Source organism: Arachis ipaensis, chromosome B9 (assembly GCF_059453495.1).
Source record: "Arachis ipaensis isolate K30076 ecotype BB chromosome B9, ASM5945349v1, whole genome shotgun sequence".
Taxonomy (NCBI): Eukaryota; Viridiplantae; Streptophyta; class Magnoliopsida; order Fabales; family Fabaceae; genus Arachis; species Arachis ipaensis.
In genome coordinates, this window is record NC_142444.1 from 50,353,507 (window position 1) to 50,425,595 (window position 72,089).

Consider the following 72,089-nt stretch of genomic DNA (forward strand, 5'->3'; position numbering starts at 1 on the left):
TTGCATAGTCGGTTCTTTAATTTCTTAATTAGTTCAATCATTATAATTTTGCATGTTCTTTTATTGCTTTATATGTTCATTTCTTCATTCACAACCCGTTGATCACTACAACCGGTTGATCACTACAACCGGAATTATACACTCATTGTTCTAAAGTGCTCCTAGGGAGACGACTCGGGAGTCTAATACTCTCGGTTTTAATTTGGTCTTGCTTGTGACATATCTTGTGAATTTCCAATTTGAGTTGAAGGGCCAATTTGTCGGGTTAGGACTATACTTACAATGTTAAATCTGTTTCTTTGGATAACCGAGTTCCTAACCCACCTGTGAGTTGGTTACCTCTCATCACATCAAATTTTGGCGCCGTTGCCGGGGAGTTCACTTTATGTGCAATGAGTGCTACAATTTTTGGTTGTTGTAAATATGTGAATATTGTGAATACTTGATTTTGGTTTGCTACTTGGCACTAATTAGTAAGAGGCACCTCTATCCTAGTATTGATAGCAACTAACACTTTTTGTTTGTTTAGGCCTAGACTAGTAGATATAATTAGAACATATATACTCATTTGTTCATTGCTTTTGTTGGTATCGTTGCGTTTTATTTTTTCTATTCATCATGAACTATCACCCTTTTGGCTTGGAGTCTAGTTTTTATCATGTTGTAGGGGGTGACAATTCCGATGTTGGTTCACCTCAAGGTATGGGATGTTAATTTGAGGGAGGGTCACTGATGCGCATAAACTTGTTATGCTACGATTTAGGAAATTGCACGATCGGCAAAATTCCTTCCGGCAAGTGCACCGGTTATCATCAAGTAAAAACTCACAATAGAGTGAGGTCGAATCCCACAAGGATTGGTTGAATGAGCAATTCGGATTAGAATGTGTGACTAGTTGAGCGGAATCAAGAATCAGATGAGATTTGCGGAATGTAAAATTGGCGGGAAACGTAAATGGCAAGAAATTGAAATGGCGGAATCTTAAATTGCATGAATTAAAGAGCAGAAGCTAAATTGCTGAAATTAAAAGGGAATGGGGGTGATTGCATGAATTGAGTTGCAGAATGTAAAGAGAAAGTGGAAATCAGAAATGGGGAATTCATTGGGTTATAGGAGATATTGAGATCTCCGAATCAAAACATGTTTTATCCCTTCCTCGACCAATGCATTCATTGAATTTTGCTTGGCAATCTTATATGATTGGATCCCAATCCCTTGGCTCACCAATTTTCTCTAAAAACAAACAAATTCCCAATCCCTTGGTTTAAATGTTCATAAGAAGAGATGATGCTCGATCACTGATTATACCACACAGTTTCATGAACCACAATTTGGTAGGATTACATGTCACAATATCCATCCAAACCCCAATCCAATTCACTGTGAGAAAGCTTCTCTAGCATGAATCCTCCATTCCTTTCCCAAGGTTCCGAAGGATTCCAATTATGGGTAGTTTCTTTCCCAAGACAACTACCCAATGGAATTAGATCGAGAAGCTTTCTAACAAAATTCAAGAGAAAAGATTGAAGAAGAAGATAAAACTATTATTGATTCATTGAATTACAATAGAGCTCCCTAACCCAATGAAAGGGGGTTTAGTGAGTCATAGCTCTGAATTCAATTACAAAGATATGAAAACTAGCTAAATGAAAAAGTCCAATTCCTTCCTAACTTAAATTCTATCCTATTTATACACTTTCTATATTGAGCTTCTGTTGTGTTTCTTGGGCTTTGAGGCCTTTCCCTGCTTTCCTTTTGCCTTGGGTTTATGATCCATAATCTTGATGAGGCTGCTGATCCAAATTCTGTAACATTCATTGAGCCAACTTAGTGATAATCAAATAATGACACATGACTCAATAAATTGAAATTTCAGACTCATCAATCCTTCAGGCCCAATCCCATAAACCATGATATTCAATTGGGTTTCATACCAGAGTAAGTTTAAGTTAATGTTTGTGCTCAAATACTAACTTAAACCGCAATATTTTTGGCCCATAAACCTTTTCCAAGAGTGGCGTTTAAGTTGCAGTTTAAGCTTAAACTGCAGCTTAAACGCCAGACACTTCCAGTGATGCCTTTTGTGGAAGCACGTTTAAGCTTCAGTTTAAGGTTAAACTGAAGCTTAAACGTGGAAAAGGAAGAAGGCAGCCCTGGAGGGTAACTTAGTCGAACACGTTTAAGCTTCAGTTTAAGGTTAAACTGAAGCTTAAACGTGGAGATAGGAAAGGCAGCCCTGGAGGTCGAACACGTTTAAGCTCCAGTTTAAGGTTAAACTGGAGCTTAAACGTGGAAATAGAGAAAGCCATCTGGGAGGTCGAACACGTTTAAGCTCCAGTTTAAGGTTAAATTGGAGCTTAAACGTGGAAATGGCTCCCTGGTGCATTTCCCATTTCTGGCGTTTAACTTCCAGTTTAAGGTTAAACTGGAGGTTAAACGCCACTTTCACCCTTTCCTCAGCTTTCATGATTTTGGCGTTTAAGCTCCAGTTTAAGCTTAAACTGGAGCTTAAACTCCACATGTGATATTCAAGCTTCCTTTATTGATTTTGTTGCTTCCTTGCCTAGCCTCTTCTTCCCTGAAATCATCCAAACAACTGCATCAAAGTCTTGCAAATTTTCATGAGAATCTTCCATTCATAGCATTCAAGTAATATAACTAAAAACTCATGAAATTTGCATAAAAATCATACTGTTTGGATGGTTCATTGCTTTGTTATTCATTTAACCATTCTTGGTTACTTTAAGCTCAAGAAAGTGCATAAAACAACTAAAACTAACAGAAAAATGCTAGTGAAACTCGCCTAAGATGCCTTGGCATCACAACACCAAACTTAATCCTTGCTTGTCTCCAAGCAAGTTCTGAATTATTGAGAAGAAAGAATGAAACAGAAAGTAAATTCATTAGCCATATCAGTAAGTAATTGACATTGATTAATGGGGTGTTCATGCAGAAAGTTGTTGCAGCATCACTTTATTGTTTCTTAGGTAAGAATGTCACTTTTTATGTTTCTACTAAAACACTGCTATGGCCTCTTGTTATTCACATATCCTTGGCAAGTTTCTTTTCTTTGTTTTTCTTTTTCTTTGAGCTTATTTGCTCCTTGTTGCTCAGTGTCATGTGTTGCACAAGCCTTTGGCATTTTCTTTTTCTTATTAGTTCACTACACATATCCACTACAGGCATTTTAGTTCACATTTCTTCTTGAGACATTGGTGCCTAGCACCTCTTTGTGTGACTAAATGTTTTGTATTTAGGTTGCTCTTGATAATGGACTTTTGGTTGATAATCCAGGGTTAGTTAACCCAAGTTACCAAGTGTTGAAACACTCCTCAGAACCTATTCATCCAAGCATATCCTTAATACATAAACACCACAGGCATTTGTCTCAGAAGTTCAAACCATTGGTGCCTAGCTTATTTTCTCAATTTTTTTTTTTTTTGCTTTTTGGTTGCCCTTTTTCAGTGGCTTTTTCTTCTTCTTTTTCTTTCTTCTTCATGGCCAAAGATATTTATTCATCAAGATCCATAGACAGTTTTCAATTTCTACACAAAAAATGATAATTCTACACTCTATTTCCAGTGATCTGACTAAACAATCAAGCATGCATACCACCACTTAATTCTACTTGATTTGTCACTAATTGAGCCAAGTTACTTTTGTTCAAACTTTTCTTTTATTTTTGGAAACAGAACAAGCATGGCAAGCACTTGTTTAAGAAGGTGAAGTTATATCCAAACATCTAGGCATTCATTTTATTCAAGGCAATAAACAGACAAACATACTAGAAATTTCACCTTAAAACTTAAATGACTTATAATGAAAGAAAGCTCATGAAGACAATTCACCAATTATCATTTGATTATTAAGGAGAGAGACCACCTCTCATTTATTGCTTGGTTCTTCTTGATTCTTGGGATCCTGCTTCTTCTTGCTTTCTACCCCTTTTTGACCACTTGAACTTCCTTTGTCTTTTCTTATGAGCTTTTTCCAGAATCCAGCCTTTTTCATTGTTTCCTCCACTCCTTTTTCAAGGATCATTGCCTTGTTTATTTCTCCTTCTTTCCTCCCTTTGAAATACTCATCAAAAGCTGGGAATGCTGGGTCCATCTTGTGTAAATGTTCCCCTATGTAGTTAAGCTTGATTTGCGAACTGATGTTGTAATCAGCTTGGACTGAGTATCTTGCATTCTGTAAAGTGGTGGCTTCCTTGATTGCCAAGACATTGGCATCTTGGTGTTGGCATATGTGGCTGAAGGATTCCTGTAAGTGTAAATTCTGTTCCCTTTGCAGATCTAAGAATCTTGATTCAAAGTTCCTTTGCATATCCATCATTTTTAGGTGAAAGTCCTCTTATCTCTCCTGAGACCTCATGTATTGTTGAGACATTCCTTCTATGATTTCCTGCATTCTGCTCATATCCATGGGGTCTCTGGGAATTCGTTGTCTTCTTTCTGGAATTCCTTGCTCTTCTTGCTCTTCTTCTCCGTCTTCTCCTTCCTGTCCTTCTTGTTCCGCTTCTTGCTCTGCTTCTGCTTGTTGCCCTTCTTCATTTCTTCTTTTTGTATGTCTTGGAGCAATTGGGCCAAGAGTCATTCTGTACGCAGTTATAGCCAATCCAGGATATAGCCAATTAGGTCTTTCATCTTCAAGTGGTACTTGGGCATCGATGCATAGTCTAATGATGGTGCTAGGGAAGTGGAGCCAGGATTCAGGGTCACTTTTCTCACTAAGCTCTTGTATCTGTTCAGCAATGAGTTTATGAACTTTAATCTCCCCTCCCACCATTATGCAATGTAGCAAGATGGCTCTTTTAGGGACTATTTCTGAAGAGTTTGCAGTGGGTAGGATGGATCTCCTAACTATTGCATACCACCCTTTAGCTTCCGGTGTTAGGTCTCCCCTTCTCAAGACTCTTGGAGCCCCTCTTGTTTTTCTTACCCATTCAGCTCTGATGGCACAAAGGTCTTCAGCAATAGTTGTATAGTCAGGTTCTCCTATCATCCTTTCTTCATAACTTGCTTGGCTGAAATGTATGTTTTTCAGGCCAAGAGTTTTCATGATTGCTTTGGGACTGAAGTCAACTTCCACCCCTCTCACATAGCTTTTGTATGTGGGTTTCTTGGTTGAGTCTTCCCTCACTGCATTTGCATAGAACTCCTTCACCAAGTTGATGTTGATTTTAGTGATTGGCTTAGTCAGGAGCTCCCACTTCCTCTTTTTGATCTTCTCCCAAACACCTGGGAACTCATCCTTTTCAAGGTCAAAGTGAACCTCAGCTAGTACCCTTTTAGGTCTCATCCATTCGGCTTGAATTTCATGGAAAACTGATTTGTATCTCCATGCATCGAATTCCCTGTTCTCCTCCATTGGTTGCTTGTCTTTTCTTCTTTTGTGGCTAGATGAGGCTGCCATTGGTTCTTTAGTTTTGGTAAGTGACAAGCCAAAGTTGACAAGGTGAAGCAAGAAGTGTTGTTGGAGGTGTGGTGAGGTTGTTTTCGGCAAAAGATAGTTATGCTATGATGAAAGAAAATGTGCATGAAGGAGATTTGGTGGTGTGGAACTCGTTCCTCAAGTGGTTCTTTATAGTGCCCGTGAGTGAAAAATGGACGGCTAGGGTGGTTTGTGAAGGGTGGCTTGATGGTAAATATATGAATCAGGGAGAAGGACGAATTGCTTTTCATTTTCTTGGAAGTATTCTGGGTGCATTAGGTTGTACATGTAGCTATCTTTTCTTGCAGAACTTCCTTTTCCCATGTGTTAGTTTCAAAGACTTGTGAACTTTCTTTTTGACCAAGCACCGTACCTCCCTTTGTCTTTTTCCTCCATTTTTGTCTTTTCTTTTGTACCTGCACAAACAAACAAGTTTGCTATCATTTTTCGGTCCATGTGAATGATGAATAGTACTTGCACATGTAAATCAATGATTGACTTCATGAGCTTATAGCCGTGACTTTTGTATGTATGCACACTTATTACTGGACACCAAACTTAGTGTTTGGTAAAGTCTCCTGATGACATGAAATCCATATTGGTTGTCCTTAATGAATGTGCATAATTCTAATAAATCATAGTCACTTTGGCTCTTTGATTCTAAACAAATTTACTACCCTAAGTAATTGAAACCAAAGTATTAAAACATGCGAATGGTATACTTGTCATGAATTTCGAAATCCAGAGGAACTTCTTGCTTTTCATGAACCGTGTTCAAAGAGGAACACCAAACTTAATGTTTGGTTGTGCACTTTGAATGAAAAATTGAATGCATTTTGAATAAAATTTGGGGTGCCTTCAGGCACACCAAACTTAGAGACAAATTGTATTTTACATGCAATGTTTAGTGCACTCTTTCAGCAGTTGTCCTGAGGATTCAAGTTCATGCATAAGAAACCATGCTTTATTAGATGCACAACAAAACAAAAAAAGTAAGGATATTAAAACATGGGTTGCCTCCCATGAAGCGCTTCTTTATCGTCACTAGCTTGACGGTTGTCCCTTGTTAGGGTGGATTGTAGTGCTTGACGTCTTCTCCTCTCACTATGAAAACGTCCCCACTTGATTCTTTCATGACCTCTAAATGTTCCATAGAAAGAACTTTCCTGATTGTGAACACTTGAGGGAGCTGGAAAGGAATGGTTTTGAGGCCAGGTGGGATTGGCAGATAATGACTTGATATCACTTTATCTCCCGGAGAAAAACCTTCAGTGGGAATTTTCTTGTTTCTCCACCCTCTTGGCAATTTCCCTATCATTCTTCCCTTTCTCTTGAGGATTTCTTCATTGACCCTTATGCCAGGAGGATCCTTCTGATCTGTTTCCATTGATTCTTGTGGCTTTAACTCTTGCAACTCTTGTTTACCTTCCAAGGACTGTTTTAGAGTTTCAGCTGCTGGATTACTTTTCTCCAAACACAGATGGCTACTATCATCCTTAGGCTTTTCAGGTTCTGGTTCAGGCTCAGATGCAGGTTTGAAAACTTTGAAAATGAGCTGTTCATCATGTATTCTCAGAATTAGCTCTCCTTGTTCTACATCTATGAGCGCTCTAGTAGTGGCTAGAAATGGCCTGCCCAGAATGATAGGGTGTAAGTAGCTTTCCTCCATGTCCAAAATGACAAAGTCTGTGGGGAAGTAATAATCTCCCACTTTCACCAGCACATTCTCAACTACCCCTTCAGCTTACTTCTGAGTTTTGTCAGCCAGTTGTATGATTACATCAGTGGATCTCACCTCATTCAGTTGTAGCCTCTTCATAAGAGTTAGAGGCATCACATTTATGCTAGCTCCTAGATCACAGAATCCTCTGTCAATTTTTGTTTCCCCTATGATGCAAGGGATATGAAAACTTCCTGGGTCTGTTTTCTTAGAGACTGTGTCCTTCTTGATGAGGGCACTGCATTCTTTGTTCATTGTTACCGTTTGTCCTCCCTTCAAAACTCTTTTCTTGCTCAACAATTCCTTTAAATACTTGATGTGTGTAGGCATTTGATGAAGAATCTCAAGAAAGGGAATATTGATATGGAGAGACTTAAATGTCTCTAAAAACCTTGAATAGGTTTTCCCTTTTTCACCTCCTCCTAACCTCTGAGGAAATGGTGCTTTTGGTTGGTATGTTTCCATCGTGCCTTTTTGCAGTTCCTTAGCTTGCTCAGTTTCACTTTCCTGCTTAGCTTCCTCCACACCTTCCTTCAAGATTTCTGGCTCCTGTTCTGAGGATCTGATTCCTTCTTCTTCTGAGACTTCTTTCAATATGGTGATGGCCTTGCATTCTTCCCATCTCACTCCCTTTTGTTCCCCTTTAGGATTCTTTTCTGTGTCACTAGGGAACACTGCAGTTGATTTGGGGGCCTGTTGAGATAGCTCTCCTACTTGAGACTCCATCCTCTTGAGTTTTTCACCATGGTTTCTTAAGGTAGATCTCACATCATCCCTGAAGCTTTTCAATTCAATTATGTCCTGACCCATGTGTGCTAGCATTCCTTCTATCCTGTTTAATTGATCTTGAAATTGTTGGTTCGGGTTAGGGTGGGTAGGTTGATTATTTTGGCCATGATATGGTGGTTGAGAGTAAGTATTTTGTGTGGCTTGGTATGATCTTTGGTTGGAGTTTTGGTATGTGGACTTGTTATGTTGGTTTTGCTGGTTTCCCCACCCAAAGTTTGGGTGATTTTTCCAGCCTGGGTTGTAAGTGTTGGAATGTGGATCATATGGTTGCCTTTGTTGATTTCTCACATAATTGGCCTCTTCCCAATCACCTCCTTCAGTAGTTTCTTCCTCTTGATCTTGTGTGTGTATTGCAGCCACTTGTTTTGTTTCTAATTTCCTGGTGAGCTCTGCTAGTTGCTTGGCAAACACCTTGTTTTGGGCTAGAATTGTATCAACATGGTTCAGCTCCATGACTCCCTTAGTGTTGTGTCTCTCTGATGCATAGTAGTACTCATTCTCAGCCACTGTCTCAATCACTTCAATGGCTTCTTCCACAGTCTTTTTCCTGTTCAATGAACCTCCTGATGAATGGTCTACAGCCTTCCTTGATTCATAAGACAGTCCATCATAGAAAATATGCAATTGCACCCAGTCATGGAACATGTCTGGTGGGCATTTCCTTGTCAAATCCTTGAATCTCTCCCATGCCTCGTAGAGAGTTTCACCATCTTGTTGTCTAAAAGTCTGAACCTCAGATCGAAGCCTATTGACCTTTTGTGGGGAGTAGAAACGTGCCAGAAACTTGCTTTCCACCTCGTCCCATGTTGTTAGGCTCCCCCTTGGGAATGATTCCAGCCACTTAGCTGCCTTGTCCCTAAGTGAAAATGGGAACAAAAGCAGTTTATAGGCATCTTCCTGGACTCCATTGGACTTCACAGTGTCGCAAATTCTCAGGAATTTTGTGAGATGTTGGTTTGGGTCTTCATTAGCACTTCCACCAAATGAACAATGATTCTCCACAAGTGATATTAGCTGTGGTTTGAGTTCAAAATTGTTGGCCTGAATGGGTGGTTTCTGGATGCTGCTACCACAATTCCCAGAGGTTGGGTTTATGTATGAACTAAGAACCCTCCTCTCAGGAATGGCATTGTTTCCATCAGCTCTCTCATGGTTGTGAATTTCTCTATCCATGTTGAGATCTAAAGCTTCCTCAAAATTGTCCTCAGATTCTCCTTCAGATTCTTCTTCTCCCAGTATTCTCTTCCCTCTTGCTTCCCTTCTAAGTCTATGAAGGGTCCTCTCTGGTTCGGTATATGGAGGAGTTGATGTCTCTCCTCTCCTACCTGTCATACAAGAACACAGCACAGGCAACAAACAAGTGAAATACTCTTGGTTAATGGAAGAGTATGGTTAGAGCAGTTGAGGAATTAATTCAAACAGTTAGTGAGTCAGTGAGTTAGTTGCTTGAATTTAAAGGCATAAAGAAAGAAAGCATGTAACAGAGTGCAGAAATTAAAATTCAACAAGTAACTTGTACTGAATTAATCAAAACAAAAAAAAATGCTCAATCTAGTTAACTTCCAATTGGAGAATTGTCAATCGAAAACCAATCCCCGGCAACGGCGCCATAAACTTGATGCGCATAAACTTGTTATGCTACGATTTAGGAAATTGCACGATCGGCAAAATTCCTTCCGGCAAGTGCACCGGTTATCGTCAAGTAAAAACTCACAATAGAGTGAGGTCGAATCCCACAAGGATTGGTTGAATGAGCAATTCGGATTAGAATGTGTGACTAGTTGAGCGGAATCAAGAATTAGATGAGATTTGCGGAATGTAAAATTGGCGGAAAACGTAAATGGCAAGAAATTGAAATGGCGGAATCTTAAATTACATGAATTAAAGAGCAGAAGCTAAATTGCTGAAATTAAAAGGGAATGGGGGTGATTGCATGAATTGAGTTGCAGAATGTAAAGAGAAAGTGGAAATCAGAAATGGGGAATTCATTGGGTTATAGGAGATATTGAGATCTCCGAATCAAAACATGTTTTATCCCTTCCTCGACCAATGCATTCATTGAATTTTGCTTGGCAATCTTATATGATTGGATCCCAATCCCTTGGCTCACCAATTCTCTCTAAAAACAAACAAATTCCCAATCCCTTGGTTTAAATGTTCATAAGAAGAGATGATGCTCGATCACTGATTATACCACACAGTTTCATGAACCACAATTTGGTAGGATTACATGTCACAATATCCATCCAAACCCCAATCCAATTCACTGTGAGAAAGCTTCTCTAGCATGAATCCTCCATTCCTTTCCCAAGGTTCCGAAGGATTCCAATTATGGGTAGTTTCTTTCCCAAGACAACTACCCAATGGAATTAGATCGAGAAGCTTTTTAACAAAATTCAAGAGAAAAGATTGAAGAAGAAGATAAAACTATTATTGATTCATTGAATTACAATAGAGCTCCCTAACCCAATGAAAGGGGGTTTAGTGAGTCATAGCTCTGAATTCAATTACAAAGATATGAAAACTAGCTAAATGAAAAAGTCCAATTCCTTCCTAACTTAAATTCTATCCTATTTATACACTTTCTATATTGAGCTTCTGTTGTGTTTCTTGGGCTTTGAGGCCTCTCCCTGCTTTCCTTTTGCCTTGGGTTTATGATCCATAATCTTGATGAGGCTGCTGATCCAAATTCTGTAACATTCATTGAGCCAACTTAGTGATAATCAAATAATGACACATGACTCAATAAATTGAAATTTCAGACTCATCAATCCTTCAGGCCCAATCCCATAAACCAAGATATTCAATTGGATTTCATACCAGAGTAAGTTTAAGTTAATGTTTGTGCTCAAATACTAACTTAAACCGCAATATTTTTGGCCCAGAAACCTTTTCCAAGAGTGGCGTTTAAGTTGCAGTTTAAGCTTAAACTGCAGCTTAAACGTCAGACACTTCCAGTGATGCCTTTTGTGGAAGCACGTTTAAGCTTCAGTTTAAGGTTAAACTGAAGCTTAAACGTGGAAAAGGAAGAAGGCAGCCCTGGAGGGTAACTTAGTCGAACACGTTTAAGCTTCAGTTTAAGGTTAAACTGAAGCTTAAACGTGGAGATAGGAAAGGCAGCCCTGGAGGTCGAACACGTTTAAGCTCCAGTTTAAGGTTAAACTGGAGCTTAAACGTGGAAATAGAGAAAGCCATCTGGGAGGTCGAACACGTTTAAGCTCCAGTTTAAGGTTAAACTGGAGCTTAAACGTGGAAATGGCTCCCTGGTGCATTTCCCATTTCTGGCGTTTAACTTCCAGTTTAAGGTTAAACTGGAGGTTAAACGCCACTTTCACCCTTTCCTCAGCTTTCATGATTTTGGCGTTTAAGCTCCAGTTTAAGCTTAAACTGGAGCTTAAACTCCACATGTGATATTCAAGCTTCCTTTATTGATTTTGTTGCTTCCTTGCCTAGCCTCTTCTTCCCTGAAATCATCCAAACAACTGCATCAAAGTCTTGCAAATTTTCATGAGAATCTTCCATTCATAGCATTCAAGTAATATAACTAAAAACTCATGAAATTTGCATAAAAATCATACTGTTTGGATGGTTCATTGCTTTGTTATTCATTTAACCATTCTTGGTTACTCTAAGCTCAAGAAAGTGCATAAAACAACTAAAACTAACAGAAAAATGCTAGTGAAACTCGCCTAAGATGCCTTGGCATCAGTCACAAGCAGTCAACTCTTGGCAACAAGGACCGTTGCGAGGGACCTACGATCCTAATTTCTATCAACCTCTCACACCTAGTGGAACACGTCCTCGCTACAGTTTTGGCCATCCATATGCTCATGCTCTATGCCCTTGACATGAGATACAACCATCATACCCTCAAGCCCCTCTACCTTTTCCACCACCAATTCCATCTTCACCCATCTACCTACCGCCACAAGTGGGACAACCTAGCTTTCCCCACTATTCCACCCCAATTAACTTCCCTTATGAGGAGCCTAGCTTTCAAGTCCTCATCCAAGAGCAAAGGGAATTTCAAAGGAAGCAAGAAAATTGCATGGCCACTCTTGTCGAAGCTTTCTCGCGATTAGTACCCTCTCACTCCACCCCTAGTAACCTTGCCCCTCCACCCTTGACACACCCATCAACCCCGGAATCTAGCATTGGTGCTATAACTCCGAAAGGAAGTGAGCCGCTTAGTAAGGTAACCTCTCAACCCGCTCTTCTGAAGGAGGAATCTATTGATGTGGGTGAGAAATTTATTAAAGATGGGAGATAGGACGGACTTGAAGAAGAGAGCCACTATGAGCTTCAAAAAGGTCTAAGTGATGATGTGATCTTCCAAGTAGGGAACCTTGAGGAGGAAGAAGATGGAAATAGCCCTCCGAAGATAAACAAGGGAAACAAGAAGAAGTCACCCGAGTCAAAGAGAAAATCTGGAAATACAAGGGGAGGATCTATGTACCAAACGTAGGAGGTCTGTGACATGAGGTGTTGACAGAGGCTCACAAGAACGGTTTCTCAATTCACGCTAGAACTACCAAGATGTACCATGACTTGAAGGAGATGTTCTGGTGGCGAGAAATGAAAAATGACATAGCAATGCATCTATCCAAATGCCTTAAATGCCAAAAAGTAAAAATAGAGCACCAAAATCCTTCTAGAACATTGCAACCCCTCGAGATTCTGCTTGGAAGTAGAAAGGTATCACCATGGACTTTGTGTCAGGCTTGCCAAGAACTAGAGTAGGATATGATGCGGTGTGGGTGATTGTGGATCGATTGACGAAGTCAGCTCATTTCTTGCCCATTCGTATGAACTATTCCTTCGAGGAACTGGCGAGGCTGTATATCAAGGATATTGTGAGGTTGCATAGTGTGCCTACAACTATAGTGTCGGACAGAGACCCCCTGGTTTACTTCAACATTTTAGGGAGCCTTTCAACAAGCATTCAGAACACAATTGTGTTTGAGTAAAGTGTACCATCCTCAAAGTGATAGCCAGTTGGAGAGAACAATTCGAACCTTAGAAGATATGCTGAGGGAGTGTGTCTTAGATCAACCAACCAATTGGGATCGTTATATGCCTTTAGTAGAGTTTGCGTATAACAACAGTTACCATGCAAATATCAGAAAGGCTCCGTACGAGGCTCTGTATGGGAGAAAGTGTCAATCTCTGTTATGTTGGTATGAGGCTGGAGAGACGAGCATATTAGGTCTCGAACTAATGGAAGAGACAACAAAATAAATAAAAATGATCCGAGCTAAAATCTTTATTGCCCAGAGTCATCAAAAAAGTTGTGCGGATCGGAGGCGGAAGCCTTTAGAACTTAAAGAAGGTGACCATGTATTTTTGAAAGTTACTCTGATTATGGGTATGGGGAGGGCTATAAAGACTAAGAAGCTGAATTCCTGTTATATTGGTCCATTTTAAATCTTGAAGAGCATCGAGCCAGTGGCATACCAGATAGCTTTACTGCCACACCTCTCAAATTTCCATGATATGTTCCACATCTCTCAACTTCGAAAGTATACCCCCGATATGACCCATGTGTTAGAACCAGAATCAATTCAACTAAAAGAGAATCTGATGTTTCAAGTTACTCCAGTTATAATTGATGATGTTAGTGTCAAGAGGTTTCGTGGAAAAGAAGTCCCATTGGTAAAAGTCACTTGGAGTCAAGCTGGAGTGAAAGAGCACACGTGGAAACTTGAGTCAGACATGAGAAAAGATTATCCCCATCTTTTTATAGATAACTAAATGTTGAGGGCAAAATTTCTTTTAAGGTGGGTAGGATATAAATTTTAGAAAAAAATCGCTAGTTAATTATATATTTGAAAATTGAGTTAAGATTGTTTAAACCGCCCAGTTAAGGTTAAAAATTCAAGTTTCATAATTTGAAAATTTACAGATAAAATTTAAACTCATAATTTGGAGCGTGAAAATATAATTATTTATGAAAAAAAGCATACCGGTGTTATAACTGACAGTACATGCTTATAACTATCCAGTACTGTATATGAGAAAAATATAAATGTAGAAATGACTAGAAAAATATTTCAAATACAATTTGGAACAGATATTGGCCCTGGGTAGGGCTAATAGGCAAAATGACAAAAATTTCCCTCTCTTATTGGACCCAAAACGTGACCTTCTTCCATTTTTTCAATCATTTTTCACATAAGAAGGATAGAGAGCTCGAGAGATTGGGAGATCGAGAGAAGAGAAGAGGAAAGCACTTTTCATCAACACCTTCAAACTCACTTTTCTCACAAACTCACTTTTCTCACAAACTGGAGCTCCGATCGACGACCCGTTTGCAGATACGCGTCGCTCTTATCTTCCTCTACATTTTTATGTAACTTTGCAGTGAGTAATTGTGAGAACTTCCCTTTATTTCTCTATTTCTCACTGTTTTTTCGTTTTCGGAGTGTGAGGGATTGAATTTGGGAATTTTGATGCTTTAGGGGAATTTCAAGCTCAAATTCTAACAAAGTTTTAACCCATGTTCATGTGGAATGAGGTAAGAGAACTCTTTTTCTTTATTTTTTCCTAATTTTTGTGAAACCCTAGCATGAACATTGTATAAATCAAATGAAATTAGATTGAATAGCATTTGTTGAAGCTTGGATTGGTGATGAATTGATTGAGGTTTGGATTCACCAGAGAGAAAGGCTGAAGAGGTTAGGACCGTTGTCAAATATGGTACGCCTTTCAATTTTGGATAATCATTATGTACTGCTACGTGAAATCCTAGGGTAGTTGACATGAGGATATTGTTAGATTGTTGTTGTTGATGATGGTTTAATGAATTTGTTTTGTTTGCATTATTGAAATTAGGATGGCCTATTGTTAAATTGTATGTTTGATTTGTATGTTTGCTTATTATTGAGAGTGTGTCTTGTGATGGTTAATTGCTTAGATTGTTGAGAATTAGATTGGTGATACTTAATTGCGAAATTGTTGAGAATGAAACTTTGATGAATGCATGGCTATAATTTCATCTTTCTTCTCCCCTTTGATTCTTGGTTTTCCTCCTGTGTTGTTAGCCCCATGGCTTTTGCTCTTTTCGTCTTCTTCTTCCTCACCGTCCTTTGTCTCGTCTTTCCATTCAAAGTCAGTCGGGTCATCCTCCTCCATAGTGATAGGTTTTTTGTCCTACTTCACTGAAAGATTTCTTTGGGCCTTCCAGTTTCTTGTCTCCCTCCCAATTATCAATTATCCAATCTTTTTCTCTAAGAACCAAAGTGGTGTCCCCCGTAAATACTTTTCCTTCATCTCCTTTTTTCACCTTTTTCACGCTCTTATGATTCTGTTATTTGTCCCTTCTTGGTGGTTTTCTTGACTCATGTGCCGTCGAATGTTCTCTCTGGACATAGCCACCTCTTATGGTGGTTGGTCAATGCTGACAGTTGTTAAAAAAAGAAAGAAAAGGCTTTTTTTGTCAGGTGGATTAGACAGCACTTAATATAATTCTATTCTTTGTCCCTTCTTAGTGCTTTTCTTGGCTCATGTGCCCTCGAATGTTTTCCCTGGACATAGCCACCTCTCATGGTGGTTGGTCAATGTTGACCGTTGTTAAGAGAAGAGAGAAAAAGTTTTTGGTTGGTTAGGTGAATTAGACAACCCCTAATACTAGGCATTATTCATGCACCACACACCCATACAACACACTCACACACACTACATGGATTCATTTTTTGACTTGAATCCATGTGGTTGTTAAGGAGGCACATGATATGCCGGATTTTTTACTAAAATAAAATAAAATAAATTATTATTTTTCAAAATTCTATTTTTCAACTTTAATTTTCTAAATATGAATTTTTTTTTCAAAGCAAGTTCGTCACACCTCTGTCGAACTCTATAAATTTTATAGAGTTTGCCTAAACCCGGGCGAACTCCCCTTCAAATTCTAAAAAAAATGACTAACTCAACTTCTTAAGCTTCACCATAGACAATGGCAACCATTATCATCGTTTCCAAAGTACATAGGAGTAGACAAGAATAAGTCATATTTTTATTGGAAAAATGATGATTTTTTTTTTAATTTATAAGCCATTATCATCGTCTCTAGAAATACACAGATACACGAGAATAAGCCATATCTAACAAGGATTTTTTCTCATTATAAATTAGAAAAAAAAATATTTTTTCCAATAAAAATATGACTTATTTCTATGTATCTTGGAGACAATGATAATGGTTGCTATTGTATATTGTGAAACTTAAGAAGTTGAGTTAGGCATCTTTTTAAAATTTGAATTATAAAGTTTGCCGTAGTGCGGTGAACTTCCTTTGAACAAAAGAAAAAACTTATATTTAAGAAATTAAAGTTAAAAAATAAAGTTTTGAAAAATAACATTTTTTTTTTATTTTATTTTAGTAAAAAATCCATGATATGCCACTCAATCAAACCTCCAACCACAAATTTCTACTCTTAGTTAAGATAGTCTTTTTTTTTTTTCGGTTTACTAAGATATTCTTCTTTCTTCCTAGTCAGTAGGCTTAGGCCCACTCTCAGCACCCAAAAAAAAAGGAAGGCGCTTAAGAAAATTAGGCAACTCGGACCAAAAGAACAAAAAAAAAAGGAAAAAAATTAGGGCAGCGTAAGCATGAAGTATAAAATGCATGAGGTGGCGTAGCCGCCTCCGAAGTCCGAAGCTGAAGCACTGCAACTGCGCATCTCGGCAACTATTCGGTTTGTTACGCTTTTCTTTCGTCCAATCATTTACCGATCTATCTCTTTCACCATTTTTCCATTTCAACTCGAATTTCTCACGCCTTGCGCACAATTAATTGTTTTGTGCGTTTTGAGTGGATATTATAATTGTTGAATCTATGTGATTCTCTCTGTCCTTATTCGCATCATGTTATTTGTGGTTAGGGTTTAGGGTTTTGGTTCCTTTATAAACGCCAGCTTACACTTCACATTCTCTTTGATTGCTGTAGCCACTGGTCCTGTACTCTGCCGCCTTCATATTAGCTCAAATCCAAATCCAAATCCAATGGTAATCGCTCAGATCTTCTCTTGTCTTCTTTTATTTGCTTGTTTGTGTGTTGATTTGGAATGTAAATGAGAACAGGCTTCGGAGAAGAAACTTGCGAATCCAATGAGAGAGATTAAGGTGCAGAAGCTCGTTCTCAACATCTCCGTGGGTGAGAGTGGAGATCGTCTCACTAGAGCCGCTAAGGTTCGCCTCGCATTGCTTCTTCTTTTAATTTTTCTTTTTATCTATAATTAAAGTTGTTGTCTGTGTTTTTTCAGGTGCTAGAGCAACTTAGTGGCCAAACCCCAGTGTTTTCCAAAGGTTAGTTATTATAATGATTAATGAATAGTTGAATAATTCTGGTCGTAATGAATTTGTATCACTCTCAGGTTCTATTGATTAGGGTTGTTTACAAAGTAATTTGCATCATATTATGTATGTTGCAAGTGAAATGAATGTGGAAAAGTTTCTAACTTCAAACCTTAGTGTTGGTATTGAGTCTATTTTTTTATGGTTTCTACCCATGGTTCTGTTTTTTTCTCCGGCTTCTCTTATAGAATAGAATAGTGAAAGCATGCGTGGTGTTAGAGATAATGGTTATATGGGTTTAGCAATATATTTACTAAACAAATTTAATTATTGCCATGAATGAGAACCAGCTGTGTCGTGTAATTCACTCTTCAGCTGTTCTGGGATTCAGAGAGGGATAGGGTTAGTATTAGCATTATGACTTATTTTACATCAAATCTACTGTTTAGCCCAAAGTTATTGCTGATTTACAATTTTTCATTTTTAGTATTACAGTTCATATTGATTAATACTGTTCTTATAGCTCCACTGAATTTGTAGTCCTCCTATCCTAAGTGAAATCTTTTACCAATTTATCTTTCATCTGATATGTTGGCATCTGTGGCTGTCTTGTCATTGATTTGGTTTTATCTTATTTCTCTTGGTTTTGACAGCAAGATACACTGTCCGTTCCTTTGGAATTAGAAGGAATGAGAAGATTGCATGCTATGTCACTGTTCGAGGTGACAAGGCAATGCAGCTTTTGGAGAGTGGTTTGAAGGTTAAAGAATACGAACTTTTGAGGAGAAACTTTTCTGAGACTGGATGCTTTGGCTTTGGTATTCAGGAGCATATCGATTTGGGAATCAAGTAAGCTACTGGATTTCATGTGACTATTTTACATTTTTCTGCTGCAGAACTATCTGTATTCAAATTCTGGATTTATCTGAACTTATTTGCTCCACTTGCTGCAACCTTTGACTCAAACAGAGAGCTAATCTGCCACAAAACTCCTAATGTTTTAGGATTTTTCTATTTCATCAAGTTTATGGTTAAGTTGTTTTCAAGGCTTGATGGGTTTAAAAAACCAAGACTTCTACATGGCACTGCCAATTCCCTTATTTTTCAATTCGTTCCCATTAATTTATGTTAATTGAATTTTGTTTCATTACCTTCCAAGTTCTTTGGTTGTCAGAATAAAAAGTGCCGAGGCTTATTATTTGTTCATATTAAACGATAATGTTCAACATAAAGAAACTTGGTGTTGGTTTAATTGGATTTGCTTTAGTTTTGGACGTAGTATAGAAAGATTTCAAAATAGTTTTTAATTGTGGGTTTTATTTATGCTTGGGCTTAATGTTGTGTTTTATTCTGCTTCAGGTATGATCCTTCCACTGGTATCTATGGTATGGACTTCTTCATTGTTTTGGAGCGACCAGGATACCGAGTTGGAAGGCGCAGGAGACAGAAGTCCCGTGTTGGAATTCAGCACAGGGTTACCAAAGAGGACGCTATGAAATGGTTCCAAGTGAAGTATGAGGGAGTTATTCTGAACAAGTCCCAACAAATCTCTTAATATTTTAATAGATTGGTAGGATTCAGCCTTTGGTTGTCTAGTTGTCACCCAATGATTGGCCGTTCCAATTTTCCCACCATTTTGATTCTAATGGTTATGCCCATTCTCTAAGGATGTTAAGATATGCTATTGTTGTAATCCTTTTAGACAATTCTGGTATAAAGATTTTATAGTTTCTATTGAGCACAGTGAACTTGCATTGTTGAATACTATGTTGGTGACATACATTCTCACATGGTATTACTTTTACCAGATACTTTTGCTCCTCTAAAGAAAAAACACCCTAAACACTGCAACGAACAAAGTATTTCTGTCAGAGTTATGATTTACAAAATTGTTATGATTACTACAAAAACAAAATCTTATCCTTTTGAGGGGGAATCGGTTATATGAATTATCGTATTTTATTTAGTATCATATATATAGGATAACCGTTTAAGCATACACCTCTGTTTTATGCAATGTTTTAACTTTAGTTTATTGTATTTGGTCCATATCAGGAATATTCGACAAAGTTTTACGTATGAAGGGCCTAATACAATTCTCTTTTGTCTGCCCTCGGATCAGTTATAGAATATTAGAATTCTCTATAAGTTAGATTTGCATTTAAATTTCAAATGCTCTAGCTCTAGCTCTGTTTCTATGTTCTTTGTTTCCCTACGACAGACATTGGATTTCTTTTGAAAAAAGAAAAGAAAAGAAAACCTCCCAAGAAGATGGGTCAGTAAGAAATTGAGCTGGCGAAGAGGTAGGGTGTCGCCGAAATGCGATGATGAGAGAAAAGGTAGCAAAGAGCAGAGGCTGGAAAAGGAGAATGAAGAGGAAGGATGATCAGAGAAAAAGGAGCAATGAGAAGAGGCTGGAAAAGGAGAACAAAGAGGAAGTACCCTGGTTGATCCACAGCGGAGGAATGATGGCAGTAGGTGAAGGGGGGGAATAGAATAGAGATGTAGGGAAGAGTTCATGTCACTGCGTATAGACGGTACAGGGCCAGGAGCATCAGCTAAGTTAATATTTAATTTGACCCCTTAAATTTAAAGTCGGATTTAAATTGACACCTAAAATTTTAAATGACTCAAATTAGATCTCCCAAATTTATAATCGTAACTCGCGTTAGCCCTAAATTCATCTCCGTTAATGACATGTTGATTTGATACATGAACTTGTCATGTCATATCGAATAAAACAAAACAACTTAATTTTGTATTGGCATCTAATCTTCAACGAAATGATGTCGTTTCAAACAAATAGGGTAAAACGCTTCTCGTATTATGACCATCACTAATGAAAAAAAGAAGTGTTATGTGAAACTATGATATTTCGTTAAAGATTGAAGGTCAATATAAAACGACGTCGTTTTATCTTATCTAGCATGACAAGTTAACATGCTAAATCAACATGTCTTTCTAGGAGATGAGTTCAAGTACTGAGGTGAGTAATTTTATAAATTTGGGGCTTTAATTTCGGTCAATTAAAATTTTAGTGATCAATTTAAGTTTGATCTCAAATTTCAGGGTCAAATTTTGTATTAACTCGAGCATATTTGTGCAAAATCAATGAACATGAACAGCCTCACATTATTAAGGATTCTCGTTCAAAGTCTCTTTTCTAATTTATACCTCCTTATATGAAGAACATATTAGAGTAATCAGATATGCTTATTTCTTTTGGTTTATATTCTCTGACTTTTCACATCTTTTATCAATTCTATAATTTTGCGTTTATCTCAAGTTTTTTCTTGAGAAAGCTTTGCATGTAGTCTGTTTGATGAAAAGAAAGAAGAGAATACGAAGAATGAAGTTTCAGAAGAACAGAATAAAAAGCATGAAGCTATTTTAAAATCTAATTCACTTGGCAACATGGGTTTCTTTCTTTCTTTTATTTTTTTTTTAATTTTTGGTCTCTTTAGTTTAGCTTATATAATTTTGGACGAAGAATTTTACTATAACACTTAAATTGAATATGTATTATATACTGCCATTACAAACTCTCTTATAAATTGTAAATTTATATATATGAACCCACTTATTTTATTTTCTAACCTTCCTCCATTGCATGGAAGTTCCTTTTTGGTAATATGCTGTAAGCCTGTAAGTGCTATTTGAGTTTTGGATTTGGATTTTATCAACCTTCTCATTATTTCGTTGTAAAGATCATGAAACTCCAAACACCGATTGATAATGTATATAATATGAGCCTTATTTTATGCATAAACAAATGAGATTAGGTGGTAGCCTAAGGACTATTACTTTAGCTACAATAGATTTTATTCTCCATTGGGTTAAAAAGAAATAGTTGTGTTTCTGTGTGGGTGGGGATTATCTCCATTATGTTGAAAAGAACTTAAGATTAGCAATACTTTAATTAATAACAGAATTTATTTTCTATTGCTTTGAATAATCTTAGGTAAATAATCTGTTATGAAACCGTGATAATCTATTATCTAATTGAATTAGGGATGGTAATTTGACCTGACCTGCACCATTTCATTCCGAAGAAAACAGATTTATTTAATAGTTAACCAAATTTTGGAACAAATTTGGATTAAACACACGTAATTTTTATTTGGGTATAAGATAAATATAGATAATAGTTATCCGCTCAATTATCCACTTTGATCCGCTCTAAATATACAATTTAATTTAGTTTTTTTGTGACTATTTAATTTCGTTTTATGTGTATATATAATTACACATAATTTAGTTTTATGAGTATATATATATATATATAATTCTATCCAATCTTTTCTATTTTAAAGGATAAGTTACTTCTTATTGTATGTCACAGTATTATTGATGGAAATAGATTAATTTATCATAATTAAATTTAATCTTTTATTTAATCTAAGTTTCAATAACCCAACTAATTAACTAAGGTATAATTTTCTTTTGCAACTTATAAAAATCATTTAAAAAATCTTACTTTGTAATTTATTTTTTCTCAAACTACATATTTATTAATCATTTCCAACAAAAAAAATTCAAGAGACATTAAAAATTTTCAAAACACTATATCTTGATAATCTCTCTTTCATCCGTCATATTTTTCAAAAAAGTTTCTATATAGTATATTTGATAGTTATTGAAAAAATCCTCCATTACAATAAAGTGTATTTTCAATTATAGTTGAATTAGAGTATACATATTAAAGAAATTTACTGAATAAACAAATTGAGATATATAAGCACATAAAATTACAAAAAGTTTTGAGATAATAACATTTTATAAAATAAACCCCTTTAATTTTATCCAATTAAATTTGAATTTCAAATTGTGTGTAAATTGTATGGTTCTTTATTTCCTATTTTTTTTCTCTTATTGTCAACAACTCCGAATTTAACCTTTTTTTTCCAACTTCGTCTTTGTACGTTCATATGATGAATTTTTTTTTTTAAATACAAAGGAAGTAAGATAAAATTATCAAGCGATAGCGTTATAAGAATTTTTTATGTCTTTTGAATTTTTTTTATCTATTCATTTTATTTTTTCAGATTTTCTCAGTTGAAAATGATTAATAAATATGTGACTTGAGGAAAAAAATATAAAATAGAACTTCTTTAATAATTTTTATAAATTATAAAAAATATATATTATAGTTTATTGGTTAATTTATCAAAATTTAAATTAGATGAATAGTTAAATTTAATTATGATAAATCAATTTATTTTAACCAATAATACTATGACATGTAATAAAGAATAACTTACCCTTTGTTCCGATGGTTATCTGAAACGTTGATTTTGGGCCTGAACATGAGGTCCAGACTCCTTCTGAGGCAGCGTCCGGCTTGTTCTTATGCCGAGGTACCGCCATCCGAATTCCTCATGAGGGGTGTTAGTGTATTTATAGTAGAGTGCTAACCACCTTTGTTGGAGTAGTTCCACCTTTATTGGTGGATGACCGTTCCCTTTATCTTAGAAGTTGTTGATATCTATCGATCTTTTAGGGGAGATAGAGATAGTAGGAGAGATTCGTGAAGGTAGTTACTTATTTTAAATAAGCAGGGTTGGACCCCCTTGTCGTATCCGACCTCTTATGAGGTCGGGCAAATAGAAGAGGCCGCCATTTTTTGGGTGGATCTTTATCTTTATTGGGCATGCCTTTATGTTTTGGGTCAGAGTATGAACAGTGCCCCCTGCTACTTGAGGTCCAACTTTACAAAGTCGGATTTGAGCAATTAGATGACCAAGTCGAAATATTGAGTTGTAGAGAAGTTGTTTAGTAATTTTGAGTTCTAAAGCCATAGAGGTCAGTCGACTCAACATGATTTGAATGATGTAACGTTCTTGTAACGTTACTCTGTAACTATTTGTGCGCTTTTTTCGTGCGCTATCATTTTGTTGTAGTGTAGTTGTTACTTTGTCGTATTGTAATATGATTTTTTAAGTCGTTTTTATGTTCTGTTCGACTTGCTCTCTTTATACGACTTGTTTTTGGCCAAGTCTTTTTTCTAGAACTAATTTGTACAACTCGTTCTTTCCGAATTGTTTAAGGCTTGTAGGCTCTGTATGATTAGTTTTAGCACATCTTGCTTAACTAGAGAATATTTCTTGTCCTAGTTTTGTACAACTCGTTCAGTTTGAGTTATTTTGAGGGTGCATGACTTGTTTTAATACAAATCACCTTTCTGAAACTTATTCTGATTTTGTACAACTCGTTTTATACCGAGCTATTTTGTAGATTTGTTGCATGACTTTATTTTTAGTACAAATCGCTTATTTTGAGACATGATTATTTCTTGATCGGATTTCATGCAACTCGTTTAAATCCAAGATGTTTTTAGGACTTCACAACTTGTTTTACAACTTATTTACTTTGAGTCCTTTTAAAGTATCAGATCATCTTTATAGCCATCGGATTTCGTTGCTTTATCCATTGTGGCCCTACTCGAGGTCGAGCTTTATGAAGTCGGACTCGAGCAATCAAGCGGGTAGGAATATCGAATAAAGTCTTTCAATGATTTGTCCAACTCGTTTGATTCGAGTTATTTCTAAAGTGATAGAATTTTATACGACTTATTTTTAATACAAATCACTTAGATTATATAGTTATTTTTAACTCGATTTCGTTCAACTCATGAGCTTGAGTTGTTTTAAATTATCAAGTCGTATTATAACCATTGGACACCAACTTGAACCTAGTCGCTTTATCCGAGCGACCATTAAAAAAGTCGGCTCGTGATTTTTGTGCTTTGCCGAGCATAAATTGGCGCCTTAAGTGAAGGGATTATATGCTTATTCATTCTCCTTTCTAGTTTTTACAAGATTGTCATCCTTGTGTATGATACAACTCGTTTCACCTGAGCTGTTTTATTTGGAGGATTGTTTTTATGTTTCGATTTTGTTCAAAACGTTTACAATCCTTTCTTTCCTTTCCAACTCGTTTCTGTATAAATCGTTTAGTTGAAGGATTCTTTTTTTTTATCTCTTTTGATTTTTTACAACTCATTTTATATCGAGTTATTTCAATTTTGATTTAGTGATTTATTTTGATACAAATCACTTTTTAATGATTTGCTTTAATGATTTGTTGTGATACAAATCATTTTTAAAGCTTTGCTCTTAGGTTGACATGACTTGTGCTTGATACAAGTTCGTTGAAAATATGGTTGACTGTCACAACTCATTTAAACCGAGTTGTCCTTTTATTGTTGTAGATGTTGGAACAAATTTTCTTTAAACAACTTGTTTTTGTAAAGTTGTTCCATTTAATACGATTAGGTCGTTTATCTTTGAAACTTGTAGAGATGAGATCGTGGGCTTGGATTTTGTACAATTTATTTGTTACTCGTGTGGGTCGAGTTGTTAAATCATATTTATGCCTCGAGGGGCATATTTAGTTAAGTTACTTTTGCGACTTATTCTAAACACAATTTTTTCAACCCGTTTGGCCCGAGCTGTTTCGAGGTGTTTTTTTTTTCAATTCGCGTATGTAATTTTTTTCCACTAATTAGTTCCTCGTCGCTTTATCCGAGCGGCTTCTATAGGGTCGGCCCATGATTTTTGCAGTTTGTCAAGCTTCAATTGGTGTGTTTTAATTGTAGAAAATCAATTTCCATTAGAAATTGTAGTATTTCCTTATGTTGGAGGTGTTTTGCGACCTGAGCAGTTCATCACCCTTGAGATCGGACACTTTGTAGTAGCCCTTTCCTAATACTTCAGTATTCTTGTAGGGTCCTATCCAATTTGCTATCAACTTTTCTTCACCCGAACTCAGTAGCCCGATATTATTTCTTATTAGGATGAGGTATTTTGTGGCGAGTCTTGTCGTACCTCGTAGCCATCTTTGTCTCAAAACCTCTTTCTTATCCGAGTTTGCTCTAAAATTTCTAGAAGGAGGTCGAGCTCTTCTTTTTGAGCTTGAATGTTACCAACTTCGTTATAGAATTTCTCAAAGAATCTTCTCTTATCTGACTTTGATCTCAAATTTCTGAAAGGAGGTCGAGTTCTTCTTTTGTGCTTCGACTTCATTGCAGAATGTTACCCTTGGTTTTTCATTATTTATGTCGGTGGGAATCATGGCTTCTGTGCCATATGTATGTTGAAAGGGAGATTCTTCTGTGGAAGTTTGAGTTGTTTCATATGCTTATAGCATTTGTGTGGACTCTGAAAAGCCGGTTAGTAGAAGTCAGCTCGTAACACCTTTTTGCCAGTGACCTACCCCCAGATGAATTCCATAGATTCCACTGTGAGTTTCATCTAGAACCTCTTGTATTCGAAGACGGGATGTACTTTGATAGAGGTGTTGAGATTTCTCTTTTATAGAGAATATTACAAACTAAAGGTGTAGTGTTGAGCTTCTTTCATTAATCTCTTTGTCTCCCTTTACTCTTGAGGATGGATTTTGAATTTGATATATTCAATGCTTGGAGTTATCCATCCTTAGATTGTGAGGATGTTCGTCTTGTTGACTTCTTTTGATACTGAAAGTGATTGTAGTGTTTCTTGAATCAGGATTTTATTATTGTCTCCGGCTTTGTATTGGCTATCTTGGAGAGGGCATCAGCTTGATCATTCTGCTCTAAGGTTATATGCTTGACCTTTGTTTCATGAAACTTGGCTTGTTTTTTTCAAATACCCCTTCATAGTAGGATCTTTAGCTTAGTAATCACCATTGATTTGTGAGGTTATTACTTGTGAGTCGCTTAAAAATAGAGTAAAATAACAATTAGGTTCCTAAGGATTTCAATTTCAGTCTAATTAGTCTATGAAAAAAATACCAATTAATTTCTTCATAATAACAAACAGTGGACATATTATCTCTTCGTTTATGGATAGTGCGAAACGAAATGAAATTGCCTATGTTTTCTGTTATCTAGAGTGACGTATCTTTCTGCCACCACATGAGCACAAGAACGATTTTATTTGGTAGAGTGAAACATGTTATTTTTTGAGTTTTTATATAATCCTCATATTTTCTCTCTATACACTGCGGATCCTTACGAAGCAGGTAAAATTTCACTCCAAAAATTATTTTTGTGATGATATTTTCATAAATAAATACATCTCTGTAGTTAATGGTACGCATAAGTACCGTCATCAAATTTTACATGATGAATTGATAGAACAATATATTCACCGTTTGCGATTGTAAAACACTTAATTGATATATATTTTTTTCTTCAAGACTAATTATATTAGAGTTGCAATCATCGTAAACCTAATTATATCACTTTACAACAACAACGAAGTCTTGTCCCATTAGGTGGGGTCGGCTACATAAATCAAATGGCGCCATTGAACTCTGTCATGTATATAGGTCTCGTTTGACCACCTCATGGATGGTCTTTTTAGGTGTTCTTCTACCTTTCACCCCTTATCCATCTTCCATCTCATCCACCCTCCTGATTGGGTGTTCTGTCGGTCTTCTTCTCACATGTCCAAACCACCTGAGATGCGATTCTACCATCTTTTCCACAATGGGTGCTACTCCAACTCTCTCTCTTATATCTTCGTTCCTTATTTTATCCAATCGCGTATGACCACTCATCCATCTCAACATCTTCATCTCTGCCATACTCAATTTATGTTCGTGCTCCCCAACACTCCGTACCATAAAGCATAGCCAATCTTATAGCAGTGCGATAGAATTTACCTTTAAGTTTTAAAGGCACTTTTTTGTCACATATAAAACCAGATGCACTCCGCTATTTTGACTAACCTATTTGGATCCTATGATTTACATCCTGTTCAATCTCTCAATTATCCTGTATGATGCACCCAAGATACTTAAAACTTTTAACTTTTCGTAGGATGTTTTCTCTAATCTTCATCTCTATATTAGGGTTTTCCCTTCTCAGACCGAACTTACATTTCATATATTCCGTCTTACTACGGCTTATGCGCAGACCATACACTTCTAGAGCTTCTCTCCATAAGTCCAACTTCTTATTTAGGTCTTCCCTTGACTCTCCCGTAAGGACAATATCATCGGTAAAAAGTATGCACCATGGCACAAGCTCTTGAATGTGCTCTATGGGTACTTCCAAGACTAATGTGAAAAGGTATGAACTTAAGGACGATACCTGATCCTATACCAATAGAAAATTTCTCTATCACACCACCTTGAGTCTTCACACTAGTTGTAACCCCATCATACATGTCTTTAATTTCACGAATATATGTGATCCTTACTCTCCTCTTTTCTAAAACTTTCCATAAGACCTCCATTGACACCCTATCGTACGTTTTTTCCAAATCAATAAACACTATATGTAGATCTCTTTTATTACTACAATACCTCTCCATTATCCTTCTTAACAGGTATATCGCTTCGGTAGTGGATCTACCTAGTATAAATCCAAATTAGTTCTCTGTTACTTGTGTCTCTTTTCTCAACCTCCGTTCTATCACCCTTTCCCATAACTTCATAGTATGGCTCATAAGTTTGATCTCTCTATAGTTTCCGCAACTTTGTATATCCCCCTTATTTTTGTAGATAGGTACCAAGGTACTCTTTCTCCACTCATCAGACATCTTATTTAACCTTAAAATCTCATAAAAAAAACTTGGTTAACCAATTGATGCCTTTTCCTCCAAGGCCTTCCAAAGCTCAATCGAAATATTATCAGGTTTTGATCTTCTTTCCTTGTGCATAACCAACCAAGGTTCGGAAGAATCTTATGTCCTTCGTTAAATAACTTAGAAATAACTTTTCCACCTTCCATTAATTTCCTCTTGAGCCAGTACCTAATTATATCACTTTACTCTTACAAATATGTCTAATGTACGGCACTATCAGAACACGTAATGATATACAATAAGATCATGTTTTTATCAGATTTTGGATTTAATGGTTTTCTTGTAAATTAAATTTTGAAAGTGGATGACTGGAATTATGGAATTTGCACTTATGAAGGTGCAAAAGCTGATATAGCAAAGTTAATAGTTATCACTTGGGTCCAAAACATGGCATTGATGCAAAAATCATTTCAAATCTCCCATTATCAACGTTTAAGCGGGGGTCAACAAGGATCTCAAATTTTAGAGGACTGTTATTTCCTTGACGCAACAACAGTTTAAGAATGATTAACCAGACATCATAAATGTTGAATATTTTAACAGGAAGATGCTTTTCCTCCAATGGCAACCTTTCACTCGCATCAGACACATTAGTGGTCGAGTGTCCTTCCCCAGAAATTCTCATGTTACCAGCAAGTCTTGCAGCAGCATCCTTGAATTTATTCTGAGGACCAGCAACATCTTTGAGCATTTGTTCTCTATAACTCAGATACACCTTTTCAGCCTTGATGTTCCCAAACAAGATCTCTGCAGCTTTGTTCCTAACAAGAACTGGCATGTAATCTGATTCATCCCACACATATAGCTGCCAAAAATTGCATCAATAAGCAAACATTAGAGATGTGTAAAGATTTTTTAATTCCGTTTTAAAAATCCCATGCATGACAACATTTGTTTTTATCTTTTATCATATGGTAATTATAAAACAAAATGGAAGCCAAAACACATTCACAGATACTAAGAAACTATAGGCACCTCAAATAAGCATAAAGCTTTATCAATTTGGCTGGTATTATTTTTTAACAGTTAGCTGAAATGTATAGGATTTATTATGGACTTGTCATAACTTTCTAGCTTCATGTGAAACTAAATTCACCAAGCTAAATTCACCAAGTCAAGTCAATTAATGCTCAAAATCAAATATTAGTCCTTTCAAGTATGATGTAATGAGTATGAATATAAGCTTACCATGAAAGGTCTATATATCAAGGCTACTGTATGAAGGCGGCTTGAACTTTTTGAACAGATTAGTGAAGTAGCATTTTTCTCAAATCTGAAAGAAAGGAATAATTAGCACTAATCTTATTGGCTTGCACAACAAGAAAAGCTTCAACAATCATTTAAACTCGTACTCGGAATTTAAGGGTAAACCACATAGCCGGCAGCCAATGCATAAGAGATCATCTACTAAGCTTTTATCCTTGGTTTTGCAAAGTCTCTCGCTAATGAAAATATTATCTTTCTTGGTATCACCAAGACTCCTTGGTGTCACTAGTGGAATAATTTCAGCAGTAGATGCACAGACTCTTACTTTGCAGGATGTTTTCTGCTGAGAGACTTCCATAAGTGAAGAGCAATTCTGAGGCAGTTTCTCCTCAAGAACTTCCCAATTTTTAAACAGATATAATTGCTGCATATATCACATTCAGTAGTTCGTCAGTATATCTAAGCAGTGCCGCATTGGATGAAGCATGTTAATCGAAGTAACATTCCCAAGAGAAATAAGTCAACTTTTAGAAGTAAAAGTTGTTTTGCCCAAAATTTAAACCTAAAGGTTGAAATGTATAAACTTCTGTCAAAAATAAAATAAAATAAAATATCAATAAACAAAATAAGATAGGTCACTACATTTCAAGCATAAAGCTTAAGGTTTCTTGCCTATAGTCACTTATAAAGTCCCCATCTGTTCTTTTATGCACATATTCACTATTTCACTTAGAACTCATATCTGAATTCCCAATATTGTGTTTATAGGACAATGAAATCACTATAAAATCAGAGGATACACTATTAATGACATCATACAAATGGATATTCACTTCCAATGCACTGACTTAGGACAACAAAACACGACAAAGGGTATATCGCATGTCAAACATTACATGACACGAGGAGATGCTAAATTAATAATAGGCAGCCAAGAGAAGTACTCATATTTGGAGCATGTATTTTGTCCTACCTAATTTGTTTTCATTTTCCAAAGTACAAATTTCTATGCAAATTTGAATCAATCTTCTTACAGCACAAGTTGTAACTTCTTCCAAACTATAAAATATAGAGTGATAAATGCACTAGATGATTCCCTGAGCCCAATAGTGCACTCATTGGATGTCCTTCCACTTTTTTTCTTTCTCTCCCCCCACCCCCTTCCTTTGTCTTAGGTGATTTTCCACTTGACATTACTCCTTACTAAAAGCAATGAAGCAATGGATCTCTGTTGTGCTGATCCTAAATAATCATTCATCCACTGATTTTAGGAAATCACAAAATAAACATGGAACTAATGCAGATATATAATCATGAAATGAAAAAAGAAATGCTCCTGAAAAAAGCTTCAACAACCAAAAGAGCTCCAATAAACATGCAGCCTGCTGAATCAACAAACAGTAATTTCAAACCTTTGAGGGCGACGCAAGTACTTGATCGGACCACAGCTTGATGTTACAGATAGTCGATCGATACTGCTGCACCCACATAACGACACTCCTGAGCTTATCTTTTGCTGTTGCCCCAACACGGCAACCTGTCATCAACTCTTCTACACCTGCACGAACCAAAATTGCAAAAACTGAAAACTTGTTGAGCAAGAAATGGATCCGCCAGATAATTTTTGTACTAGGAGTCTAAACATCAATTCTAAAATTATTTATTGGTTGCACAAATTACGCAGGCAAATTCCAAGTTAACAAACTAAGCAAGTTTAGGAACTTGAAAGGAAAAGATCAAACCCTTGGAAATAAGTGATTCATAAGGGTGAACCAAGCACAGCAGCGAAGACCACTGAACGGTTCTGGCCTCAACAACATTGCCATATTTTGCAATCTTCATATCTGCAAGCTCAAAATGCATCATAAATAGCTATATCATTGGGGAAATTAATTCAAGTTCAGTCAAATAAGAACCGTAATTTGGAATTTCGAAACCCTAAATACTTAATGGAATGATCATACATACTCTGTAGCAAAACAAGATCTCCAGCGGCGATCTTGGAAGCCATTTGGTTCTGCCAGAGAGCTACTCCGAAATACGGCATCGTATCGTCGCCGACCTGAATGTCGGTTCGTATAAGGTCGCCGGATTTGGAGGATTTGTAGTGTACGGGGAAGGAGCGGTGAACGAAAACAAGAAGCTGAACGAAATCGGCGATGTGAGAAGAGGCTTCGCGGAGGTCTATGAGAGGACCGTACCATCCAAAGGGTGATGCCATTGTTGAATAATTCCCTAATCTTCCCGCGCTTCTTCCCCCTTCCCAATTTTTATATTTTGCCTCTCTTTCAGTTTTTCTCAAAACAAAAATAAACATAAAATAGAAATTTGTTAGGAGTGAGTTTTAAACTTTTATGTGGATTATTTGTAAAAATATATTTTTTAATTAAGAAAATTTACATAAAAAAATATAAAAGTTCAAGTTGTTAACATTACTATATATTATTAAAAAAATTAAAATTTTTATTAACAGTGACTTAAATTTATTTTAAAAAATATATTTTAACTAAATTTTTTGTAAAAACAAGCTAAATTTTTTTGGCATGAATTAACTGGAAATCTCCAATTTTTACGTGTTTCTCTAAAATATGCGGACGAATTTAAATAAATAGAATATTAAAACGAATTCAGTTTTTTTTTTTACAAAAAATGAATTTGAGAGAATAAATTATATTTTATTTTATGAGTAAAAGATAAATAGGTCCCTGATCTTTTTTTTCGCAGACATTTTTGTCATTAACTATTGAAAAATACTTTTAAGTCCCTGACGTGGTTAGGGACGAAAATGTCCGCGAAAAAAAAGGTTAGAGACCTATTTGTCCTTTACTCTATCTTTAAAATTCTATCTTCAATTTTTAAGTTTTTATTTTAATTTAGATACTCTAATATTATCTCTTTTAATATTAAGATTATAAATTGGTGAATAATCTATCATTAATTTATTTTTCAGTTACTCAATCATACAATTAAAATCGTTTATCAATCTCCTTGATTATTATTTTTTTTTATTGTTTTTTCTCATTGTTTATCCATTTACTTAATATCTAATTTTTTTCATTATTTATCCATCTCTTTAATATCCAATATTTGTTCATTATTATGATAAGTATGTAATAATAATAATAATAATAATAATAATAATAATAATAATAATAATAATAATAATAATAATAATAATAATAATAATGATGATGTATAAGATGTGTCCGATACGGGTTGAGAGATGGATCGGGAACTTTTTGGGTCGGGATGGATGCCGGATCCTTCGACTGAAGCAATGGGAGTGGTACATGCAAAGACACTCCGACGCTTAAGTCAGAATGGATCTCAGAGGTATAAGATATGTAGAGTGAATGTCGTACCTGAGGGGGCCTGGGGCTCCTCTTTATATAGGTGATGGTGATTGTCTATCTTATCTTATTTGGTTAAGATAAGGGAGATATTTGAATTTGATTGTTGGTTAGAAGCTCTTAGTGGGTCGGTTACAGGCCTTCTAGAAGAGCGGTGTGGTTTGGACCCAGGTAGTCGGGTTCGGAGGCTATTCTGGGTACGGAATAGTCGTGGGCCGGGTCCGTAACAGTTGTCTCCGCAGCGGGAGAGTGAACAAGGTCGGTCTTCATCGCTAGAGGATACGGTTTTGGCAGTTCATGGCCTTCCTTGATTTGTCAGAACGAGAGATAAGGTTCTCAGGGATTTGCTCGACGGGCCTGCCTGTGGCAGAGAGGCGGCGCGTCGGGTCTTAGAATGGGTCAGTTTGTAGGGTTTGTCAGCCTCGTAGTCCGTGTTGCAGTGGGTGTGATCTTTCCGTCTTTTTGCGCTTGTTTTGTTTTCCAATGTATGTTATCAGTTGCATTTTTAAAGAGAGCATTTATTGCCAGGAGGGGGCGCTTGGGTTGCCTTCCCAGTTTTGCCCTTCTATGTTTGTTGGTTGCTGAGGGCATTTTTGGTTTTTTCATTCTTCACAGCCGTTTTGGTCTTTTGCTTTTTCTTTCCTCGTCTGTTTCATTTTTCCAGTCTTCCTAGTTTCATATCCTCTTCACTTTTTCCTACTTTGTTCTTCATCTGCGCATTTTGGCTCTATATTCGCGCTGTCTCTCTGCTCTGCTCCCATTTTTGCCAGCGGCTTTTATCAGGTTGGTATTCTTTTTCCATGTCTTTCATTTTTACTTTTGTTTTCCTGCGTTGGGGTTGCATTTGGTACTTCTTTTAGCACTGTTTTTCTGAAAATGAGGGTTGTAGTTTTATTTTGGGGGAGGATGAGCACCACTGCAGGCTTAGTTTTCGATAGATGGTAGAGTCTTTTCTTTCTTCCATAGTTTTTTGTCGTGTAGCTTTGGTAGGCTGATGGTTGTGCTCCTTCTGTTTTGGGCATGTCTCAGCGGAGAAGGGAGGGTGTGGGTGCTCCGGTGATTCCGACAGGGGGCGTCCCTGATGCACCACTATTTCGTGGTACATTTTATGCTGAATTGAGCGGATTTTATCAATTATTCTCACACTTATTCATATAAATTGTGTGTTTTACATTTTCCTTCCTAATTTGGTACTATGGTTGAAAACATGGTTCTTTGGCCTTTAAATTGTCAATTTTTTATTCTCCTTTATTACCATTCGATGTAGTGATCTGTGTGTTAAGTTTTTTCAGGTTTAGAGGGCATGAATGGCTTGAAGGATGAAGAGGAAGCATCTTAAAGTGAAAGGAACACAAGAAACTAAGGAGCTGAGAAGCGAGGAGCGACACGCACGCATGGCTGACGTGTATATGTGACTTGGAGTATTTTACAGCTACGCGTACGCGTGACTGACACGTACGTGTGACTAACGCGTACACGTGACAAGCACAGAAGACGCTGGGGGCGATTTCTGGGCTGCTTTAGGCCCAGTTTCAAGCCCAAAGTGAAGCTTAGAGGCTGCAGAGTGGAGTTGGATGGGGAGAAATCATTCATTCACATTAGTTAGGTTTTAGATGTAGTTTTCTAGAGAGAGAGGCTCTCTCCTCTCTCTAGGTTTTAGGGATCCTTTTAGTTCTTCTCAATTTCAGATTTCTATCTTAGTTTAATTTAGTTTTCTTATACTCTTACTTGTTTTAGCACTTTAGTTATCTACTTATTGATTCTTTTGTTTTGCCCATTTAATTTATGAACTCTTCATGTTAGATTTAATTTTCTATTTAATGCAATTTGAGGTATTTCATATTTATTGCTCCTTTCTTCATTTGTTATTATTGAATGCTTGCAATTGTTAGTTTTAGGTTTTATTATTCCTTGTTAATTTTCTATGCTTTTATTTTGTGCCTTCCAAGTGTTTGATAAAATGCTTGGTTAGATTTTAAGTTAGATTTTTATGTTCTTAGCTTGGATTGAATAATTTGGAGACTCTTGAGTTGTCAAAGTCCCTTGTTGATTGGTGATTGAAAATTGCTACTTGACTTAAGCTTCACTAACTCTAATATTTGATTAGGACTTGTGAACTCAAGTCGAATTACTCACTTGACTTACCTTCAATTGTTAGAGGTTAACTAAGTGAGAGCAAAAGACAATTACCATCACAATTGATGATGATAATGAGGATAGGACTTCTAACTTTCAATCCTTGCTAGGACTTTTTCTTAGTTGTTATTTTACTTCCTTGTTATTTACATTACTTGTTCCTTATTTCAAAACCTAAAAATATACTTTCTCATAACCAATACTAAAAACACTTCCCTGCAATTCCTTGAGAGACGACCCGATGTTTAAATACTTCGGTCTATTTTTATTGGGTTTGTATTGTGACAAACGAATTAAATTTTGACTGAGGTTTAATTGTCGGTTTAGACTATACTTGCAACACGATATTTTTGTGAAAATCTTTACCGACATTTTTCCTCCATCAAATTTTTGGCGCCGTTGCCGAGGAATTGCAAACGTGTGCCTTATTATTGGTTATTGTATATATTTACCTTTTGCTTGTTTGTTAGTTTTTGTTAGTTTAGGACTTTGTTGCTTATTTTTATTAGTTTTTATTTTTTGTTTGCTACTATGAATTCTCATCCCTTTGGCTATGAGTATGGTTATAATTATGTTCTAGGAAGTGAAGATTACAATGAAGGCTTGCATCAAGGATGGAACAATCAATGATGGGAGGAGCCACAAGGATTTGATCAACCCTCTTGGCAACAACCTCCTCCAATGCACCATGAGCAACAACCATTCTATGATGCATACCAAGACAATAGTTATGGTGGACCTATTCATGACAATCAACAACCCCACCATATGCCTATGAACCCCCTCCTCCACATAGCTTTTAACCACCATACTCGCAAGCCCCGTTTTACCAAACACCTTCATACGATCGTAACCCTTATCCACCATACCAACCACCTTATGAACCATATGAGCCATACATAGAGCCACCCACATTCCAACAAAATTACTCCCAAGAACCACCACCTCCATATACATCATGTCCATATCCATCAATCCAAGAGCAATACGATTCTAATTATGCTATCCAAGCAAAACAAGAGTCAAAAGATCGTCTCAAGGAAGTAATGGATCAACTTCAAGCAACCATCCATCAAATGGAGCGAGAGGAAAGCTGAAAAGTACACGAAGCTCTCATGGCTAACATATCTCAACTTGAGAACAAGGGATTGAAGTGTGTTGTGCAACAAGAGGAACAGATAAAGAGTGTTGGACCGCCATATCCTTATCATAATGAACCACCTTCTTATCATGAACCTTTTCTCCCAAGCAATGAACCCTCATATCCACTCCAATCTCTAATGATGACACTCTAAGAGTTCTTCTTCAAGAGCAAAGAGAGATGCAAAGGACAACACTAGAGTTTGTAGCTACCTTGACCGAGGTAGTAGGTAATTTAGCCTCTCTGCGTTTTGACACTCAAAGTACTCCCATGGCTACATGTGGAGAATCAATAAAAGAGCGTAGTATAAAGGAGACACTAGAAACTCCGGTAGACAATGAGGAACGTGACTTTGTATTAGAACAAGTGGAGGAAGCCGTAATAGTTGAAGAAGAAGAAGTGGTTGAAGACTTAGGAGATGCCGAACCTCCATGGGAATCAAGAGTTATAGAGTATTCCTCCAAGAAGATTGAAATTGATGTCAAGGAGGTTAGTGCACAACCTCCATGGCATATTCCCTATGAAGAATTGGATGGGATAGATCAAGAAGCAAGTTCCCTTGGTGATGATGATTGATAGAAGAGAATTTATGCCAATTCGAAAAGCTAGATAAAGTAATTCCGTTGTGAGTATAGTCTAAACCGGCAACGGATCCTCTCAATCAAAATTCAATCCAAAAGATATCACAATTCAAAGCAAATATAAACCGGGAGTTTTAAGCCGGGTCGTTCTCCCGAGGAACTAATGCCAAAGAGTGCACACAATTTTGGTTGTGAGAATCAAAGTGGTTTTCAATAATTGAAAGAAAACAAAATAAAGGAATTAAAGAACAAGACAAAATTGCAATTAATGAAGTAATAAAAGAACAAAAGAACTATGTATGTAATATAAACAAGTAAGGCTAAAAAGTAATGGAAAAGTGGTTCAAACATAAATGAAACCTTGACTTGGGATGAGTTATGGAATCCCTTCCTTGCCATAACCACAACTATGATAATTATGATGCATTAATCTCACTAAGTCAATCCTCACATCGGAGAGTAAGTTAAATGAGAATAAGTGTTCTTAACCCACAAATCTTAGCTTGCTTGCTAATTACCTTAGCAACAAATTAGCGTTAGTGGGAACAAGAACAATTAACAACCCAAGAATTATCACTAAATGTTGGACATTATGGCTCTAGTAATCCATACACTCATTTCCCCCAAGCCAAGGGATGGAAATTACCTCATAATCAAAATTGGTATTTCATCAAACACATAGTGGGCATAAACATAAAACATGGCAAAATTAGTAAATTAAGGAAAGCTATGAACCATAAATGATCACAATCAATAAAGGCAACTCAAACAAACATATAAAAGCCATCAAACATCAGATTCAACAACTAGAAAACCAAAATTGCAAACTATGCATATATTGAAAAGAGAAATGAAAATAGATGAAAGTGTAGAACAAGTAATGTAATTAAAAGAGAAATTAAAGAAATACTTACAATGAGATAGTAAAATCCAAGACCAAAGTTGAACTATGAAATGCTACAAACCCTAAGAGAGAATTGAAAGAAAACCTAACCTAAACTACCCTAAAACTACTCCTAAAATGTAATTTTCCTATTCTAAGATGGCTCTCTTTGTTATGTGTTGATATGCCCTTAATATAGCCTCTCAACCAGCCTTCAGCACTTCAGAAATGGGCCTAGAGACCCCCCAAAACTGCATAGCACGTGACTTTTTAATGGATGCATGTGCTGGTACCTGTGCGGACGCACAGATGTGTGCGTCCGCACACTTCGCCGAATTTGCACTTGTGCGTACGCACAGAGGGTTGTGCGCACACACACTTCGCGATGCTCTGGATTTGCTCTTCTTGGGTTCTTGTGCGTACGCATAGGTGGTTGTGTGCACGCACGCATCCTTGTGCGCACGCACGCATGGCTGAGCTCTCCTCCTTTGTTTGCTTCATGTTTTCTCCCAATTGCATGCTCCTCTTCCATTCCCACCAAGCCATTCCTACCTTATTCATCTGAAATCACTCACAAATAACATCAAGGTATCGAATGAAAGGTAAATGGAATAAAATTAGTCAAAATAAGCACAAAAGAGCATGTTTTTACATTTAGGTACAATCTAGAGAGAAAACACAAAAGTATGCTATTTTGGTGCTTAAGTGTGAGTTCATGTGCTAGAATCCATCCAATTTGAGTCAAAATATACCAACAAATATGGACTCATCAATGATCATGAATCAAGTCTTCCTAGTGATGAATTTACATCCGCAAGTAAACTCCTTGGGTACGAAGAACCTTCTCTAAGTGAGTTTGAGAATGATGTGGAAGTGGAAGTCCTTCGGAAAGGTTGGACAGAAGTTGAGTATGCTTTGTCAAGAACGTTGGAAACTTCTCTACCTAGGTAGCCGTCTACTCCTTCATTCGAGTGGGTAAGACTTATCTCTATTCGCTTTACCGTCCCACTTGAGTATGGTATTCTTGAAACGGATGGCCAACTTAGGAGGCTTTGTGGAATGAAGTGTAAGAGAAGAATGTTTAGTGGTTGGAGTTGCAAATCACGACTCATCAAGGTTGAGATTTCAAGAGCTAGATGCAAGGGTTGGACTAGTGATCACTTGGTGGGATCTAAGGGAAGAGTTTGGTACCTCATAGAGAATTCGGAGTGCTTGTCACCCGGTTAAAACAAAGATGATCAAATTCAAGACGGGTGTAGAAACAAGATTTGGGATCTAGGAATATATGAGGATCAACTTTGGGAGCCCTTAGTTTGTGAAGAACTTTGTCAAAGCTTGGTGAACTCACTTAGGAATGTCGGAGCTTATTGGAAGTCTAAGCATTGGTGGAAGTTTCAAGATAAATTCAAGCATAAGCCACCATGACAAGGAACTCACAAAATGTCCAACTTAAGGACAATAACTAAAAGTGCTAGGTGGGAGACAACCCACCATGGTATGATCTTCCCTTTTTATTAGTTCTATTTTATTTTTATCAGTATTAATTTCCAGTTCTGCATAAGTACATCTATTTTGCATTATAAAAAAAAAGTGTCCCCGACGCGTAAGCGTCAGCGACGTGCACGCGTCGTATGGAGGTTCGCCCTTTATAAAAAATGAACAGAGAGTTATGATGGAACGACCCGGGAGGAGTGCATGGTGCACAAACCACCCCACGCGTACATGTGACCCATGCGTACGCGTGATCCACGCGTACGCGTGACCTGCATTTTTTCCCATCCACGTGTAAGCGTTCACGACGCATACGCGTGGAGTGAAAAAATCAGCGTCATTTGGTAATTGAACAGAGAGTTGGGCTGCCACTGTGCTGGAATCGCGCAAGTAGTCACGCGTACGCGTGACCGACGCTCACGCATCAGTGTTCATTTTGCGCAATCCACGCGTACGCGTGGGTGACGCTTACGCGTCAAATGGCTATTTCTGTTTTCACGCGTATGCGTGATGCATGCGCGCACGTCGCGTCCCGTTTTCCATTTTACTTCTTTCTTCTCCCCTTTCTTATTCTTTCTTCCTCCTTTCTTACTTTCTTCTTCTTTATTTCTTTAACCTCTCATCCTTATTCTCTTTTATTTTCTTTTACATATTACATTTGCATACTTTTCTTTATTGCATTTTAGTTTTGTTCATGTTTTTATTTTCTTTTCTAAGTTATTATTTTTTCATTGGTGTTAAATGTTCTTCTTTAACTGTTGCATTTTTCTTGCATTATTTTGGTGCTTCTTGACTTGTCTGCTATTCACTTGACATGCCATTTGCTTCTATTGTTTTCTCGCTTACATGTTGTAGCTACCATATAGTTGAGAACCTTATTATTTGGCAATAGCCCACATATATTTTATTTCTTTTCATATCTTTGTTTACGGGTTATTTTTCTTCCTTTTCCTCTTCTTTCAGGATGGTCACCAAGAAGGAAAACGGAAAACTTATAAAGGGGGCAACAAACAAGTTCCTACGCACACTCTTTGGAGAAAAGCGTCAGTTGTAGCCACCCGTCCACTTGCACATTGTTGCATGCACCGAGGATGGTGCAATCTTTAAGTGTGGGGAGGTCGATACCGACTTCCATAGGTTAGTTACCTTCTTTTTAACACCAATTTTTAATTTCCCTTGCTAGTTAGTTGTTGTATTGCATAATAGATTGCATGTGTAGTTAGTTGCTTGCATTTATGCCTTACTTGGTTCAAGTAATGATTTTCCTTTCAAGACACTATTTTATAGCATTTCACTAATTCGAATTAAAATTTGTGTTAAACTTATTTGAAGATTTTAATTTGGAACATGGTTTAAAGCTAAGAACGCACAACCTGTGAGATTTTGAGCTTCATTATATGGTTACATTATTTAACCATAATTTTTATTCTTGTGTGTTTCTTCTCTATGATTGCAATCTTTAGTTTGTTCCATTCTATATGTCCATTATTTAGTGTATATTCATGCATTTATGTGATTGAGGTCATCATTTGATTATAGCTCACTTATCCCAAATAGCCTACCATTTTATTTACCTTTGTTTGCCACTTTGAGCCTTTTTAACCCCCATTTGTTCTTTATATTACCACATCACTAGCCTTAAGCGGAAAAATAATTAATTACCCTATTTGAATCTTTGGTTAGCTTAAGATAGTGAGTGTGTGTCAACTAAGTGTGGGAAAATGTGGGAACATTGGTTGATAAGAATGTGTATTGTTTTATTGACAAATATTGAGAATTTGGGTGCTGCTCATGTGAAATTAGAGAAACCATATGCATTAATATATTATGCTTTCAATTATATAAAAAGAAAGGGGGAAAAACAAAAAGAAAAAAAATATAAAAAAAAGAAGAAAAGAAAAAAAAAAGAGAGAAGGAATAAATGAATAGGGGACAAAATTACCCCGATGTTAAGTCTAATAAAAAGATCAACGCATATGTGATGGAATTAAAATTGATATATGAGTGTGCGAAAATATGAAAAAGTGAGCATTTGGGTAGCTAAGCATGATTTTAGAATTATATAGAGTGTGTGTATGTGTTAGGTGAGAACTTAGGTTAGTCAAAGATTCAAATTATAGCTCACTTGGCCATACATATATCCTCACCCTTACCTTAGCCCCATTACAACCTTGAAAAGCCCTCATGATGTTTGCATTGGTACACTTAATATTTGTTGATTGGTTAGATGAAGAACAAAGTTTTAGAAAGCATGACTAGAGGGGAATTGAGAGAAACGAACCTTAAATACCTGAGCGATTAGAGTGTATATACTTTCAGTCAGGGTTCAATGCTTGATTCTGTGTTTTCGGCTTTCATGAGCTCTCTTCTTACAAGTATACTTATCTCTTATTGTGTGATTTGAATTAGTGGAATCTGATTTATCTTTGTCTTGGAGAACTTGTTTACTTTTAACCAAGTAGGCAAAAGCATTTTGCATTTAGTTGTATTCATATAGATAGGTTGCATTTCATAAGTTTTATCATTCCTCTTCACTCTTTATAGCTTCTCTTGAGCTTAGCATGAGGACATGCTAATGTTTAAGTGTGTGGAGATTTGATGCACCACTATTTCGTGGTACATTTTATGCTGAATTGAGCGGATTTTATCAATTATTCTCACATTTATTCATATAAATTACGTGTTTTACATTTTCCTTCCTAATTTTGTGCTATTGTTGAAAACATGCTTCTTTGGCCTTTAAATTGTCAATTTTTAATTCTTCTTTGTTACCATTCGATGCCGTGATTTGTGTGTTAAGTGTTTTCAGGTTTACAGGGCATGAATGGCTTAAAGGATGAAGAGGAAGCATCTTAAAGTGGAAGGAACACAAGAAACTAAGGAGCTGAGAAGCGAGGAGTGATGCGCACGCATGGCTGACGTGTATGCGTGACTTGGAGCATTTTACAGCGACGCGTACGCATGACTAACGCGTAAGCGTGACCAGCGAAGTCGCACAGCGACGTGTACGCGTGACTGACGCGTACGCGTGACATAGCGCCACGTGCTGCATTACACAGAAGACGCTGGGGGCTATTTCTGGGCTGCTTTTGGCCTAGTTTCAAGCCCGAAAGTGAAGCTTAGAGGCTGCAGAGTGAAGCTGGATGGGGAGGAATCATTCATTCACACTTTCATTCACATTAGTTAGGTTTTAGATGTAGTTTTCTAGAGAGAGAGAGACTCTCTCCTCTCTCTAGGTTTTAAGGTTCCTTTTAGTTCTTCTCAATTTCAGATTTCTATCTTAGTTTAATTTAATTTTCTTCTACTCTTACTTGTTTTAGCACTTTAGTTATCTACTTATTGATTCCTTTGTTTTGCCCATCTAATTTATGAACTCTTCATGTTAGATTTAATTTTCTATTTAATGCAATTTGAGGTATTTCATATTTATTGCTCATTTCTTCGTTTGTTATTATTGAATGCTTACAATTGTTAGTTTTAGGTTTTATTATTCCTTGTTAATTTTCCATGCTTTTATTTTGTGCCTTCCAAGTGTTTGATAAAATGCTTGGTTGAATTTTAAGTTAGCTTTTTATGTTCTTAGCTTGGATTGAATAATTTGGAGACTCTTGAGTTGTCAAAGTCCCTTGTTGATTGGTGATTGAAAATTGCTACTTGACTTAAGCTTCACTAACTCTAATCTTTGATTAGGACTTGTGAACTCAAGTCGAATTACTCACTTGACTTACCTTCAATTGTTAGAGGTTAACTAAGTGAGAGAAAAAGATAATTACCATTACAATTGATGATGATAATGAGGATAGGAATTCTAACTTTCAATCCTTGCTAGGACTTTTTCTTAGTTGTTATTTTACTTCCTTGTTATTTACATTACTTGTTCCTTATTTCAAAACCCAAAAATATACTTTCCCTTAACCAATAGTAAAAATACTTCCCTGCAATTTCTTGAGAGATGACCGGAGATTTAAATACTTCGGTCTATTTTTATTGGGTTTGTATTGTGACAAACAAATTAAATTTTGACTGAGGTTTAATTGTCGGTTTAGACAATACTTGCAACGCGATATTTTTGTGAAAATCTTTACCGACATTTTTCCTCCATCAGTCCCCCCTCTATTATTGGGTGACCTCTGATGTTTGGGGGACGCCGTCCTGATAATGGAGGCAGATCTCCAGCGGCTTCATGACCAGGGGGCTATTTTTGGGGATGGCGATGTCGAGCACTGATAAACCACTATTTTATGGTTTATAATGTGTTTAATTGTGTGGTTTTATCATGATCTTTACCCACTTATTCATATGATTAGCATGCATTTATATTTCCTTCCTAAAATTATTACATGATTGAAAACTTGCTTCCTAGAGACTTTTAATTATGTATTTCAATTCTCCTTTATTCCATTCGATGCCGTGATCTGTGTGTTAAGTGTTTCAGGCTTTATAGGGCATGAATGAGTTGGAGATTGGAAAGGAAGCTTGCAAAAATGGAAGGAACACAAGAAATTAAGGAGATGACCAGCGAGAAGTGACGCGGCCGCATGGCTCACGCGACCGCGCAAAAGAGAGGAAATCGCAGTGACGCGGTCGCATGGCTCACGTGACCGCGCGGATTGGAATAGCACAAGTGACGTGGAGGCGTTGACGACACGCCCGCGTGGCAAAGCTAAACGCCGCATGACGCGTTCACATGAATGACGTGATCGCGTGACATGCGCGATCTGCATAATCTGCAGAATTCGCTAGGGGCGATTTTGGACCCTGTTTTGACCCAGTTTTCGGCCTGAAAAAGCAGACTAGAGCCAGAGAACATGCAGAAACAAAAGACAACATTCATTCTACACAGTTTTAGTTTTTAGATCTAGTTTTACTCCTCCTCTAGGTTTTTCGCTCTACACACTCATAGTTCTTAGGATTTTATTTTCTATTGTTCTTTGCATTGGGATATCGAGAAGAGTTATTACCTCATCAAGACTTCGTCATTCTAGTTCGTTTTCTTTACTTGGCTTTACTCTTCCATGTCCTTTAATTTACTCAATTTTACTATTAGATTATTTTAGAATTTATTAATACAAGAGTTACTTTTATTTTTAATTGATTCCTTTGAGTTTATTTATCATGTATTTCTTTAATTCCCTTTCCTATGTTATGTGTTCCATATTCACAATGAGTGAGTAGTCCCCTAACTTGATGGGGAGTTGATTGAAAGGAACCCTTGAGTTGGAATACTCAAAAGAGAGATTGTAATTGGGTTTACTGTTGGATGGCTCTCTAGTCACTAACGCCAGTCCTTCGAAGTAAGCGGATTGGGACTTGTGAGTAGAAACATCATTCCAACTTGTTTGACTTTTCCTTATTTAGTAAGGGATAACTAAACAGAACGACCGTCAATTATCAATCAATCTTGAGAGTACTGCAACAAGAATAGGGCTTCCAACTAATCTACTCCCAGTCAAGGCTTTTATTTAAATTACTTAATTTTCCCAATTTAATTTCCTATTTATTCAACTCAAACTCTTTCTGAAAATATCTGATTAATAAAATAACACACCTTTCTGCAACTCGTTGGGAGACGACCTGGGATTCATACTCCCAGTATTTTAATTTTAATTTGTGTGACAACCTTTCTAAATTGATAAGCGGATTTCTAGTTGGTTAAGAACTATACTTACAACGCACAACTAATATCAATTCTTGACTCGCCAATTTCTGCCACGTCAATTTTTGGCGCCGTTGCTGGGGAGTTACAATAGAGTGCTAAAGTTATTAATGGATTTTATTTATTTGTATTTTATTTTATCTTGCTACCATGAGCTGCTTGTTTCTTTCGTTAGATGACGCGTTCACTTCCTGATCCAAACTTGCTAGTATTCAATCCTGAGATTGAAAGAACTATTTCACAAATAAGGTAAGCTCGGCGTCGGTTAGTCCTCTCTAAGGGCAGATCTGAAACGTCACTTGAGAAAGAAACCAGCCCCGTTCTACTGATTTGGTTGATTTACGTGCAGGTAACATGGCAGCAGCTAGGAGAGTTACTATCCAGGAGGCTAGAGCCCCTAATTTTACAATGCAACCATTTCAAGCGCATCACCCAGCAGTGGCTACAGACTTTGAAATAAAGACCGCACTGCTCAAGTTGACGCCCAAGTTTCATGGCTTGTCTGCTCAAGAGCCTATCAAGCACCTGAGAGATTTGAAAGCAGCCTGTTCTACTGTCAGGCATGATGGTGCAGATGAAACTTCAATTTTGCTGAAAGCTTTCCCGTTTTCTCTTGAGGGGAAGGAAAGAGAGTGGTACTACACTCAACCAGCAGCAACTGTATCCAACTGGGATACACTGAGAAGAGAATTCTTGGAAAAATTCTTTCCAGCTGAAGTTACTGATAAACTGAGGAAAGACATTTCCATGATTGTTCAGGATGAATCTGAGACTCTCTATGAATACTGGGAGCGCTTTAATAATCTTCTGGAAGCATGCCCCCACCATATGATTGACAAGATAGTATTACTTGGTTACGTCACACAAGGCATGAGGCCCCAAGATAAGACCACATTGGAAAGTGCTAGCAATGGATCTATGAAAAAGTACAAGACCACTGATGAGGCATGGCAATTGATTAGCGACTTAGCTGAATCTACTCGGAATCACAGGTTAAAACAAGGCTTTTCAAAAGCTGTTGTAGAAGTATCCTCTAGCAGAGAGACTGCTGCTCTGACTCAGAGTATCTGTGAAATAACCAACTTGCTGAAGCAGATGCAATTGAATCAACAACAAGTTCAGCAAGCTCAACCTTCTCCGCCACAGCAAAACCAACAGTTAGTCCCACAGAGAGTTTACGGAATCTGTGCTGATTATAGCCACTATACTTATGAGTGTCCGCAGCTCCAGCAGGAAGACAACACCATAGCAGCCACTCATAACTTCTATGACCCCCCAACCAAGGGTACAATCAAGGTGGCAATTACAACCATGGATGGCAGGACAATTCTAATCAGAATTGGAGGGACAACAACAACAGAGGAGGCAGAGACAATCAGGAAAATCAGAGGTGAAATAATAACAACAACACATAGCAGAACTAGAACCAGCCTTACAGAGTACCTCACCTAAGACAATCCCAAGGACCACATAATACCCAATAGCAGACCTCTCAGATTACTTATCCTTCCTCATCTTCTAATGATGATTTACTACACTCCATTGATCGAAGACAACAGACCATGGAAAATAACATTAATGCCACTCTAAATGGTCTGAACGCTACTCTGCAAGCTCTTGTCTCACAGATTGGATCAATGAATAACTCCAATAACCAGCCTTTGAGCTCCAGTGGAATTCCCTCTCAACCATTACCCAATCCCAAGGGTGGCATCAATGCCATCACCCTGAGGTCTGGAACCATATTGCAGGAGAGGAATCAGGAGGTGCCAAGCCTACTAGAACACGCCTCAGCTGAAGAGGTAGTGGAAATAGAAGATGCTGAAGAGAAAGAGGACATACCGGACATAGCTGAAAAAAGAAGAAGTTCAACCACAGGAGGAAGCACCACAGGGCACAAATACTGCGGAAGACACCACTCCTATCCCATTTCTACAACTTGCAAGGAAGCCCAGGAAGCAGCTGGAACCTGATCCCAAAATGGTAGAGATATTCAAAAAGGTTGAGGTAACTGTTCCTCTTTTTGATGTTATTCAATAGGTACCTAAATATGCAAAGTTTCTAAAAGATTTATGTATACATAAAGACAAAATTAATGAATTAGAAACTATTCCTTTAGGTAGTTCCATATTTGCTTTAATGGGGGTTTACCTGAAAAGTGTAGTGACCCAGGCCCTTGTATAGTTAATTGTACTATTGGTGGTGTGATAATTTCTGACTGCATGTGTGATTTAAGAGCATGTGTGAGTATAATGCCTTTGTCTATATATGATATTTTGAGGCTCCCTCCCTTAAAAAGGTCGGCAGTTCATTTTGTATTAGCAGATAAGAGCATTATTACAGTGGTTAGAGTTACTGTAGATGTATTAGTGGGCATTAAGGGACTCACATTCTCCACTAATTTTTATATTCTGGAGATGCCCCAAAATGACTCTGAGAAGCCATCATCAATCCTACTTGGAAGACCATTCCTGAAGACATCTAAGTTCAAATTGGATGCTTTTTCAGGAACATACTCTTTTGAAATAGATGGCCGATTAGTAAGTTTCAATCTGAATGGAGTTATGAAGCACCCTTTAGAAGATCATTCTATCTTCCAGTGTGACATCATAGATGAAACTGTAGCTGAAGTTCACCAGGAGGAATTAGAGGAGAAGCACACAGGACAAGGTCCAAGTGTGGTGACATTCTCAGAGGACAATGACAGCGCTTTACCATTGTCGCCAGCTCCAGGCAACCCAGAGCCTGACCATGATCAGAAGTTAGAATTAAAACCCCTTCCTCCACACCTCAAATATGCTTACCTTGAGGACAAGCAACAGTGTCCAGTTATCATTGCAAGGGAACTCACTTCTCAACAGGAAGAACAGTTACTTAGTGTATTGAGGAAGCACAAGAAGGCAATTGGGTGGAGTTTGGCAGATATAGTAGGCATCAACCCTCAAGTATGTGAGCACAGAATATTTTTAGAAGAGGGAGCAAAGCCCGTTCGTCAACCCCAGAGAAGACTGAACCCCACTATCTTAGAGGTTGTCAAAAAGGAAGTGACCAGACTACTGGAGGCAGATATCATCTATCCCATCTCAGACAGTGAATGGGTAAGTCCAGTAAAAGTAGTACCAAAGAAGTCTGGAGTCACTACAGTGAAGAATTAGCATGGAGAGCTCATAGCAACCAGAGTACAGAACGCTTGGCGGGTCTGCATTGACTACAGACACCTCAACCAAGCAACCCATAAGGATCACTATCCTCTTCCATTCATTGATCAAATGCTGGATCGCCTGTCAGGTAAATCACATTATTATTTTCTAGATGGTTACACAGGTTATTTCTAGATTCATATAGCTCCTGAGGATCAGGAAAATACTACTTTTACATGTCCTTTTGGGACTTATGCTTACAAGAGAATGCCCTTTGGCTTGTGCAATGCACCAGCCACCTTCCAAAGGTGCATGATGAGTCTTTTCTCTGATCTTATTGAGGACTGTATGGAAGTTTTTATGGATGATTTTAGTGTTTATGGCGATTCCTTTAGCCTTTGCTTAGATGGATTATCTAGAGTATTAGATAGATGTGTCAGTACAAACCTTGTATTAAAATTTGAAAAATGTCACTTTATGGTTAAACAAGGGATTGTACTAGGACATGTTGTGTCTAATACTGGCATTTTTGTAGATCCAGCAAAGGTGGATGTTATTTCTAGTTTACCTTACCCCTCTTCTGTGAGGGAAGTCCGTTCGTTCCTTGGCCATGCAGGTTTTTACAGGAGATTCATTAAGGACTTCAGTAAGGTGGCACTTCCCTTATCCAGACTACTGCAGAAGGATATTGAGTTCGAGTTCAGTGAAGATTGCAAACAAGCGTTTGATAAGCTGAAGACCGCCCTGACTCAAGCTCCAATTGTGAGAGGACCAGACTGGAGCCAGCCATTCGAAATAATGTGCGACGCTTCCAACCATGCAGTAGGAGCAGCATTGGCTCAGCGTGAAGGTAAGGATCCTTTTGTTATTGCTTATGCGTCTAAAACTCTAGATGCAGCACAGTCCAATTACACTACTACTGAGAAAGAGCTTCTTGCTATTGTTTTTGCTCTGGATAAATTCCGAGCCTATTTACTTGGTACGAAGGTAGTAGTGTACTCGGACCACGCAGCTCTAAAGTATCTATTAGCTAAAAGGAGTCCAAACCAAGGCTTATACGTTGGATACTGCTATTACAAGAATTTGATTTAGAAATTAAGGATAGAAGTGGTAACCAGAATTTAGTGGCAGACCACTTGAGTCGCCTTGAGCACATTTCAGATGACCCCACTCCTATAGCTGATAATTTCCCATTTGATAACCTGCAAGCAGTATCCGAGGTAGTCCCTTGGTATGCACCTGTAGCTAATTATCTAGTTAGCCGCACTTTTCCTCTAAACTTTTCTAAGCATCAAAGAGACAAGCTGAAAAGCTAGTCTAAATATTATATATGGGATGACCCATATTTATGGAGATGTGGCGCTGACCAGGTAATTAAACGGTGTGTGCCTAAATCAGAATTCCAGTCCATCTTAGAGGCCTGTCACTCATCTGAAAGTGGAGGACATTTTGGCCCTCAAAGAACAGCTAGAAAAATCTTAGACTGTGGATTCTGGTGGCCTACACTTTTTAGAGACGCTGCTGAATTTTCTAGATCTTGTTTCCCATGCTAAAAATTTGGTAATATATCCAGGAGGGATGAGATGCCTCAACAAATTATGCTTTTCTGTGAAATTTTTGACGTTTGGGGCATTGACTTCATGGGTCCATTTCCAAATTCTAATGGTTATTTTTATATATTGTTAGATGTGGATTATATTTCCAAATGGGTGGAATCAATTCTTACCCGCACTGATGATGCTAACACTGTTGTTTCCTTTGTGAGAAACCACATTATTTGTCGCTTTGGATCACTACGAGCAATCGTGAGCGATCAAGGCACCCATTTTTGTAACAGGAGACTAACAGGATTAATGAAGAAGCATGGAATAATTCATAAGGTTGCAACAACATACCATCCTCAGACTAATGGGCAAGCCGAGGTGTCAAACAAAGAGATAAAGCGTATCTTGCAGAAGATAGTCAAACCTCATAGAAGAGATTGGAGCACCAGGCTACAAGATGCACTTTGGGCGTACAGAACCGCATACAAGACACCCATTGGAATGAGTCCTTTCCGCTTAGTCTATGGAAAGGCTTGTCATCTCCCTGTTGAAGTCGAGCATAAAGCCTTTTGGTGCACGAAATTGTGATCATCAACAATGGCGCCAAAGGACTTGGAGCTCTCAAACGTGAATCACACTTTGTCATAATTCCGCACAACTAACCAGCAAGTGCACTGGGTCGTCCAAGTAATAAACCTTACGTGAGTAAGGGTCGATCCCACGGAGATTGTCGGCTTGAAGCAAGCTATGGTCATCTTGTAAATCTCAGTCAGGCGGATTCAAATGGTTATGGAGTTTAAGGTGATGAAAATAAACATAAAATAAAGATAGAGATACTTATGTAATTCATTGGTGGATTTCAGATAAGCGTATGAAGATGCTTTGTTCCCCTTGAACCTTTGCTTTCCTATTGCCTTCTTTCAATCATTCATACTCCTTTCCATGGCAAGCTTTATGTTGGGCATCACCGTTGTCAATGGCTACTTCCCGTCCTCTCAGTGAAAATGGTCCTGATGCTCTGTCACAACATCGGCTAATCAGCTGTCGGTTCTCGATCATGTCGGAATAGGATCCATTAATCCTTTTGCGTCTGTCACACGCCCCATAATCGCGAGTTTGAAGCTCGTCACAGTCATCCCTTCTCAGATCCCACTCGGAATACCACAGACAAGGTTTAGACTTTCCGGATGTCAGGAATGGCCGCCAATAATTCTAGCCTATACCACGAAGGTTCCAATCTTAGATTAGAAACCCAAGAGATACACATTCAAGCCATTGCTAGTAGAACAGAGGTGGTTGTCAGGCACATGTTCATAGGTGAGAATGATGATGAGTGTCACGGATCATCACATTCATCAAGTTGAAGAACGAATGAATATCTTGGAGAAGAAATAGACTTGAGTTGAATAGAAAAACAATAGTACTTTGTATTAATTCATGAAGAACAGCAGAGCTCCACACCTTAATCTATGGTGTGTAAAAACTTCACTGTTGAAAATACATAAGAACAATTAGTGTAAGCATGGCTGAATGGCCAGCCTCAAAGGTCTAAGGACTAAACGTCCCAAGATGTGTGTAAATACAATAGTGAAAGGTCCTATTTATAGAGAACTAGTAGCCTAGGGTTACAGAAATAAGTAATTAATGCAGAAATCTTCTTCCAGCCCACTTGGTGTGTGCTTGGGCTGAGCATTGAAGCTTCCATGTGTAGAGACTTTTCTTGGAGTTAAACGCCAGCTTTTGTGCCAGTTTGGCCGTTTAACTCCAGCTTTTGTGCCAGTTTTGGAGTTAAACGCCAGAATTCTTGAGTTGACTTGGAACGCCAGTTTAGGCCATTAAATCTCAGGCAAAGTATGAACTATTATATATTTCTGGAAAGACCAGGATGTCTACTTTCCAACGCAATTGAGAGCGCACCAATTGGGCTTCTGTAGCTCCAGAAAATCCACTTTGAGTGTAGGGAGGTCAGAATCCAACAGCATCTGCAGTCCTTTTTCAGCCTCTGAATCAGATTTTTGCTCAGGTCCCTCAATTTCAGCCAGAAAATACCTGAAATCATAGAAAAAAACACAAACTCATAGTAAAGTCCAGAAGAGTGATTTTTATTTAAAAACTAATAAAAATATAATAAAAACTAATTAAAATATACTAAAAACATACTAAAAACAATGCCAAAAAGCGTATAAATTATCCGCTCATCACCTTTTGGGCAGTAAAGGAGTGCAACATGGGAATTGAGGAAGCCGAAGCTGAAAGAAAATTGCAACTGCAAGAATTGGAAAGCCTTCGCCTAGAAGCTTATGAGAATTCAAGACTATACAAGGAGAAGATGAAGGATGTACATGATCAGCACATTAAGAGAAAAGAGTTTCAACCTGGAGACTTAGTCCTCCTTTACAAATCTCGACTGAGGCTCATGCCAGGCAAGTTGAGATCAAGATGGGAAGGTCTATACAGAGTAGAGAAAGCCGAACCGTACGGAGTTTATCACCTAAGCCATCCTTCCAACTCTGAACTTATCAAAGTTAATGGACATCGCTTAAAGCTGTACCATGGAGAGTGGATGTAGAAAAACAAGGAGCTCGAGATCTTCCTCTTGGAAGATCCTTACATAGCTGAAGATTGAGCTAATGGAGCGTGCAACTTACGGACGTTAAAGCAAAGTGCTAGGTGGGAGACAACCCACCATGATATGATTGTTCTTTTCTTTATTTTTAGTTTTTCTATTTAATAACTCTTCTCTTTATTAGTACACTTCGTGCATCTGCCTTTACATACTTTTATTTTTAATTGAAAAAAAATGGTTACGCAACGCGACCGCATCGCCGATGCGTCTGCGTCACATGGGAACATTGGCCTCCCACACGACCGCGTGACTCACGCGGCCGCGTGTCCTAGAATTCGACGTCAAAAGGGCGCTGACGTTAGGATTTTTGCCAGTAAAGAATGTCATAAAAACAGTCACATTGTAGATATAGTCTCTAAACCGACAAAAATCCCTTCGTACAAACGTTTTGGTTGTCACGAGTAACAAACCCCTTTGAAATTGATAACCGAGTATTCAAACCTCGGGTCGTCTTCTCAAGGAATTGCAGGGAGGTATGTTCTTATTATTGGTTATGAGTTTGTAAATTGGGGTTCTGGAGTTTGGGCAATGCGCACAGGTATATTTTCAAGCAATAAAAATAAATAAATAACTGTAAAATAAACTCTTGGCAAGGTATGAGAACCGGAAGTCCTATCCTGGTTATCCTTATCAATTGTGATGAGAATTAGATTTTTCTCCCACTTTGTTAACCTCTAACTATGAAGGTAAGTTAAGTGGATGAATTAATTCTGATTCCTCAAGTCCTAGTCTTTCCTTAGGAAAAGTTAGAGTTAGTGGAACTCGAATTAATTCTTGAAGAATTCCAATTTTCAATCAACAATGAGTTTGATAACTCAAGAGTCTCCAATTATTTAACCAAAGCCAAAAGGGAAGAAAGTCTACTTGAATGAAAATAACTTGGATAAACACAGAGCATTAATAAATTAAAGAGAGCAATCATAAATCTGAAATACCTCAAATTATATTAAATAAAATATTCAAATCATAACATGGAAAAGTTCATAAATTAAATTGGAAAAATAAATAAAAAGAAAGAACCTGGGATTGAGAGTCACTCCTAAAACTAAGAGAAGTCCTAAATCCTAATCCTAAGAGAGAGGAGAGAACCTCTCTCTCTAAAAACTACATCTACTCCTAAAATTGTGAATATGAGAGCCTCATTATAAATGGATGCATTCCTCCACTTTATAGCCTCTAATTTGTGTTTTCTGGGCCGAGAACTGGGTCAGAAACAGCCCAGAATTCGCTGGTCTCGAATTCAACCACGCTGGAATTCTGTCACTGCAACGCGGCCGGATGGAGCACGTGGTCGCGTCGCCTAGCGTCAGGGAAACCATAGCATATTATATATCAAATTGAAGCCTCGGACGTTAGCTTTCCAACGCAACTGAAACCGCATCATTCGGACCTCTGTAGCTAAAGTTATAGCCGTTTGAGTGCGAAGAGGTCAGGCTGGACAGCTTAGCAATTTCTCCAACTTCTTGTATTCCTTCCACTTTTACATGCTTCCTTCCCATCCTCCAAGCCATTCCTGCCCTATAATCTCTGAAAGCACTTAACACACATATCAAGGCATCTAATGGTAATAAGAGAGGATTAATAATAAGCAATTATAAGATCAAAGAAGCATGTTTTCAATCATAGCACAAAATCAGGAAGGAATATAAAACCATGCAAATATTATGAATAAGTGGGTAAAGAGTTGATAAAATCCACTCAACTGAGCACAAGATAAACCATAAAATAGTGGTTTATGAGGCGCACGACCGAAAGTTGTGCTAGAGTGGTGCTGGATTGGTGCTCAATGCACAATCCTTCCTACGCGGCCGCGTGACCGACGCGACCGCGTCATATCCTTCTAATGGCCACTCACGCGATCGCATGCCCCACGCGATCGCGTCACCCAATATTTGGCAATCAATGATTTTGAACAGAGAGTTGTGCGAGTTCGAGGCTGCCCTCGCGCCAGTGGCATAAACCGGGTCACGCGACCGCGTGACCGACGCGACCGCGTCAATCAGTATCAGCGCAAGTCGCGCGACCGCGTGCCCCACGCGACCGCGTCGATTTCGCCGCACAGCTTCCCTGATTTGCCACTTATCTTATCTTTTTCTCCTCAAATCCTATTTTCTCTTTTCCTTTCTTATTTCTTCCTTCTCCCTTCTTCCTTCTTTCTCACTTTTTACACCCTCACTCTCTCCTTATCTCCCCCATTAACAAGGTTTTCTTTTTTCTTCTTCTCTCCTTACTTTTCTATTTTTCTTCTTATTTTTCTATGTTATCTTCTTTTCTTTTCTTTTTACTTTCATTATTCGTATTTTCTTCCTTTTTACTTGGTGTTAGAAATTTATTTGAGTCATTATTTCTCATTATATGCTTGTGGATTGTTCTAAATTTGTTTGGCAATTATATATTACTTTTTAAAGGGTTGCTTGCATGTTCAATTTAATACTTTCCATACATTATTTCACCATGCATGCTATGTGTTTGTGAAAAAACCCATATGGCATTTTGCACTTTTCTCCGTTATTCTACTCTACTATTAAATGCCCGTTTTTCATAAAACCCCTTTTATATTTTATTCGTTATAAATAATTGTCAATACAAACGTGATGGTTTGTTACGAGTGATGCTTGATCTATGCTACTCATGCCTTTGCCAGCATGCCAATAAACACCTTGCATTCACTTGTCATCATATGCACTAACTATTTTCCATTGGTGACTTTTCACATGTAGTCATGACCATGTGTTAACATCATTTACCTTTTACTGCGCATTCATAACCACCCTTTCCGTTCTCTTCCTTACTCTATCTCTTTGAATTTAATTTACTTTCTCTTCCCTTTTTCAGAACGGCCACCAAGAAAGGAAAAGAGAAAGCTACTCCCAAATCTACAGCAAGAAGAGGAACAAAAAGAGCATTAGTGGCAGAACCCTCTTCAATTGCGGTTAAACCCTCAACAAAGAGACTTAAGAGGATTATAAAGGTTGATGATAAAGAAAAAGCCTTCCCAGCAAAGGACACTACACGATTTCCCAATCGCTACTGTGAGCAGATGTTCCCCATCCTGGTAGAAAGGAGCTACAACAACGAATACCTTCTTCTCCTCCCAAACCATATCGCTACCTTTGTTGAGCCGCAAATTGCACAACGACAATGGGGTTTCCTACAGAGACAGCCGAGACAGGTCAATCTTTCTTAGGTAGTCGAGTTCTACTCCAACTTCCACCTGCCAACCCTGCAGTCTGTCTTTGTCCGTCAGAAGCAAATCCCCATTACAGAAGAGGCCATTCAAAAAGCTCTAGGTCTTCCCCCTATTCCAGAAGGTTTGGACGCCTTTCAAGAAGCCGCACTCAAGCGCCAGATGTACCAATTTGACTGGGACGCCGTTCTCAGAGTTATCGCACTACCTGGCAGCCGATGGATCTACGGTTACCATCGTACCTGCCCTAAGGAAATTTCGACTTCAGCACTTACCTTGGAGGCTCGCGTATGGGCACAGATCATGTCCCATTACATCTTTCCGAGCACTCATGAGTCCTCCTTCACTGCGGACATGGCCGTCCTCCTATGGTGCATCCTTACAGACCAGCCTCTGAACCTCCCAAGACATATCCGGAATGCCATGGGACACATACAAATCACGGGCAACTTACCTTTTCCCGCCTTGGTCTCAGATCTCGTCTCAGCAGCCGGAGTCTCCTTCAGAGCTGGGGACACCAAAGCCATACTTCCACGGGATGATCAATATGTCCCTAATGGGAAATATATAAGATCCTCAGCAGCCACTATAAGCCAGCCCACTGAACCGGCTCAGGATATTCCTCCTTCCGTACCACAAGCACCTACCACAGACCAACTGCTCCATCAGATACTCGAAAGGTTGGATCGGCAGGAACACAAAGCTAAGATGAGAGAGCGCCGCAACAAGCGCCGATTCACATACCTCAAGGAGCTGATCATGGGAAAATTCAAGGACTTAGACACCCTGGACTCTACTTCCTTTACCAGCACAGGGAGCCATGATGGCCCCGACTGTGGAGATACTACTACCAGCCCACCCCTATTCCTGACAGATGGCACCGAGGATGGTGCAAAGCCTTAAGTGTGGGGAGGTCGGTCAGTACCTGACTTCCGGAGGTAATTTCTCTTCCCTAAACACCAATAAATTAGGATATTTAGTTAGTTTTTCTTTTATAGAATAGGATAAATTGCATAGTAATAGATTAATTGCATGCATGTTCCACTTGATTGAAAAGACAATAAGTTTCTTCTAAGACTCTATTTTTGGAAAAAAATTTCACTAATTTTAATTAAATTTTTATGTTAAATTTGCTTGAACTTGTATTTGGAACATGATTTTTGAGCTAAAGAACACACAACCTGTGAGATTTGAGCCTTTATGCATGGTTACATTATTTAACCATAATTATTTTATTCTTGTGTGTTTACTTCTCTATGATTGTAATCTATATTTTGTTTCATCCTATATATCTAATATTTATTATATGTATATGTTTGCATATGATTGAGGCCGTTAATTGTTTAGCTCACTTATCCAAATTAAGCCTACCCTTTCAATTACCTTTGTTAGCCACTTTGAGCCTTTAAATCCCATTTGTTCTATATTTTACCACATTACTAGCCTTAAGCGGAAAAACAATTATATATCCCAAACTGAATCTTTGGTTAGCTTAAGATAGAATTGTGTGTGCTAATTAAGTATGAGAAATTGTGGGAACAAAAGATAATAAGGGAATATATCATGATAATATAATGGGAATTTGGATACCTACTCATGTGAAACTATAAGAATTAAAAATCTATGTGCATTGATAAGCTATGTTTATTTTTATGCTTATTTAAAAAAAATCAAAAATATTCAATAAATAAATAAGGGAACAAAATGACCCCAACATTAAGTTAAGAATTCAAAGGTCAATGCATGTATGATAAAATTAAAATAAAAGTTGATACATGAGTATGGAATGTGAAAAAGAAATTCTGGGTAGCTAGGTATGAATTCTAAGGTTATATAGAATATATATATAGGTTATGTTAAAGCTTGGGTTAATTAAAGATTCAGTTTATAAGCTTACTTAGCCATATATGTATCCTTACCATTGTCTTGGCCCCATTACAACCTTGAAAAGACCTCATGTTGTTTGCATTGGTATATCAAATGTTGTTGATTGATTAGGAGAAGAACAAAAATTAAAAAGCATGATTAGAGAAGGATAGAGTGATTGCCCTTTACACTAGAGAGATTAAAGCGTACATACATCATCGATGAGGGTTCAATGCTTAAAATTCTATGTTCCCTGCTTTCATGAGCTGCCTTCTTGCATTTTTATCTGTTCTTACTGCATGAGAATTGAATTAGTGGAATTTGATTTGTAATTGTTTTGAAGAGCTTATTTATTATTGATCAAGTGGACAAAAATCATATAGTTGCATTCATATATATAGGTTGCATTGCATTGCATGAGTTTTACATGTTCCTACTCATTTATTTTATCTCCCTCAACTAAACATGAGGACATGCTAATGTTTAAGTGTGGGGAGGTTGATAAACCACTATTTTATGGTTTATAATGTGTTTAATTGTGTGGTTTTATCATGATCTTTACCCACTTATTCATATGATTAGCATGCATTTATATTTCCTTCCTAAAATTATTACATGATTGAAAACTTGCTTCCTAGAGACTTTTAATTATGTATTTTAATTCTCCTTTATTCCATTCGATGCCGTGATCTGTGTGTTAAGTGTTTCAGGCTTTATAGGGCATGAATGAGTTGGAGATTGGAAAGGAAGCTTGAAAAAATGGAAGGAACACAAGAAATTAAGGAGATGACCAGCGAGAAGTGACGCGGCCGCATGGCTCACGTGACCGCGCGAAAGAGAGGAAATCACAGTGACGCGGTCGCATGGCTCACGCGACCGCGCGGATTGGAATAGCACAAGTGACGCGGAGGCGTGGACGACGCGCCCGCATGGCAAAGCAAAACGCCGCATGACGCGTTCGCAGAATGACGTGATCGCGTGACATGCGCGATCTGCATAATCTGCAGAATTCGCTGGGGGCGATTTTGGGCCCTGTTTTGACCCAGTTTTCGGCCCGGAAAAGCAGACTAGAGCCAGAGAACATGCAGAAACCAAAGACAACATTCATTCTACACAGTTTTAGTTTTTAGATCTAGTTTTACTCCTCCTATAGGTTTTTCGCTCTACACACTCATAGTTCTTAGGATTTTATTTTCTATTGTTCTTTGCATTGGGATATCGAGAAGAGTTATTACCTCATCAAGACTTCGTCATTCTAGTTCGTTTTCTTTACTTGGTTTTACTCTTCCATGTCCTTTAATTTACTCAATTTTACTATTGGATTATTTTAGAATTTATTAATACAAAAGTTACTTTTATTTTTAATTGATTCCTTTAAGTTTATTTATCATGTCTTTCTTTAATTCCCTTTCCTATGTTATGTGTTCCATATTCACAATGAGTGAGTAGTCCCCTAACTTGATGGGGAGTTGATTGAAAGGAACCCTTGAGTTGGAATACTCAAAAGAGAGATTGTAATTGGGTTTACTGTTGGATGGCTCTTTAGTCACTAACGCCAGTCCTTCCAAGTAAGCGGATTGGGACTTGTGAGTAGAAACATCATTCCAACTTGTTTGACTTTCCCTTATTTAGTAAGGGATAACTAAACAGAACAACCTTCAATTATCAATCAATCTTGAGAGTACTGCAACAAGAATAGGGCTTCCAACTAATCTACTCCCAGTCAAGGCTTTTATTTAAATTACTTAATTTCCCCAATTTAATTTCCTGTTTATTCAACTCAAACTCTTTCTGAAAATATCTGATTAATAAAATAGCACACCTTTTTGCAAATCGTTGGGAGACGACCAGGGATTCATACTCCCAGTATTTTAATTTTAATTTGTGTGACAACCTTTCTAAATTGATAAGTGGATTTCTGGTTGGTTAAGAACTATACTTGCAACGCACCACTTATATCAATTCTTGACTCGCCAATTTCTGCCATGTCAAGCGCCAATATGAGCTCGTTGTCCCCGGGGTCGACAAGAGGGTTTGTTACTTGAATTTAGACTCACCGACCATTCTGGACTGGATGTGGGTATACAAGTCTATGTTTACGCAGCTTGGCGTGCGGTTGCCGTTCTCGCCCTTTGTTCAGGCGCTGCTGAGTCGGTGTTCTGTCGCCCCGTCTCAGTTGCATCCGAACAGTTGGGCGGCCGTTCGCTCATTCGAGCTCGTGTGCGAGTACTTGGAGCTTCTTGTTTTGGTTAACGTCTTCCTTTTCCTTTTCTTGTGCTCTCTTCCGACTAAGGAAGGGAAGCACAAAAAGGGATACGTTTCTTTTAGAGCTCAACCGCATCATCGTATATTTGGTTTTTATGAGGATTCCTTTCACGGTTTTAAGAGAGGGTTTTTAAGGTGCACCCTACTCGGGGGCAACACCCTTTTTGGTTAACACTAGAGGAGAAGCGTCGGTTCCCGACCTACTGAAATTTCGGTGCTAGACCATCGTATCTGATGAAGGTTACTTACGAGGGGTTGTCCCCGGAGGATTGGGATATCGGTGATGTCCTCTAGCATCTCTTTGGGCAATGTCCTTTTCATCCTCGTGATGTTGTGCTGGATCCAGAGGCTTGTCATACTTTTCTTGGTGTGTTCTATTGTCCTTTCTGTTTGTTGTCTTCCCAATTTTGGGGACTTATATTTCTTATGTTTTCTTTTCATTTGAGATGGCTGGCAGTTTGACCACTTTGGCGAGGATGAAGGCTGCCATGGACCGAGAGGTGGCTTCTTCTCCTTCTACTCCTTTGTCCCGACCTGCAGATGACTCTCGCGTTGTGTCTCAAGAGGTTGCCTCACCCGAGGCTGGGGGTGATGTTCAAGTTGCTTCGGGCCTGGTTAGTTTTGGTGGTGACGAGGAAGTAGTCATGGTCTCGACATCTGGTGCTTCTCGGAAGCTAAAGAGGCCGGGGGAGGTTAGTAGTGAAAATCTGAAGGAGGAAGGGGGTTCTGTTCATTCCGTGATGGACCGGAGGTTTGATGCTCCAACTTTCATTGATCAACACCTTATGCCTGGCACTGAGGAATTTTTTCATGATTGTGACGTTGGTTTTTAAGCGAAGTCTGTAACAACCCTGATTTTCGAGTACATGAGATCTTTTCTGAAAGTACGGATTTCTCCAGAAGATCAGTAAAGGGAACACCTCTGCTATATCATCAAGCATCTCAATCCTCATTATCATTATGTCATCCTTAAGCTAGAACCTCCTCTGAGGCAAGCTCGATAATGCAATCGCGAAGAACCTAGTTTTTGAACCGTATCGGTTGGCAGTTTTGATTCTGATTTTTGTAAATAGTCTCTGTTTGACGAACTGGACTCGATTCATGAGAGGAGAGAGATAATAGTATAATATTATCATTATATTAGTATCAAAAAATGCTTGAATGATATTATAAGGTTACCTGGTCTGTTTTTGTTAAAAACAGAAAATCGGTTTAACCGAGTTTACGGTTTACTGGTGCAGCTTAGCACCAGCACTCTCTGATGAATTTAGCAATGCTAAGGCCTCATTATACATGTTCTATTCTCATAATAAATATGTTACTAGTGTCATTTATGCTAGTAGCTCAGAAAATAATTTTTAGAGATGTTTTTACGAGTGTTCCGATACACCTAGTTTTAGTAGTTGTACACCAGAGATATTTTAATATTATTTTAATCCACCTCCAAGCCAACCAATCACAACTTACCTTACACCCCCAAGACCTTCAAGGCTGTCTCATTTCATCATTCTTGGCCGAAAATAATAAGAGAGAAAAGAGAGAAACTTTCATGAACACTTAATCTTCAAAGCTTGATTTCTTCTGAACTAAAACTCAAATCAAAACTCCGATTTCACCAAAATGATCCTCTCTTCTTCCTCTACATAACCATGTAACTTATCAAGGATGGAAATAAGGTGAGATGGCTGTCTCCCTCACATTTCAATTCGGTTTTCAAGGAAAACCATGCAAAACATGTGTTTTCTTGATGTTCTTCCTTAGGAATCATGCTTAACTTGACTTGAGGGCCAAGAAACGTGAATTTCCAGCAAGTCTAAGGTGAGATATCTCTTCCTAACATACTGAGTGAGATTTGGTCAGTTGAGAGTTTTTGGATTTAAAGTTGTTCTTGATGTGATTTAGGAGGAAAAAGTGCTTAAGGACCACCTGAAAGTTTAACCGAATTAGGAGCAGCAAAACCAGGTAGGGATTGACGAATTTAATCTTGATTGATTGTGTTTGAGTTGTGTGATTATGATATGGTTTGGCTGTGCTTGAAATTGACTGTTTGTATGAGTAATTCTTGTTGAAATTTTGGTGAAATTTTGATGAAATTTGATGAAATTCAAGCTATGAATGTGTGTTCTTGTGGCTGCTGGAAAACGAAACCCTAGAGCTTAAATTGAGGTTAAATTTGTGTTAAATTCATGTAGAAAAGATGGGGTTTTAGTGGCTACTAATTTATTATGAATTTTGGTAAAAATCGGTTGCTGAAAAGACTGAAAAACGGGTACAAACAGAGAAAGAATTTGAAGAACTTACGAAGAACACGAAGAACACTTTGAGTGTGGTGAAGAACATTGAAGAACACCTTTTAGATCTTAGAAAGGGCAAGGAAGTAATTATTTTGGTGTTTGAGGGGTTATTTGGTAATTTCTAAAAGTTAGGGTGGTAAAAGTAGAAATATTAAAAGTTACGGGTGGTAAAAAGTGAATTTTAAAGGTTAAAAGTTAAAGTGGGGTAATTTTCGAAAATTTAATGATAAAATAATAAATAATAATAAAATATTAAATAATAATATTTAATTAAAAATAATATTTTAATAAAAATAATAAAATAATGCGGAAAAGGCAGTTTTCTGTAAAAGCTTTAGAAAGATAACTTTAAGCGCAGAATCTCATAATTACCTTCATAAAACACTTAGGGAGTGGTAAGAACATATTAGTGAGGCAAAGATAAAAGAAAGATAAAAAGTTGAAGAAAAGATAAAAACTAAAGAAAAGTCTGTAAGGTTTTAATAACAGAAAAATAGACAGAAATTAGTGAACGAACTAGGGCAACATAGTTAGTCCTTGAGTTGCGACTAGGGTTAGGTATAATATGAAAAGTTAAACTGTTTCAGTATAGACTTAATGAACCTATACTTGGGACAGGCGAACTATTCATACCGAAATTTACATAAACTTTAAATACATACGTTAAGCAGAGAAATCATAGCAGAGTAGAGAAACACAGAAAACAGAGTAACCAGAGCAAAGTAAAGAGATAAAGAGAAAAAGAATAATATAGATACAGATGAAAAGAGTAATCAGAGAAGAGAAAAGAGATACAGAGAACAGGGTAATTAAAACAGAGTAAAGAGATACAGAGAAAAGAGAAACCAGAACAGAGTAAAGAGATATAAAGAGAAAAGTAATATAATAAAGAGATATTTATATATATTAGTTGCTTGATGCAACCCAGAGCTATACTTATATATATATATTAGTTGCTTGATGCAACCCAGAGCTATATTTAATATATATTAGTTGCTTAATGCAACCCAGAGCTTCTGTAGGGAAACTAAGTTACCTACAGCTATTTTCCGCTTCCCCAGAGCAAAGCAGAGTATATATATATTTTCCTGCAGTAAGCAGAGGCTGTCTCAAATGAGCGGCTATTATTATATGCGCATTTATTTAGGAACGGAAAATCGTATTCGGGAAATCGGGATTACTCGTGACCGGATAAATGTCGGGATTGCGGGCAGCCAACCGACACATGAGCTCATGGCCTGCGCTAGGGCTAGACATGCATCATTCTTGTCTGCGCATCATTCTCTGTTGCATTCCTTTCTGTGTGTGATCTACTTCTTTATGTTTGTCTGCTTGTATGCCATTTCTCTGTTTTATTTTCTTGTATTCTTTTGTTTGTGTTCTACTTTCTGTTGTCTCTACTTTCTTTTTCTATCTTTATCTTCTGTTTACTGCTTCGCTATATTATGTTATTCGTCTACTAATCGACCCCAAATAAATGAACGTAACTAATAACCCCGACTACTAAGAACTCCCCAGTTCTTACCCCTTCTCTCTCCCTTTCCCCTTCAGATGGAAGTAAGAGTTCCTTTCCGTAGTTCGCTGACGATTGTACGTAAAAAGGGATTCCGCTCTAGGCAGTCTTCTGAGTCTAGGGTGAATATCGTTCTCTGATTATATGTATATACTGTGAGACCAGCCAACGTCTGCACCCCGTTCGTATGCGCACTTTAACCTAAATCCTATGTACGAGATTCCTATTGTGTGGCTACTTCATGAGGTACCAGAGAGACGTCCTGTGGAAAAGTCTGATCGTGCAGAGGAGTAGCAGATGATGTTCTATCTTTTGATGACGTTCCACTTGACTTGAGTTTTGAAGATCTAGAACGTACTTTCCCTCGCTTTAGTAGTTTAGAGGAACTAGGTGAGTATAGAGTCTAGGCTAGCCTAGGTGCCAGCTTAGGGACCTCTTGAACAGGTCAGGACCTGGGATGTTGTATATATATATATATATATGTATATAGATATTATTTAGCTATATCTAGGGGTGTTCTAACTAACAGTCTATACGCTAATAAAGGCTGAATCACCGAATGTTGTCAACTACTTGTGATGTATTTTTGTGTGGTTGTTTATAACTGTTTTATCTATTATTACTTGTGAATTGATTATAAATGATTCTGTCTATTAATCCAAATGTTTTCAAAAAAAAAAATAATACACCACGCAAATTAACTACGCGTTTAACAACGAATCAGGCTCATAGGATAAATAATAGATAATAATTAGGAAGACAAATTGGTAGCACTCAGTTTCCGGTATGATCTAGACATATTGAAAATTGGGTCGTTACAAAGTCGGTCTATCAGGCCCTTCTTCATTCTGCTGTAATTGTTCGGAAGGCCGAGCCCGTGATGTCTCAGGTGGATCTTCTGGATAAGAAGCTGTGTCAGTCCCAAGCTAAGGTGATAAAGGTGATGGAGCAGCTTGCAGTGTCGGAGTCGGCTAGGGAGAAGGCTGTCAAAGATTCTGAAGACGCTGGGGCCGAGCTTCTCCGTCTGTCCGAGGTTGAGACTTCTCTGTTGTCTCAGCTGGGCGAGGAGTGAAAGTGGGCTTCCGATGCCGAGTCTCAAGCTGTCGTGCTTCTTGATAAGGTAAACACTTTGAAGGCCAAGGTTGCTACTCTGGAGGTCTAGGCCGAGGTTCTGAAGAAGGAGAAGGGGGAGCTGCTAGCGGATGTGAAGGGTGCTATTGCTGCTACCGAGGAGACGATGAGGGCCCAGGCTTCGGTCCTTGCACCGAGCATGGACGTGTCTGTGATGTGGGCATTTAAGACTGTCCGTGATGGCCAGATCATCGATCTCCAGTAGGCTTTTGTCGTATCTTTTGATTGTATTCTAAGAACTTATAGTTTTATGTTGGTATCTTGGCCATTTTGGCCGTTTATCAAATTTGTGTTTGAGGCCGTTCGAGCCAATTAAGGGTTTTGTGTTTCAACCGTCCTCGTTTATTCTTGAGTCATTTCGTGTGACTCATAGTGGAGGGGTAGGCCCTCGTTGGGCCGTTTGCCCGTGTTGTATGGATATCCGGTTTTTGGCCCCGGGGGTGATCAGTCCCTGGTGGTGGCCGTTCGTTCCTTATTTTTGGAAGGGGTTTATCATTTTCCAAAATAGAGAAGAGGAGGTGAAATAAACTTTATTTTAAAATACATGGCCTCGTTAAAACCCTCCCAGGTGGGCGGCAAAGAGTACCCGGGAAGAACACTTGATTAATTAATGAGTTAAAAAAGTATAAGGGAAGGGTAATTTTAAACCTACATTTTCTTAAGTGTAGTACCATCGCAGGTTGGCGGCATTCCATATTCTCGGTACCTCGCTTTCGTCGATTCATTCGAGATTGTAGGCTCCTTTCCCGATTGCGACGATGAGGTATCGGAGTTGTCTAGGTGCCGTTGGAAAAGTGCCGACGAAGTTGACACCCCATGTTCCGAATGGCCGGTCTGCCGTTATGATGCTGAGCTAGTGTGGGGCGACTTGGTGGAAGTCAGCATGTATTTGGCATTTGCTACAGTTTTTTACCAGCTACATGGAGTCTCTGATAACCAAGGGCCAAAAGTATCCAGCCCAGATAATTTTCTAGGCCAAGGTTTTGCCTCCGATGTGATGGCCGCAGCAGCCTTCATGGATTTCGCGAAGTATGTACTCCGTGTCCCTGGGCTCAACGCACTTGAGTAGGGGCTGCAAGAATCCTCGTTTGTACAGTTGTCCCGTCACGATGGTGTAGTTAGCGGCTTCCTTTTTTATTCGATTTGCTTCTTTAGGGTTCTCGGGTAATACTCCGTTAAGGAGATATTGTAGGATAGGGGAGGTCCATGATTCCTGGTCGGAGATCGGTAGGCCGGTGCCGGTCGCGGTTGATACAGATGGTGTTCTAATGACTTCTTGAATTAGCGACCGATTTCCTTGTCTTGGCCTAGCTAGTTTTGAGAGTAGGTCTGCCCTTGCATTTTGTTCCCTGGGGACGTGTTGTATGGTTACACGATCGAATTCTTCCATTAGCTTGTTTACTTTGGTGAGGTATTGTTGGAGTAGGGGATCTCGTGTTTGGTAGTCTCCGTTGTCTTGGGAGCTGACTACCTGTGAATCACTGCATACCTCCAAGATTTTTGCGCTGACCTCCTTGGCTAGTGTCAAGCCAGCTAAGAGAGCCTCGTACTCTGCTTGGTTGTTGGAGACCGGAAACTCGTACCGAATGGATTGTTCGATTACGATCCCGTTTTGGCTTTCGAGTATCACCCCGGCTTCCTCGGAAGTGGTGTTGGATGAGCCGTCTACGTGTAGCTTCCAAGTTTCGGTGGTGGGGTTTCCTGGAGTCATCTTGGTGATGAAGTCTGCCAGGGCCTGTGCTTTGATTGCGGTTCGGGGTTCGAACTTTATTTGGAACTGGGATAGTTCTATGGACCATGCTAGCAATCTCCCCACCAGATTGGGCTTATGTAGGACTTGCCTGACCGCTTGGTCGGTTCAGACCGTAATGGGATGAGCCTTGAAGTATTGGCGAAGACGTCGAGAGGCTGTGAGTAGTGTGAAGGCGAGTTTCTAGAGGCAGGAGTAGCGTGACTCCGTGTCTTGAAGGACTTTGCTTACGAAATAGATAGGTCGCTGGGCCTTATTCTCGTCTTCTCGGACAAGTGCCGCCGCAAGTGCTTCTTCCATTATGGATAGGAATAGGTAGAGGGCCTCTCCTATTTGGGGTTTAGCAAGAATGGGGGGTTATGCTAGTACTTTCTTGAAGTGTTGGAATGCCCCTTCACAGTCTGTATCCCACTTGAAGGGAGTTCCTTTCTTCATAAGTTTGAAAAAGGGGATCGCCTTCTAGGCCAACGCGCTGAGGAAATGGGATAGGGAGGATAGTCGGCCGGTCAGTTTCTGGATGTCTTTGAGATTTTTTGGACTTGCCATTTCGAGGATGGCTCGACACTTCTCGAGGTTCGCCTCTACCCCACGTTGTGAGATCATGAACCCCAGGAATTTTCCTGCTTCCATTCCGAAGGCGCATTTTGTCGAGTTAAGGCGCATTTGGTGCCTCCTCAAGGTGTTCATAACGAGCTTAAAGTCGCCGATAAGTTGCTCGCAGGATTCAGCTTTGTCCCGGACAAGCCTTGGAATATCTTGTTGACGAGTCTTTGGTAAGTGGCTTCAGCGTTTTTCAGGCCGAAGGGAATGACTGTGTAGTAGTACGTGCCGTCGGGGGTGATGAAGGTCGTTTTCTCCTTGTTGGGTCAGTGCATGAGTATCTGGTTGTACCCGGAGTATGCATCCATGAAGCTGAGCTATTGGTGACCGGATGCTGCGTCTACCAGCCCATCGATATTTGGTAGGGGGAAGGCGTCTTTTGGACAGGCTTTGTTTAAGTTCATGTAGTCGATGAACATCCGCCACTTCCCATTAGCTTTTTTTACTAGCACGACGTTAGCTAGACAGGTTGCATAGGGTAGTTCCCTGTTTCTTTACCTCGCCTCGGTCGAGGGACATTTTTCGTCTCTTCTGTGTCACAGGCTTGGCCTTGGGATCTACGGCTAGTTAGTGGGATATTAGGTCGGGATCTATTCCTGGCATGTCTGCGGAAGTGAACGCGAACAAGTCTCTGCTCTGTCTTAGGAGGCGTGAGAGATCTTCCTTAAGGTCTTATAGGAGGTTCCTGTTGACGACAGTGTATTCTTCTTTGGTGTGTCCTATTTGTAGTTTCTCCATGTCTCCCTCTGGTTCTAGTCTAGATTGTCCGTCTTGCCGGGAATCCATGTTATCTAAGAATATGCCAGCCGCGACATGGGATCTCTTTCGTAGGGCTAGGCTGGTGTTGTCGCACTCTACTGCAATTTCCCGGTCTCCGTGGATTGTTCCGATAGAGCCGTCCTCTGCGGTGAACTTCATGAAGAGGAATTTTGTAAAGATGACGGCGGAAAGGTCGTTGATTGTTTTTCTTCTGAGGATAACGTTGTAAGCAGTGTAGTCCTTGAGGACCATGAACTCGGATAGGATTGTCTTCCTTTGGTTTCCTGTCCCTGTGGTGAGGGGGAGGACGATGGAACTGTCTGGCTTAAGAAAGTTGTCTCCGAGTTCGGTGACTCCGTTGCGGTGTGTCTGGAGGTTGTCGTTGTGGAGTCCAAGCTTGTCGAAGGCTCCTCTGAAAAGGATGTTGGAGTCTGCTCCCGTGTCCACCAGTATTCTTTTGACTAGCCCGGTTCCAATCTTTGCCGAGATGACAAAGGGGGCGTCTTCTGTCGAGGTGCCGTGTTAGCAGTCCTCAGGGGAGAATGTTATCGCATTACCGGTGGTGACGGTTGGGGTTTGGTTTCTGACTGCCAAGATCTTGAGATCCTTCTTGAGTGCCGATTTCGATTTTTCCCGTGGTGTCTTTGCCTGTGATGACATTTACGATTATGGTCGGGTCTATCTCTGGGCTTTCCCTGGGGGCTTGTCTCAGTGTCCTCGGGTTGCGTCCTTCTCTCTCTGGTGATCTGTCTCTTTCTACACGTTTTGGTTCCCTAATGATTTTGGCGAACTCTGGGAGCTTGCCATCTCGTATAGCTTGTTCGAGAGCATCTTTTAAGTCGATACAGTCTTGTGTCCTATGTTCGTATCCTTGGTGGTAATCGCAGTATAGGGTTTTGTTGTCGCCCATTCTTTCCTTGAGTTGTCCGGCCTTCGGGAGGATACCTCGGTCTGCTATTTGGTGGTATATCTCGGTAATCGGGGCTGTCAGGGGTGTGTAGTTAGAGAATTTTCCGACTCTGGGAGGTCGGTTTATGTTTGCTGGTTTGGGATGTTCCTTCTGGTTTTCTCTTGGTGGGGGGGTTATGTCGAGGTGCTGTGTTGTCGTGCTGTGTGTTGCCATGCTGCCATTTATTGGCGGCTACGACTTGGATTACCTCTTCATCGTTTATGTACTCCTTTGCGATGCCCTAGATCTCGTGCATGGTCCACACCGGTCTGGTAGTGAGGTGTTTCCGGAAGTCTTCATTCATGAGTCCATTAGTTAGGCAAAGGCTTGCGACTGAATCCGTGAGTCCGTCGACCGTCAAGCATTCGTCGTTTTCCTCCCAAGTTTTTGGGAGCCCGTGTTTCGAGGCCGTTTTCCTTATTTTGCAGTGGGGTGGTCTGGCAAATAGCCTTTGCTATCCTTCCATGGGGTGTAGCCTCTCAGTGTTCGGGAGTTGGGTTCGTCGTTCGAGAGTTATCGTGGTGGCTCGGGGACTGCTCCTCGAAGACGTCTGCCATTCCGTCACGACATTGCAATTCCCCACAGACGATGCCAATTTACAAGATGTGTCCGGTACGGGTTGAGAGATGGATCGGGAACTTTGCGGGTCGGGGCGGATGCTGGATCCTTCGACTGGAGTAATGGGGGTGGTACCTGCAAAGACACTCCAACGCTCAAGTCAGAATGGATCTCAGAGGTATAAGGTGTGTAGAGTGAATGTCGTACCTGAGGGGCCTAGGGCTTCCTTATATATAGGTGATGGTGATTATCTTAAATTATCTTATTTGGTTAAGATAAGGGAGGTATTTGAATTTGATTGTTGGTTAGAAGCTCTTAGTGTGCCGTTTCAAGCCTTCTAGAATAGCGGTGTGGTTTGGACCCAGGTAGTTGGGTCCGGAAGCTATTCCGGGTACGGAATAGCCGTGGGTCAGATCTGTAACAAATAATAATAATGATAATGATGATGATGATGATAATGATGATGATGATGGATACAATGGAACATGTCAATGCATACTAAGTTTAATTGAATAATTCCAGTTCATTGTATAATCATTATTATATCGAATAATGAATAAATATCATAGCACATAGTCTTAATTATCATATAATTTTTTCAATAAATAAATAAATAAAATAGTTATTATCATATTGCTTTTCGATTCAACCTACCAAGCCATCGAATTTATATAATTTGATTTACCATGAAATATAAGTTATATAAATATTATCAAAACCTTAAGGGTTCATTATGGTAGAATTCATAATGACAAAAAATATAAGTTATATAAATTTTTTTAGTCTAATAATTTAATAATACATTTTAATTTTACACTTTTAAAAATTACTAGATAACAAATAATAAAAAAATAATAAATTTTATTTACTTTCTAATATTCCATGTGTGAATTACTAAACAATAAAAAAACATATTTTTTTATTACACAATCAATTTCATAAATAAAGAATCGACACGAGAAAATACAAAATTAGAGATTCTATTCATTAACCTCGATTTTGTAATAAAAATAATGGATTGTTTTCTAAATGACGTAAACTAAAAAAAGACTGTTTTACAAACTAATCGATTACTATAATAAAAAAATTGATTGGATCTCTGCTGATTGCGATTTCTGCAACTGTGATTATCACATAGTAATGAACAAATATTAGGATATTAAAAAGATGAATAAACAATGAAGAAAAATTAGATATTAAGTAAATGGATAAACGATGAACAAAAATAATGAAAAATTGATAATTAAAGGCATTGATAAACGATTCCAATTGTAGGATTGAGTAATTGAAAAATAAATTGATGATAGAGTATTCACCAATTTATAATCTTAATATTAAAAAAGATAAGATTAGAGTATCTAAATCAAAATAAAAACTTAAAAATTGAAGATAGAATTTTAAAGATAAGATAGATGAATAATAAAATAATAATTTATAAACAAGAGGAGGAAAATTTAGAATGGCGTTACATATAACGTAGTGCATAATTCAATAGATTTGGTAACACAACCAATCGATTGAATTGTGAAAACCCATAGTGCTTTGAATACTTCAATCGATTGGTAACACCGACAATCGATTAAACAAGAAAAAACTCACATTCTAAGCGCAGTTCAATTGATTGTGTAACCATTCCAATCGATTGAATTTTGAAAACTCATATTCTCATGTCAATCGATTGTGTTACACTTCAATCGATTGAATTCTAAAAAAATCATACTGTTTTGCGACATCCAATCGATTGTGTTGTACGTCAAATTTATTGAAAAAACTAAGAAATACAATTTTGCTCATGTTTATAGATGTAATAGATCAAAGATTAAAAACTAATTGTCTTAGATTGCTAAAATATTATGATGATTAATGAAAAATATATTTTGTTATTATTTTTGTTTTTAATTATTAATAAACATGATAGATGAATGATAAAAATAACAATTTATAAATAAAAAATAAATTTTATAATTAAATAATATATATAGGATTAATTTGTACTTATAATTAAATAAAAACTATTTGACCGTTATTAAAAAATCGGGCCTGCTACACATCCATGTAACCATGTAACTAGTTGGCTCAAATCTAAAACAAATAACGCACTTCCAATCTCATTAAATAAATATGACTTCCACGCGCCCCATACAAATGAAACGACTACTTTATTCGCACTTCATTATGAAAAAAATGTTCCATCTTCTTCAAAACACACGAAACCGCTCCGTCTCTTTGAATCTCTCTCAAAATCACTCAAGCTTCAGTCACGTTCTCTGCGAAAACTACCACTGCAGAAGAATCGAGAGAAGATTTGGCAAGAAACAACCAAAAAAGAATGAAAACAGCATCACAGACTACCAAAGGTATGAGAAAAACTACTGTTCATTTGAAATCTTGCAATGTCGCGTTTCTCCTGGTTGCATTTTAGCTTTACTGAATTGATTTTCTTTGTTTAGTAGATTGAACTATTGTGAATGCATCTCTACAGTATAACTAGGGTCTGGAATAAAATTTATTGTTGTTTTCATTCAATTCAGTAGATAGTGTAACTAGCGCTTTAAAATTGGTTGTTACTCTGTTCAGTACTTCTTTTGCATGGAGAAATACTATTTTTGATGATTAAAAGTTGAAAGCGGTTTATTCTTGACATGAACATTGTTCGGTTCGGTGGCATTCTTGAAATACTGTGATTGAATTTTTACAGTATTGATGGGTGGAAATCAGATTCCACACAAAAACTCACCGGCAAATGTACCGGGTCGCATCAAGTAGTAATTACTCACATGAGTGAGGTCGATCTCACATGAATTGATGGATTGAGCAATTTTAGTTAGGTGATGAATTTAGTTAAGCAAACAGTTGATGATTTGAGTGAAACTCGAATAGCAGAAGCTAAATTACATGAAACTAAAAGGGAGAGGGGAAATTGACAGAATACTAAAGTGCAGAAGAGTAAATTGCTTGAAACTTAAAGTGCAAGTAATGTAAATGACTGAAACTTAGATTGCAAGAAAAGAAGTGTGTTCAGTGGATTTGGGTTTATTTTAAATTACTTCAATATCTATTAATGCAGCAGCCCTCTGGAACCACAATACCAGCCCAGCAAAGAAGCAACAGTGCAACAATTGGAAGAAGAAGTAGATGTTAATGTGTAAGTTTCACTGCTTATACAAATCCCAATAATTTCACTTCACTACATGTTTTAATTGTAAGTTTTATCTCTTCTGTTTCTTACAGCTGCCCTCCGGAACCTAAAAAGCAGGCTGTCGAGATATCTTCACCGAGAAAAATAGAGCCAAAACCTGTGATGTCTCTTACGAGTTTTGTTATTGAAGAATTATTGAAAGATGACTATTTCTATGAAATTTCGGATGATGAGTAAGTTGCACATAAAATTCTTTTTATTAATTTTAATGGGTTGTTTTTGAACTATTATCTATTTAATGCAGCAATCCTGTTGAAGAAAAACAGCAACCTAGCCAAAGGGAAGATGATATGCCATCCTTTAGCCTTGGGATAAGTCCACCAGTATCTCAACTAACTCATCCCTCTGAGCCGCGTGTCTCACAGCTTGAAATCCTGGCAGAGACGTGGTGCATGAATCCCCACACCTGTGTACAGCTGTACCAGCAAGTGCACTGGGTCGTCCAAGTAATACCTGAG

General features: G+C 38.2%; 2 protein-coding genes and 2 non-coding genes across 5 annotated transcripts; 2 read left to right on the forward strand and 2 right to left on the reverse strand.

The window, feature by feature from the left end:
* The first annotated feature begins 8,585 nt into the window (after positions 1-8,585).
* On the forward strand, positions 8,586-8,689 carry LOC148544613 (small nucleolar RNA R71). Its single transcript, XR_015900576.1, has one exon. It is a non-coding gene; the product is annotated as a small nucleolar RNA R71 (small nucleolar RNA).
* A 7,819-nt stretch (positions 8,690-16,508) lies between these two features.
* On the forward strand, positions 16,509-18,973 carry LOC107618412 (large ribosomal subunit protein uL5). 2 transcript variants are annotated; one of them, XM_016320468.3, is made up of 6 exons: positions 16,509-16,634; positions 16,886-16,944; positions 17,020-17,127; positions 17,202-17,244; positions 17,886-18,081; positions 18,592-18,973. In XM_016320468.3, exons 1-6 carry the CDS (start codon positions 16,565-16,567, stop codon positions 18,785-18,787), a joined length of 672 nt encoding a protein of 223 aa, XP_016175954.1. In that variant the 5' UTR covers positions 16,509-16,564; the 3' UTR covers positions 18,788-18,973. The 2 variants fall into 2 exon arrangements, with proteins under 2 accessions (XP_016175954.1, XP_016175955.1); XM_016320469.3 differs by having other exon boundaries at positions 16,536-16,634; positions 16,821-16,944.
* A 9,001-nt stretch (positions 18,974-27,974) lies between these two features.
* LOC107616928 (uncharacterized) lies at positions 27,975-31,296 on the reverse strand. The gene is made up of 6 exons (XM_016318800.3): positions 30,981-31,296; positions 30,755-30,856; positions 30,425-30,570; positions 29,159-29,436; positions 28,995-29,079; positions 27,975-28,611 (listed from the first exon to the last, which is right to left on the reverse strand). Exons 1-6 carry the CDS (start codon positions 31,231-31,233, stop codon positions 28,177-28,179), a joined length of 1,299 nt encoding a protein of 432 aa, XP_016174286.1. The 5' UTR covers positions 31,234-31,296; the 3' UTR covers positions 27,975-28,176.
* A 13,680-nt stretch (positions 31,297-44,976) lies between these two features.
* On the reverse strand, positions 44,977-45,084 carry LOC148544614 (small nucleolar RNA R71). The gene has a single exon (XR_015901299.1). It is a non-coding gene; the product is annotated as a small nucleolar RNA R71 (small nucleolar RNA).
* Positions 45,085-72,089: the final 27,005 nt, after the last annotated feature.

What these genes read in the sequence shown, in the direction of transcription:
- LOC107618412 (XM_016320468.3), top strand. Translation starts at nt 16,565, where the DNA reads ATGAGGTGGCGTAGCCGCCTCCGAAGTCCGAAGCTGAAGCACTGCAAC. An exon ending in CGCATCTCGGCAACTATTCG is followed by an intron (nt 16,635 to 16,885) that starts GTTTGTTACGCT and finishes TGATTGCTGTAG; the next exon opens with CCACTGGTCCTGTACTCTGC. An exon ending in CATATCGATTTGGGAATCAA is followed by an intron (nt 18,082 to 18,591) that starts GTAAGCTACTGG and finishes ATTCTGCTTCAG; the next exon opens with GTATGATCCTTCCACTGGTA.
- LOC107616928 (XM_016318800.3), bottom strand. Translation starts at nt 31,233, where the DNA reads ATGGCATCACCCTTTGGATGGTACGGTCCTCTCATAGACCTCCGCGAA. An exon ending in TGAATCACTTATTTCCAAGG is followed by an intron (nt 30,571 to 30,754) that starts GTTTGATCTTTT and finishes TGGTTCGTGCAG; the next exon opens with GTGTAGAAGAGTTGATGACA. An exon ending in TGATATATAGACCTTTCATG is followed by an intron (nt 28,612 to 28,994) that starts GTAAGCTTATAT and finishes AATTTTTGGCAG; the next exon opens with CTATATGTGTGGGATGAATC.